Here is a 72089-nt window from a genome sequence, read left to right as displayed (position 1 = left end):
AACCTAGCACTGCCAACTCCACAACTAAAACAAGTCCCTATAAAAATATCCTTTTCCACGTGGCAGCCTTCCAGTCACACAGCCTGTCGCACTGCATGGGCTTGTTGGGGCCGAAGTACAGAACCTTTTTAGATCCTATACAACTGGCCTCAGCCCACTGATCCAACCTCTCCAGGTCCTTCTGTAGATCCTTCCTTCCATCACAGACTGTGACCAACTAGATTTAATTCCATTCACAACAACTTTTTGGGCCCAGATATCCAGCCAGTTTTTTTACCCAGCAAAGAGTGTGCCCATCCAAGCCATGAGCAAACAGTTTCTCTGCTGAACACTCACATCGCATCTCCAAGAATTGAAAACTCTATCATTTCATGACCACTATGCCCAAGGTGGCCTCCAACCATCCATTTAGTATTACACGTTATTAGTTTTAAGAATTTTATGGAACCCAGTGGGACAAAGTCCTTCTCCAGGCTCAACCTGAACTGTAGAGTGTAAGGGCAGATGTGCCAGAATAAGGTCAAAGAAATGCAGGGTTTGGATCAATACAAACCGAAGAAATGTGGAAGCCTTTATGGATGCAATATCATAATGTTCACTAGCAAACTGCTCTTTGGGTCCCACATCAATCGTAAGGACTTTGTGGGAAAGCACAAATCCAAAAGCCAAACTGGTATGAACCCAGAGATTGAACTGATAATCCTGCTTTACAGCCGAAATGTCAGGTGTATCAAAATTAACAAACACATATTGTCAATGAAAAGTTACCTGGTTTTGTTTTATGTTGGTTTTTTTCTTTTTGAAGGTGCATTTTCAGAAATGTGTCAATGGTGCATTAGAATTGTACATACACATTGCCTGGCAGATACTGATTGCCTGCTGCAGGCAATCATCAATTAGCTCTGTTTAATTCACTTGTTTATTCCTGTATTTGACCCTTTAGAGTTAGCAAATGAGCAGTATCTGTTTTACCAAGCCTATGCATGTGATCTTCTGCCTAAAGAGTGTAGGCAGTACAGCCCTGCTATCAAGTGTAGTCTTTGCTTCTCTGAGCATCCATAAGATTGTAGCAAATGGGTTGAAACCATAGACAGCTAGGATGAAATCTAAATTGCACTAATAAAGCACAGTTTTCTACAATTAGAGTTTGTGATGTGAGAATTGGTAGATGTCCTCTCACTGTATTTGGAAGGGGGAGTTTACATTGCTGAGTAGAGCTGGCTATCAAATTTAAAGAAATAGTAACTATAGGTTACAGTTTTTCCTCCCCTCTACTGAACCAATGTGTTCCCCTCATCTTTTTTTCCTTCCCAAGCTTGTTCTTCCCACAGATGATGTAGTTAGATGAAAGCTGTCAAGCTATCTTTTTTAAAGAAAAATTGTTTCTTTCTACCAAATAATTTAATCTTCAAAAATGCATCTTTACTTTCACTTCTTAGCAGATTTTTCTTAGAACCATTTTACAGCCATTGAAAAAAAATATGTACTTTATCTTTTTCTTTATTCCCTTAAATCCTGAAATCATGATGTGCTTGTAATTAACCACAGTTTGTAAGGGACTTGTGAAACTATTATGCTGTACTATAAGGACATACACTTTATCAAGGCTTAAGCATTGTCTAATTAATAGAGATCACATGCAGTCCATTAATTAACTCAATGTGGTAATCAAATATCCAGAAACACTGCTAATTAACCCCTGATGTACCCAAGGGCGATGCATTTACTGAAGATAGTCATATTGCTGCATGAAAGTTATCTTTGCTGGTGGGGTACTCAGGGGTTAATGTGACAGAAACCATACAATAGCAAAGAATTTATTTTTACATGAATTTAAGTGCCCATGAAAAACACTGAATTACCTTTAGTGGAAAGTTAAGAATCACCACTTTCATTAAAACACAGATACAGGTCTTAGTCCCTGCCCTATGGCTCCCATGCTGATCTGGACAGATTACATAAAGTACTGAGAAGTTATCCAGCTGCAAACCCCCTTATTTATTCAGTCCAGGGTGACCACCTAACTATGATTATCTCCCTGCTTTAGCTGCTCAAGGATACAACTACACAAAGATTTCCTGGGCAGCAATCCCCATCTAATTATTCCCCACCACCTCCCCACTACCCTCTCTGTTATACCCTTGCAGGGGAGTAGGACAGTTCCCCAGCAATCCATGTTGCAGCTCCACAGACAGCTGGAACTACTAACCAGGCAGCATGGAACGACAGACAGGGCTGATAGGTAGAGAGACAAGGCTGTTCAAGCCAGCACTGAACAGTTTTACTGTAGTTTTAACAGTTTTACTGGAGTTTAAAAGACAGGCACCTGTTTAGAATATCTCCAGCGATATGTAGTAAGACAGATATTTCTAGAAGTTCACCTGTCTCAGGAACTTATGATAGGATGATGATCTTTTGGGAGGCTTCTTTCCATTGGAGTGGAGAGAGAACCTATATTCCTAAATTAGACCAGATTTACCTTACACATGGGAAAACTAAAAGTTATAAATTCCTACTTGAGTACATAATCGTGACTAGTGGCCACCTAGTAATCGATAGCAGCTATTATCATCTTCAGGGAAATTATAAAATAATCCATGCCATGCTCATATTTAGCTCATCAGTTTGTTGCCAAGTCCCTCGAATCTCCTTTGTCCCTTTGGAGGACTGCAGTTTTACTAGTGCTATATTTGGGTGAAACATAACTTAAAGAAAACCATCTCATTCTCCCTTACACTCAGGTGAAGGTCATTAGAAAAAAAGAACAAAAAAAAAACTGAGCTAACACAAAAAAAATTCTAAGGCAGTTTCCTCTGCTCTGATTCAATGTAGTTATATTACTAAGTAAATCAAACAGTAATAAAGTATTGTCCTCTGACATGAAATCACCATGCTATAATTCTGCTTCTAATCATTTGTGGTGCTAGGAGACAGCAAACGCTATCATTGCAGGCTGTGTTCTCATTCAGCCTCATGGAATTTTTTTATGCCAGAAGGGAATACTCCATTTATCTATCTGATTTCCAATGTAACCAGGATCAAAATATGTCACTTGGTAACTCCTGCATCCCAGTCATATTTTGTGGTAAGAGTTAGAACAGACTTTTAGAAAGATTATAAAATGAAGTAATGAAAATTCTTCTTTGCAAATCATCCCAATGTTTGGTTACTTTCTCTGTGAATTTTTAGCACTTTAAGTCTGATCTGAATTTCTCCTGGCTCCAGTTGTCTGCCACCAGGTCTCATTCTGCTTTCAGTTGCTAAGTTACTCTATTTTGGCTCAAAGTCAACACAGTTCAGTTATTTTTTCCACTGACCTATAGGGCCAGACCTTCGATTTGAGTAAGTCACTATAGCTTAAGCAAACTTCACTGGATCTTAGCCTAACTTTGCTTGTTCAGTTAAGGAAAAGCCTGCTGTGTCTCATACAGCTGTTCTTTCACATAGACTTTAATCAAAGTACCATAAAACCTTCATTTTGGTCAGATTAATCTGTCAATTACCTTGTGTTTTCCACATCAGATTCTCATATGTATATTCCAAACCTTTGCAGAAAGGAAGCAGTTGACCTTGGGCTGCACCCAGACACCCACCTGTTCTCTCATGCCCCAAACTCAACAAAGCCAGGGGAGAAAATCAGATGAATAAGCTCACAGGTCAGGATAGAGACAGTGAGCTCACTTACCAATTACCATCACTGGCAAAACAGACTTGAGGAAAATTAATTCATTACCAAGTAAAATAGATTCGGATAATGAGAAAAAGACAAAATTAAAAAAAAAGCACTGTCCCCCTCACTCCCCACACTCATCCCCAAGGCTCAGCTTCACTCCGTCATTGCCAGCTACCCTACCTCCTCTCCCTGATGGACGAGGAACACGGGGTTACAATCACTACCCAAGGGCTCCTCTCTGCAGCTCCTTCCTCCTCACACTTCTCCCCTGCTCCAGCCTGAGTCACCTCCATAGCCTGCAGCTTCCTTCAGGACACACACCTACCTCTGTGCAAAGTTATCCAGCAGCTACAGGAAATCTCTCCTCAGGCTCCTGGAACCCTTCTCTTGTTCCACCCCTGGGGTTCACACTGCTCTCTCACACTTTTTCCCCTCACCCTTCCATTCTAAGGCAGCCTTTTGCCCCTCTCTTAAACACATCTTCACAGAGGCTCCATCAGCATCTGTGCTGGGCTCAGCTGTGCCCTGCCATCAGCCCACCTGTAAATGGGTGGAACCACCTCAAAACAGCTGTGCCTGCCTGCATCTCTTCAGAGACCCTGCAGCCCCCGCTGCCAGCACCCACACACAGACACCTTGCACAGAAGCTTTAGAAAAAAAAGGTGCAATTTCCAAAAGCTGACATGACTCTTCTGCCAGACCATTAGTTCTGCCACTGGTAAAACAGCACCACTGACCTCATTGTACTTGTCCTTACAGCCACGCATCAGCCTCCTCGGTTACCGCATCACTCAGAGCGCTGACAAGCAGCTGGGTACATGTAATGTCACACCCTTTTCAGATTAATTCACTTCTATTATGCAGCAGTTACTGAAGAAATGTAGTCTAAATTATAAGCCTGCATCTTGTAACGTTGAAAGCAAACATTGGACAACTTTCACCCACCACACCACCCCGACTTCCTGCTGAAATCATCCCTTTGCCTCATTTACGTCAGCAGAACTTCACTGTTTTTTTCTGTGCTGAGCCTGCAGCAGTTTCCAGACCCTAGAGGAACTGGAAACTTCCACTGAGTACCAATTCCTGATTTAGCTTCCTTCCACAAGCTATCGTCAAGACAGTTTGGGAGCCGTTTAATATGTACAACACCGATTTTGTATAGCGATAATTGTTTTTAATCAGAATGTTGTGCAGTACTAAGTCAAACACATTACAGAACTCTAAATATATTATGTCAACACAGCTACTTTAAATTAAGCAGAGCTAGGCCCAGCTCAAGAGCTCCACGGAAAACCATGACTCATTATGAAGTGATGTTGATTTAGCAGTAACTGTCTTGCCCCAGAAGAACCATTATCCTAATACTGTTTCCTGGATCTACTGGGAGAGAAAGAGAAGAGGTTAAGGGACCCCTTATTTACTATTTACCATGTGATACGGTGTACAGTCTTTCTGATATGGTAGTGGATATAGCAGCATTTTTTATGTATCATAGCTACATTCTGTCCTGAGGATGCTATCACCGTTATCTTTTTAATAGCATAGATAACAGACATCATCCCACTTCTCTGCAGTAACTAAACATCAAGGCATCTTTTCTAAGTGTAACCCTATTATTGGGCAAGAGGGGCAGTATTAAAAGTTGTCCAGGAGTTAACTTTGTAGATATATTGCTTTTTAAAAAATGGTTCATAGAAACATTTCGTATAGACAACAATGGACTCATTTGTCAAAGGGGCTGATCAATGGAGGTAGCATCAGAGCAGTGAGATTGTACAAGCTTAAAAGAAAGGGTCATCAAGCTACTGTCTCTGCTGTTCCCCTGCCTTGAAACAGTGTTCACTGCTTATGTATTTTTCTGCTGTTTGTGATCAATTTAAATTGGATATTAAAAGTTGTAGACACCGTTCAGCATGCAGAAAACAGGCACAGGATCATGAAAAGGGGATATGGCGTAAGTAAATAGGCACCTGTCTCAGCCATTCCCTCTTCACAATGCCTTTTGTACTGTCGTCAGGTAAAAAAAGGGAGGAAAAGAAAAGAAAACCATTTGCTTCAGCTGGCAGGGGGGAATCAGGAAGAAATTGTCCTTAAACACAACTCTAAGTGAATTAAAGTAACTAACTAACTAACTAACCTTAATGATCGCTTTGGAAGAGACAGAGTCCTTTGGGTTTTTAACAATCTTTTAATTCTAAATGGAAGAACAAGCAATACCCACTTTTCCTCAGCTTCATCCTATTCATTCTTTAGACCACAACTCTAACAATGCTCTATTTTAGCCCCTATCTCCATGTCTGCACGAGTCTGAAATATGCATAGTCCCTTGCTATCTGTTCATATTAAAGATACTATTTTGATTCCTAAGCATTTTAAGAGCTGTATATTCTCCTCTTTACAAAACCAATCCAAATGCACCCCCAGCAAAATGTATAACATCTTTTTCAATAAAATAGAGCAAATATGGAAATTTTCAGACCACATAAATAATGGAAATGAACAAACAAGAGAAACAGGAAAAAATAGCAGCTTAAAAGCATTTTCCGTATGTTATTGTGTTATACATTCATAAAATAAAACTTCTCTTAGGACGTGAGGCCTAAGCCTAATAATACAGGCGTCTGAAAGAAACAGACCTAGTAGAATGGAAAATTGGTTAGCTTGGATCTAGAACAGGATTTTCACCTGTCATCATCACTACTCTACCAAAGTGAGCATCTCAAGGGGCAAGAACTCTCCCTAGTCTTTCTCAACATTCCTACAGAGAACCTGATGATCTAAAAAGCAATAAATTCCACAGTGTCCTTCACATAATGCTCTCTTTTTAATAGGGCACGTACCCATGTTGTCATTACCCCTAGCATGGCAGCACTGGGCAGTGAACAACAAGAATATACCTTAGTAAAACTTGCTTGCACTAAGAAACAATCAGTGATTGCTACATACAGCTAATCACATTACAGAAATTAGCTCCTTTAAGCCCAAGAGCATGTTTCCTAGCATAGCAATTTGCAACAAAAACATTCAATAACATTATGCTTATAGTACATTTTCATTGAACTAACTATATTTTTTCAGGGGAAAAAACAGTGACTCTAAGCAGTGTGGAAGGAGCTGACTCTAAATCACCTTTACCATTTGCAGAGAGAATGGGAGATCAGAGGGTGGGTGTATCCAGCAGAGTTGTTCTCCCAAACCATTCCTGGGTAGCTACAGGTTCAGATTTAACAAGCCGGCAGGCCCCTTCCTGCTGTACCACATTTACCCTTTCAGAGCTGTGGTTCGTCACACTGAGAGTGCCGTGAGCCCAGCATCCTTCTGCGGTCTCCTGCACGGAGTTGTGAAGTCCTGCACATGAAGCACGTTTTTCTCTGCGTCAGGCCTTCCAGATCAGTAAGCAAAAGAAGAGACTAGATTTTCCTGTTGTGTGACAACTGTTCAACATGCAAAATGCAGGCTCTAGCTGGAACCATTAAAGGGAATTCACCACCACGTTTCTCCCCTTCCTCTGTCCTCTTTTGCAGCTTCTTTCTCTCATAGACTCATGTGTCTGGACGCAACCCAGGGTGTGTTATTTCTGTTGAGGCTTGTGCTATTTTGAACAGCAAAGTAGAACTACCCACCACCCTGGTTAAAACTGAGTTTAATTAGGACCTCTCCAGTTTCTGCTTCAGATGATTAAAGGCTAGAGATAGCCTGCAGAGATGACACCTGTCAGCATGAGTTATCAAAATACATTAAACACATATAAAGTGGAGATTGGGTTGGTTTTTAAGTAAAGAAATCATCCTGTTTAATTCAAGCAGTTTCAAGTACCACCAGCATACCTCTTCGGCATCAGAAGTTATTATAAAGCTATAACCCATTTTTAAAAGGAAAGACAGCAAGGCCAAATTAAACTGGTGGATTTTGAAATTTAAATTCAGTGGCAGTTCAAGTTATACACTACACTTAGGTAAAAAACCCTAACTCTATTTTAAAGGCTCATTTTCCACAAATGGCTGAGCTGTTTAAGTTAAAGTGAATAAATACCTAATGAGCCATTAAAGTCTGTAAGACTGTATGGCCTCCAGGCACTGGTACCTGGATTGAGCCAATTATAGTTTCATAAGATAAGATGAAGACATCAGGTTGTTATTGGAATATATAAAGGTTGAAGACACTGTTAATAAGTCACTACAGGATGTGATAAAATTGTTTAAACTGTTTAAAAACTCTCAATGTGTTTTGCTAGACACATTTTTACTGCTAGGTTTTTTCCCCTGTAAAGTCTAATCCTTTCTTTGCACAGCCTTGAGAACTACACTCTGCAATACTGCATTAATACCAAAATGTGATTTGTTTCTACATCTCTATGTTTTTAGCACGTATTCTGGAGGTTATGAAATATTAATGGTGGCAATTTGTCAACCATGGCACAGAGAGAATAGGAATGAAAAAAAAGAAATTAAGGAAATACCAAACCTTTTTTCTAAAAGCAACCATCCAAAAGAAGAGTCATACATAGCGAAAGCTGTATTTACCTTTAAGCAATACCAGTCTTACGGAAATTATTCACACATAGCTCCTATGTATCTATTCTTACATTTTTCCAAGCTGAAGAACTCAGTCTATCCATAATTAGAATTTTCTTGTGCTGAATCTGTTTATTAATCTTTCATTATTTTCCTTCACAGAGCCAAGCATATAAGATTTAATTATACAATCCAAATACATAACAAGAAACATGAAGAAGCACTCTGAACACACAGGGATCAGTCTGGAAAGATTTGTGGATATGCATAGTTTTCATCCTACTGGTTTAAGTTTTCCAGGAGAACTTAGATTTGTCCCCTCACTGACTCACCCCTAAGGCATTTACTCTGAAAGAACTTTTTTGGCTTCTTTTAGACTCTTCAGTAACATCAAGCCAGCCAAAAGTCAGGCCTGGCTAGACTTTGGACTTACAGACTGACCATAAGATTGTGGCATTTTCTATAGCCTCTCTGAGCCTGCTTCTCAGTATCCATGTATTCTCTTGCCTTCACCTGGAAGACTGTTGGGGCAGACATTGCCTTTTTTTTTATTGTGTATCTGTACAGCGTCTAGTGCAATTGCATCCTGATCTCTCTCCAGGGTTCCTTGCTGTTACCCAGCTTAACTAACTGATATTAAAACAGGGCATCAGGGGGGCTGTTAATGGGACAATTCACAGAGACCAAGGTTAAGCATATGAATAAATATGTACAGAATGAGAGGCTGCCTGATGGAGGTTGAGACATTTCATTTGTTAAAAGCACAAAGCCTTTTAACATGAGAAAAATATCTCAGTACAATTTTATTACTTGCTGTCCTATGACTTAAGTATCAGTTATTTAAAAAATTGTGATTCTATCCTAAGAACTACCATATAAAAGCCATCGACCATAGTATATCTTTACAATCATATTATAAACCTCCCTGACTGATCAAGGTTTCTGACAGGCACATTTACACATTTTCATTGCCTCTGCTTTCTCACATAAATGAACTGAAGGCTAAAAGCACACAACATTGCCAGCCCGGCTTTATTTCCCAGCAGCATAACTTGCATAAAGACTTATGATCATGCCCTGAACTAAGGAATATCCCATCTTGTGCCCTGAGCAGAGCTTCAAGCTGGTGCTCCTGAATTATCACCAATGACTAATTCAGTTTCCCACTGTCACAGTTCTATTCTATTTTGGCTCAAATTCACAAAAGGGGAATAATCTTTCCACTGCCTTATAGGATCAGATCCTCAGCTTGAGTAAACCATTGTAATTCAAGTGACATCAACAGAAATAAGGTGTATTATGTCATTTTAGGGGCCAGCCTGCAGATCCTCAGTACAAACTGGCACTGTTTTTGCACCAAATCATACAACTCCACCCCAGTGTTGATGCATAAAATCTTATTCTTTATTTCCCATGCATTCCTTGCCTACCCCGCAGAAGGTGCATAACTCCAAATTTATTCAAGCTTGTTTAACCTGGGGTATCATAGCACAAAAGAAATTCCAAGTTCCCATGAGAATGTTTTACTGTTCAGAGCTGTATTTTGCCGATAAATATATGTATATTGATGCCACAGGCAGGAATTTAGTGAAGCACTTCAGTAAAGCATGCAGCTCTTCATGGCTGTGCAAATGGAGGGCTTGATAACACACCCTTGGAAACTAGAGTACCAATACTCATCTTATAAGATGGTTTCATTGATTTGAATCTCCAGATTTTATACCTACCCCTCTCATTAATATGTTGTGACTGAGTCCCTGACTTCACGGTGATTCTCTGTGACACTGCAGTCTTACCCTTAATGGTAACTCACCAGCCATGAATTTGTTATAGACACCCCCAAAAAAGGAGAAGAAAAGAACGCATAGTTACTGTTACACAACAAAGCAAATAAGGAATCTGACAGTGTGAAAAATATGTTCTAAAGTACAGTGATCATATCTCAGAGAAGAAGGAGAGGCTGAAAGTTGGGATGCTTGACTACTTCCAAATTACTTTTCAGTAAGCCCTGCCCTTTTGTGTATTAAAGATTGCTCATAGATGCAAATTAAATATTTCTGGTATCATAGATAATGGAGACTCAACATCCTAATGGCTCTCGGCGTCGTGACTATGTAATGCAATCTCCTTTTTATTAAGGGAGATTATTTTCTTCTTTCTTGATTATATTCCCTGGTTATTTCTTTGCCTTTTATTTACTGTTACTATTGTATATTATAAGCACACTGTTAGCTACAGGCCAAGAACATAATTTAAAACCTGCTTTGAACAGCTGTGTGGTTGTTGGCCTAAGACATATTGTTTTAGAACTCCCAAACTATATTAAATATGTATAGGTGACAAGTGTAGGTTGGGTAAATACTGGTGGAATGTATAACATCTTTAAAGATTATTACAAATTTTTTTTGTACTTTAAAGGATAATTTACCAATAAGCTGGATGCAAGGTTAAGTAAGCTTTTATTATATTATTTTTAAAAAGATCCATTCTTTGCTTACAAGTAGTGGAATAACATAAGCAGCATTTAGTAACAATAAGTAAAATACATATTTAATTTCACAAAAAAAAAGAAAGTAATTTCTCGGCTTGCAGCTATGAGAATAAATTTAGAAATTAAAAGATTGCAGATATAACAGTAATCTCATATAATGTAAGCTAAAATTACACTAGAATTTACCACCACCAAAAGAACATAATGCGAGAACTACCTTGAAAGCCAAACTGAACTGGCTAGGCAAAACTTTCTCATCTGGTGATTCTTCCCTTCTACTCTGCTCTGGTGAGACTACATCTGGAGTGCTGCATCCACCTGTGGAGACCTCAGCACAAGAAAGACGTGGAACTGTTGGAGAGGGTCCAGAGGAGGCTACAAAAATCACGAAAGGTCTGGAACATCTGCCCTGTGAAGAGATGCTGAGAGAGTTGAGGTTGTTCAGCCTGGAGAAGACTCTGAGGAGACCTTATTGTGGCCTTTCCCTATTTAAAGGGGGCTTATAAGAAAGATGGGGGAAAAACTTTTTAGCAAGGCCTGTAGCTAGAGAACAAGGCATAATGCTTTTAAACTAAAAGAGAAGTTTATTCTAGATTTTAAGAAGAAATTTTGTATGCTGAGAGTGGTGAAATGCTGGAACAGATTGCCCAGAGCAGTGGTGGTAGATGACCCATCTCTGGAAACATTCAAGGGCAGGTTGGACCTGACTGAGTTGAAGATGTCCCTGATCAGTGCAGAGGGGTTGGGCTAGATGAACTTCATAGTCCCTTCCAACCAAAATCCATCCATGCTTCTATGAAATGGAAGCTCCTATATGCTGGGTGAAATGCCCAAGCAGTGATTCTGCATCTATAGTGATATAGAGGAAGAAAGGTCTTCAGTTATTTGCAGCGTAATCAAGGTCTGTCCTCAAATCCATTATTTCTGTTGAGCAAGCAGCTGTATATTTTCAAATACTCAAAGGAGCAGAAAAGAAAACGACAACAAATATATACTTGGCAGATCTAAAGAGGCACTGAAGACTTTTTAAACCAACATTTTAATGTTATTTATATTCTTTTCCTTGAGAGAGTTCTCAGAGAGGTTTCAAAGGATAATTTATATTTCTGCAAACCCTGTTTTCTTTAACATACATAAAAAAAATCTCTGTGTTTTGATGTTTATCAGACTAGGCAACATGTAAGCCTAGATCTCAACAGCATGATGGAGTGGTTTGGGTGTCTAGCAGGAGGCAAAGGCCACTGGGGTGGTTCCTGTGCTTTTGAAACAGAGGACAGAGGATCAGTCTAGTGCCTGAGTGCCACTTTAACCATGCATGAGGGTGAATTGTGTTCTGTAACTGCAGTACTCAGCTGGAGGCACTCCCAGAGGGCCTAGAAGGATGGGGTAGTCTGCATTTTCACCCTGTCCTTCCAGCCTTCTGCCCATGTGGACACAGACTGTCTGCACAGACCAGGTCTCAGTAAGTGTGACCCAGATGGTGCAGACTTAAGATTCTCTAATCACCATTTTCCCACCCTTAATTAATGAGACTTCTTACTTGTCAAAAGAGGTTGAACCTACAGACCAAAAAGTGAATTTCTGGTTATTATTCACAGCATATACACTTTAAAATGTCTCGTCTTCTAACTAACAAACTAATGAAGAAAGCAGGGTCACAAAGATGTAACTGAGAAATTTTTTTTTGTCCTTGGACTTATTAAATTTACTCAGATATGACAACAGAATCTGCCCATCCAGCCATTTTTTTCCAAATCTGTTTTAAGCAGAACTATCTCACAATGACAAAAAATAATACCACCGTTTAACTTAAGACCCATCAAATGCAATCCCCTTAGAGCTGTGTGATGTTTCACAAACTTTAAATAGACTGAACATTCCTACTTTGTGAATTAGATATTACAACCATTTTACAAAAAGGTAAATTGAGACATACAGAGATTAAGACTGACAAGACACCTTCTGTGGCCCAACTGACTCTAAGGACTCCAAGAAAGCATCTCTCTCCTTATGTCATTTTAAGTTGTAGACTCTGTCTTGATTTTGCTTTCCAACTTGTTTATTTAGCTGTACATCTACAACTGATAATTGCTCAAAATAAAAGAAGAAAAAAAGGGAACTGCTGAAGTTAATCCAGTAAGGAAGTGGGAGACTTGAGACCTAAATCTTAGTTTCCACATCTAAAAGCAAAACTGATCTGGCTCCTAAAATAATATTACAAAAAGGTTTGGAAGGCCCTCTGAATTTAAAATAAAATAGATAAGCCAAGGAAAAAAATTAATGCACTTAAATTGACTATGGCAACAACAAATAAAAAACCAGACAATTTGTTACAGACTATGCGTTCTGAAGGAAATCATTACACCCGTTATTTCTTATTATTGCTCCAGGAAGAAATTCACAGTGAAGGCAAAAAAATGAAGTTAGCAATGATTTTTCACTCTTGAACCTTTCTCCACTTATGAGTTATAAAGGAAAAAAAATGTTCCCTGGAAGAAAGTGAGGATTATCTACGTTAATATATTTAGCAAGACATCTACACCTGCACTTACATCACTATACAAAATCCATTCAACAGCACTTTTAGACATTTTTAAATTTTATCCTTACATTTGAAAGAACTATTTAGTGAAGAAGTAGTAAATTATCTAACTATTAAGGCTAAAACTACAGAGGGCAACATGAGAGTAACCAGTATGAGGTAAATTCTTTCCAGAGTTAACCTAAATTTTTGTCTTGTGGGAACCAGGCATTCACATCTGGGTTAATTACTGGAGTAATTGAATATGCTCTATGTGTGACTATCTCTTCTCAGGAGCTTATTGTTCCCATGCACAGTTCAAGTAAAATATCTATATAACATTTTTCTGTGTTGCTTATATCTTACCTGTGTAAAGCTGAACACCAAGGCTCTGTAAATATCTGCTGGTGCACAGAGGACCAATAGCACTAACACAGATTATCTGTATAAAAGTGTGCATGGAGTAGGCTGAGGTCTCAAAGAAAAGTGAGCAGATGGGAAGACAGGCAGCAATGAAAGGTTGTGCCATAATAAGAATATGAGAAATTTTCAAACATAGAGTGGTTGGGGAGGGAACACAATTAGAGGAGGTTACAAAGTGTTGATTTGAAAAGTAGTTCAGAAATATCATAGAGTGAGAAGTCAAGAATGATCACAGGATTGGGGGCAATAGCGGTCATTAGATCAAAGGCAGTATTACACAGAGCAAAGCATCAAACATCATACAACATAGTAAGCACTAAAATGCAAATAATAAGTAAATAGAGAAAAGGCTTGTGGAAATGCAAAAAGGAAAGAAGAATATGTGGATTGAGCATACTACTCAGAGAGCAGAATAACAAAAAACCCAACAGAAGCCAGTGCAAAATGAGGTTGCCATTTAATAAGTTTGCACCAGCTGCTCAGTGGAGGATGCAAGGATTTTGTTTGTTATTTTGTAAGTTCAACTGCCAAATCAAACCTTAGAATCTTTGAGTATGTTTGCCTATTGCAAACAAGAATAATAGCAGAGGCATTGAAATGAAGCAAAAATGTATTTCCTGCCTCTGAAGGTGGTTTAAAAAGGTATAGATCAGAAGTCTTACTACATACCAGTCTAGAACCCTCCCAGTTTGCCTGAAGTTATACTAGGGTGACTGTCAGCATACATTCAGGTTCTGCAGAGGATCTGACACATGATCTTGAGCTCTTGGCCCAGTGGCGCTGGCTGAGAAGGAGCCCTAGGCGAGCCCTGGGTAAGGCACTCGTCCATACACATTGACTTTGGCTTCATCACTTGTCCCATCCGATCATCTCTTTGCAGATTTTCGCACATCTCCAGCCTGGAACATAGTGGAGGCTTGATTTGTCTGATATAAATTGATACAATGCAGTCTGATACAACTGATACAGTGCAAACTGTAGTCCTAATTCATCTAGGTACATCAGGAATTAAGTCAAAGAAACTTGTAGGATTAAAACTTGCCAGATGTGTAGTTTTTGCTCTGGAGTTGGCAAAATGAAAACTCTGAAAGATTCTTTGGCAGTGTGTTTAGTTTCACCTAGAATTCTTTCAGGTGTTTGTTTGGAAAATGTCTCAAGTTGAATTATTGATCTTATAAATAAACAGAGGTGGAGAGAATTTATATACTTTGGAAGTGAAAATAAAGGGTGGAAACGAAGAAAATGGTAAAGTACAGAAAAAGTGGTGTATGAAGCACAGACATTACCTATATTAAAGGATATTCATGTAATTCTATGGCAAAATAACAACATTATGCCTTCTGGCTAATGTTAATACTTTTGGTTAAATCCCTTAAGGAGATTAGAAAGAATTATAGGCACTACTGGAGGAAAAAAAATATAAACAAGTAGCACGCATGTTTTAGTGTACATGGCTACAAAGTACTGTCATGGTACAGAAATACATGGAGAAGTAGACTTACTTGGATTCATGAGGGGGAACTTAATAAGAAAAATGAAGGTTTGGAATTTTAAGCTTTTTCTGATGATTTCCATGCTCATCTGCTTTGGACAAATTTTAAGATAAGCTCTTTCTCTTATGAAACAGTAATCTCAAGCCACTTAAGGAAGGACTGCAAAAACAATCTTCATGTTGCTTTATTTCATGTCCTCATGTGGCTTAACGTGTTTTTTACACTTATTGAGTTATATACTAGCCAGGGTAAGCTGGCAAAGTCCCACTGAATCAAAAAGGCAGTGCTAATTCCTCTAAAGGTTCCTCTGATTTTCACTCTGTAGCTGATATTTTTACAAGCCAAACACATTACATTCTTCCACAAATCTCTATTCATAAGAAAGGATTCAAAATATCACCCAAGTCACTCCTATAATAATCTGCAATACAGGTACAAAATCTGAACATGTACTCGTGTCCTCTCTAGAATGTGGGAGACGTGAATGAGCTTACCATAAAGCATTAAGTGGTGGGGGTTTTTGTTAGCATTCAAAAGACGTGTTTTGTTGGTGCCTTGAGACATTTTTCATTTTCCACTTCAAGCAGTTTTTATCAGACCTCATCCTTCTCTAATTGGATTGTTTGCCCATTCATAATGCACAGCAACATTCTACTCAGAGAACAGAACATCCAGACTAAACAACATCTTGTTTAAAAATACATAAGTACATTTCTTGTTTGAGCACAGAAAAAAAAAAACAACCAACATTTCAAATTCCTCGAGGAAAACTGCAACAGCATCAGAACATGCAGGGCAGACTGATACTGACCCAGCAGAAGTGAGACCTGTGATAACTTTCGCTTTAATACAGTTTTCTCCTACAATCACCTTTTGCTTACTTTCCTTCATTGATAACTTTTTTCTTATTTTGAAAAGTTCCTAGGACCTCGTTGCTATATCCTGAAGCTTCTGTACTCTCCAAGAAGCACCTAAAGTCCAAGGCACCAAACACAACCGAAAACAAACAAACTACAGTCTCGTTATTGAGAGGGGTATATACATCCCATAAAACTGGTTACATATAGTCAATAATAAGATGACAACTGCATTTCTATTACACAGAAAATACTTACTGTCTGAAGTATTGTATAGAGCAGTTACTAAAGTTAGGTGTAAGAGTAGCAGCACAGTATTTTACAGTGCATGGCAAAAAAAACCCTGCACGTGTGAGAGGACTGCAAACTCTTAACAATCCATAGACAGCTCTTGAGGATTTCAACTGAGACAGCCTCTTTGAGATTTGGGGAGAACCATAGAGAGCTGCAATGAAAAGGTGAATCCTGGTGTGAATGGAGGACAAACAGGAGTAACTGGATGTGGAGGTGCCAGAAGGAGCGTCCAGCAGGTCTCAGAACAGCCTGTGTTCATGGGAATCAGATTAACAGCTCATCAGGGCCCCAAAAGGGTTAAAAAAAGATATGCTTAAAAGGTGTACAAGTTCACAAGCCTAAGAAGACTCCAGGAGACATGAAGGAAACTTGACAGCTCATTCCTCCACATACTTTTAAGATAATAATAAGTTTTACAAATTTAAAAATTAATAAATTTTGTTGGTTTTGTTGTTGTTATTTTAATTATCCATCTATTCCTGCATTCTTTCATGGGTATTTGCTACCCTGTTGATACAATGTTGCAACAGTATTTCCTACAGAAATTATGAAAATAAATATCTGGATGGGGACTCTAATCCTATTACTGATTATCACTATTTTCTCATTTACTTGGATTAGTTATTCTGCAGATTTTCCCTTCAAAATGTCTTGATGCCTCTTATTGCTAGAACATGTGTTACCACTGTAGGATAGTCTGTCACTCACAGAACAAGCTTATGAAATTTGCTTGCTGTGTACAGACATACCCTAGTGAGAGAAGATAAATATCATTTTTTCCTTTTCTTTTCTCCTTAAAAAGGGCAATTCCCTGGAAGTTTGCAGTAATATGCCATAGTTTCACGTGAAGAGCTCAGCGGAGACTGTAATATAAGTGTCAGTCACTTGACTGACAGCATGTGAGGAAGCAAGATTTTTTTATTCCTTACCTCAACAAAATTCTGATGACAAATTTGTGCCAACGATGCTAGGCATTGGTAGCTAGTCTTCAAAAACCAGAACATTTTGAGGACAAACATTGACTCCTCCTCTAATAAAACTAACAAAATTTAAACTGGAGATATATTCCTGTAAACCCAGTAATTTTACAAGAACTTTTTGTGCAACATTTGGCATAGAGATGACATTATCTGCATTTCTTCACCAGGCTGAACATCAGCTGGAGGAGAGCAGCATGGACTTGGGGACAAACAGCAAAACAAGTACAGGAGAAGGAATCAGTCAGGCAAAGCAAACTTGAATTTGACTCCAGTTAGGTAATGCTCAGCTTAATTTCAAAAACGACCTTGGAGACACAGACTACGTCCTTTGCTCTATGCGAAGTCAAGATTTGATCCACAGACTCAGGGTTTTCAGAGGATAATAATACACAACCTTTTCCTGTTCCAGCTGTGCTGGCTAAAGAAGTTATTTTCTGAACCCCCTAATTGCACACTGGTATCCTCTTGCTGGAGGTTGGTATCCTTTCTGAGATGCCAAATGTGTTTCTCACAATGAACTGGTTTGGCTCAAATAGTTTAAAAGCCAGCAAGGTTTGCAGAGCCTTGAAATATGGTTGTGAATATTGCTGGCAACCACTGAGCTGGAACGTCTTAGGGGAAAGTAACTGCCTAAAGTGATGAGGAGCGGTGTGGGTGGATAGCACCTTGAGAAAAGAGAGGAGGCAGGCAAATTGGTGGGGAATCCAGCTCCCATAGAACTTCATTACGGTTTAAGGTAATATTTTTAGGCCCAGTTGAAAATGTCATTCTGGCATGACATTCCAAGTGTTTCCCTTTTCAATTTTACTGCTCATTTTTATGAACCTGAGAGCGTGTGAGAAGCAACGTACAATTAGGAGTAACAGCAATTAATCATTCTGTTAAAATAAGTGCATAAAATCCAGGCCCTGTTGAAATTAATATCAAAGCAGTTTCATCAAGGGCAGGACTTCACTTACGGGATGTACTCTGGCATAAAGCCAGTGCCAGTAGATCAGTGTCAGGGTAGCTACAAATGACTGCTCTGGCAGTGATGGAGCACAGGCACTTTCTGTTTCTCAGTTTCCTTATTCCTTATTGTGTGAATTAACACATTCAAATACTGTGCCTTTCTGTGCCTTTTTTGCTTTAGCAATCTCAGTTAATTCCCTGTTAACACAGTTTTTTGCAGTCATCCTCAGTAGACATTTATTTTGAGGCGGGGGAAGAGAGAGAATAAAGCAGTGATAGAGAGAGATTAAAACTGGCAAAACTGTGACAAAACACAGGAGTGAAGACTGAAGCCACATTATTCATATATTAAAAACCTGATCAGAAGTAATGGACTAAAATGAACGGCGCAGAAACATTCAAATAGCAGAAGAGTTTGTAAACTCTTGAATATGCTTGTCAGGTAATTCTCTACTGTGTTGAATGTGTAGATGTCTCCTAACCACTGCACAACAATGGCCTTTGCATATGCCACGACTATGTTTTGAACATATTTTTCAGACATATGCCATTCAGTGGTAGTTGTTAAATGCTCCATCTATAAACCATTATGCTCTTCTATATTGAGGTTTCACTGCAACAGGCAGCTGCTTGACAGAGAATAAACTCCTGGGGACAGCAGCAAATCAAATTAAATATATCTCCACAGAGCTATCAAAGGGGGTTGCATGGCTTGATAGGCTGCATCACAAGCAATAAGCACACAAAGGAAGAGCAAACCTGAGATAAATCAAGATAGACCAAATGAGCAAGCAGACAGACAAATCACTATTGGCTCCATGAATGTCATTAGGAGCTTCTATGTTGATTTCAGTAGAACCAGTATTTCAGCTGTCTATCTGTGGGCAGGAAGTTTTTAATCCTGTAAAAGTCAGAGGGATTATCTAATTATTGTTCTTTTCTCACTCACTTTTATAAACTTGGTCATAGGAACTGATGCTCACTAAATATGTCAATAAATAAGATCCCTGAGGAGAAAGAAAAAAAAAAAAAAGTGGAACATGCTAAGGCTTGGTTCACTCTCTTTTCTAATATTTCTAATATTGATTTTCTTCATATAAACCTGTAACCACCCTAAAGTTTAGGGCTAAAGAAAGAAATTGGCTTGAGTACTTCTCAGATACGTGTTCAACTCAAATATTGGGTTATTCTGCTTAAGAGCTTTTCTACAAATAAGACAATATCAGTGTTCTCTTTCCTCCTCCTTTTCTATTATGTATGCATCAAAGCCTATCAAATACATACTGGTAGTATATATACACACTCTACTTTAGAGAGGGAGAAGCAGCAAGAGATATGCCACGGTAACATGGTAAACAAGTTCCTTTTAATAAATCCCATAACATTAACAATGATCTAAGCATAGACGTGTGCAATTCCGGGAAGCACAAAACGTTCACATAATATCTTACTTCAATATATTTTATGTAAAAAACCATATTCTTTCAATATTCCCTTTTTCAGCCACTTGTTTCAGCCTGAATATACTCAAATACTCAAAATAATCTTCTTCTGGAAAAGAACTTATAAGTCTACGTAGAAGTGAGAACAACCTTGTTCTGTTGACTCCCACAACATTCATTCTGTTAATGCTCTTTCTCAGCTCACATTTCACAGGCTCCTGATCAAACTGTTTTACTGTGGTCTGCAATAGCTTTTTTTTCCTGCGCTTTTTCTGTGAGTGATCTTACCTTAATCAGCTGGATAATGAAAAACACAGAAATACACCTATGCTGCTCTGTCTCATAGAATAATTTCTAACAACGAAACAGAACCTTTGCTTTTGCACATGGAGCATCCCTCCACAGTATGACTGGGAAAAATGGCATGGAAACAATGAACAAACGTCTCTAAGTTCGACCAGCATTATTTTACAATATTATACATTCATTTGCCTGTGTTCAAGTCAAATTAGCCCATTCAGCTTGAAAGTTTCTGTGTAAGTCTAACACCACCATAACTGCTTGATGGTAAAAGTTTTCAGCAAGGAGACAAGCCCTAGATATTTCTTCCAGAGCAGAGTTCTGAAGAATAGGTATCATTTTGCTCAAGTGTATATCACCACTATTTCACAGAGATGCTTTATAACCTTCCGCAATTGCACTCCCCAGTGCCCTGGTGATGAAACTGGAGGATCACCTTGTTCCTGTGAAAAACAAACAAATCTGTTCTGATTATAAGCCTCTGAAAGTCTTTGCTTGCACAAGCTCAAGGTATAAATAACCAGGCAGCTAAATTTTCTGAAGCATTTAGCTGTTCCCAGCATGCTCCATGTGAGGATTGCAGAGTCCGAGCAAGAATTTCCCTGACAGTTTCGTTCCTGCAACCCAGAGCAGGATGGAGCACTGGACACTGCAATCTGATGCAAGCAAACTTTTGCCTCTAGCGACAGTTTTGCTGCTGATCATCAGAAGAAAAAAGCAGGGGGAGCCTAACAAAAGTTAAGTAGGAAGATGAAAATTGCTGCAAGAGGATCAACAGGTAGCTGAGAAGCAGAGATCTAATGTCCACCCAGAGGGCTGAATTTTACTGGGGCTTCTTCTCACATCTTCTCTAAGATTCTGAACGACTAGCCTCAATCCAGGCTTTCCAGGCATAGAGTGGGGGTTTGAGTTGTTTTTGTGCCTCAAGCAAGAGACAGCTTAGTCCCAATTCATAGAGTTGTCAAGAATTGTTGACTACAGTCAACAAACAGGAACTCCACTTTTCACAAATAATGTGCTACTCACTAGAATCAAGTTGCAGTCACCTCATGTTGGGCTCTGAGAATTAGTGGGATACTTCTGTCAGGCATGACTCTGTAGCAGTTGCCCTGCTTCTACTGCAGCAGTGCTAACAACCTTGCCAAGCACTGCAGCGACATGCATCTCATGGCAAAATCTGCACCTGTTGTGTTAAAGAAAAACTTGAGTAGTGTGCCACAAATACAGCACAGAGCTTCCCATTTGGAGTACCAGGTCAAGGATCTATGGTGTAATACATACATTTCAAACACAGAACTATCTGAAATTTGATTAGAATTTAAAAGATGATTATTCAAAATTCCAACTTAAACTTTATCCTGTCCCTAAAGCCATCCTCTTAACCTAACTAGGTATGAGTGCTTTACTCGCAGGAAGTATATGAAACTTCAAGGCCATCTTGAGAGTGTTATTTGAAAAAAAATATAACAACATTTATATAAAAAAATTAGAGCAAACATATCTTAAATATTTAAATTGCATTTTAAATACCGTTCTGGAACATGAAGTCTATCTAAGTATATTCTTAGATACAGACTGTAGTAACTTAATGATTTTTTTTCACTATTTACAGTTCTTGCATCATTTCCTTTTTTTTTAATTAAGCAGAAACAACCTAGGTCATTTTAATTCTCATTCTTTCCCTTTCTCTATCACTCTCCACAACACTCCCAAATTCCAGTGCTGGTTAAAATTCAGTAAGTGATTCTAGCCTAATCCCCAGTAACTGGGTTCATTAGTTGTCTGGTGTAAAAATCGCATTTTGGGGGAGAACTTCATATGTCTGTTTCAGCAAAGGAGTTACCTTAATTTTTTGTCATACTTCCCATTCTTTCAAAAAAAGGGTCTATTAGCTTAAGTTGTAGTAAAAATTGCTTTTTGGATTGCCATATCTTCAAAATGAAACCAGAATATCTTTTATTTCCTCACAATTTCACTAACCCAATGCCTGCCTTATTTACCTCTTTTTAGCCACTAGCTGCAGGTGCTGCCTTTCAGAGATTACAATTTTTTAATTCTACTATCAATTAAGGGATGATTAAGAGGAAGAGATGGAAGTTGGTAAGCATCGTACATAATATAAAAATGATATATATAAATATAGGTGAGCTATTGCAGTGAGTTAATGCATCCTGCAGGGAGTTACTGCATCCTCAGAAAAAGCCAAAACAAAAAAGATTGCCCCTCATATAAAAAAAAAAATATCTGTATTTGTATCTGTTCATTATAGTCTTAGCAGCATATAGATCTTGAGTTTGTAGACTTCACTGTGACAAAACAATCAGTACAACCCAAATCCCAGACTTTTTAAGAAAACAAGTCTCCTCTTGACACTTAAATAAGATCAGCAGATTCCAGCATTTAGCAAATCAAATTAAAAGGGAACTTCTGAGCCTCAGCTCAAGCAGTCCAAATAGACAGCAAGCAACTGCAGTTGACACCAGATTTTAACACTCATTGATAACAAGAGAAAAGTTGGCTAAAATGCCAGAAGCTGTTCTTCCAGTCCTGCAACACCAGGGAATGAAGAGAACCTTAAGAAACTAGCTCAAGCTCTTTCCCGTTGTAGCTAATGAGTAGGCTGGTGTTGAATCCAAGGAAGCCAATGAACCATGACAACTTCAGCAGGGTTTGACACGTACCATGTGAACCCCCCCTCTACAGCAAGGCTTATCAGGTGGGGAATGGCTTCCAGGCATTGCTGTAACAAACCACTGTTGAAAACAGCGGCTGGAAGAGAGAATCCCATGTTAAGCTGCCCCTGAGCTTTCAGCTACTATCTGAGTATAAGGTTTAATAACTTATCCAGGCTGTCAGAATACATATTGCTGTATCTCAGCATTCTCCAAGTACTTATCAGTCCTGGTACAGATCTATTTTAGGAGGAATGAGTATGTATTCATTTATTAGATATAATGTGGCAACAAGGGTTATTTTAACAGTTTTGGATATCCAACTAAAGTTTGGCTACAAAGCACCTTGAATCTAAGCCACTTACAATATACTTGGTGCCCTGACTATAAGCAACTACCTTGCCTCGGCACCCTGTCAACAACTTGATTCAAGATTTATGGCAGGGGCACGTGGAAAAACGTCAACCAACAGTCGCTTGAATAAGCTCAGGAACACATCTGAATGTGCTTATGACGCAGGACTTCCCTTTAGGTCCATTCATGAGTCCTCTTTTGAAGACTGGTCCTAAATGGTGACAAAATCTATACAACATACCAGTGGTTAGCACTCACACTTGAGAAACACTTGGGTCTTTCACTTCTGAGTGATGTTAACATAGTCTTTTTCTTCCACCTGATCTTTGTTGGGTTTGGAACTCAGTGTCTTCAAGGTATCTGCAACTCTACTAAATTTGTTGAAAACTTCAGTGCTTTTGGACTAAAAAAATGCAATAAGTGTGAATGCTTATTCCTTATTTTCTAAAGATACCAATGCTAAAATTGTGTAAACTGCTCCTGGCATGCTAAGCATAACCCTGATCTCTCCCTTTCTAGTGGAGTTTCCTTATTAATATATTGAAGAATCAGACTACCATTACCTTACTGTAGCAAATTTCACAAACTTGTGTACTTATTTCCACAAGGAGACCACAGGAGGCATGCCTCAATAACTAAACTATAGTGAAATACATGGGAAGTCTGGCTAATTCAAGAAGCACTTACTCCTTTCAACAGGATTTTGTGATAACTCAGCATCTGCAAGTATCTCCCATTCAAGCAACACTCTGGCCTCCTACTACCCATCTATGGCACGTTAGAACATGGGTCCTACTCAACTCCATACAACTTGTACAGAGAAAAGCATATGCCTGTGAAAAGAAAAACAGTGTAAGTTAATAGTAAACAAGCATAAGTGACAAAGTAACATCATTTCTATTGATTTGCTTTCAAAAGCAGAATTCAGCTGTGAAAGTGTGATGCTTTTACGTGCTGCATCTAAGAGCACAGCAGCTACCATTGCTTGCCGAGGAAGGGAGCCTCCGCAAGCAGCCGCCGCATTTTCTTACTAGACACATGATAACAGAAGGTGACAGAAGATCCAGGTGGATTACAAACCAGCATGAGATTCTGTTAAGATGGTCCTTCTGCTGTGGTGACACTGTTATCAAGGAGGGCTGCTAAGTGTAGGAAGGTACATGCTGAAATCCATAAGACATGACTTATTGAGAAAGTTTATTTTATTCATTTAAAGGTCACACATACCTCTTAAATAAAAACATTCTTTATTAAATTAAAAAATTACCAGTGCTGAAGTATAATATAAATATTTGGAAACTTCTCAACTGATCCCCCAAGTCATCACTGAACTGTAACTGACTGAGAGAATTTTACTCACCCTTTAATGAATACCTCCAACCCATTTGCACGGAACCCATGTCCAGAACTTACTGTGATTCAATGAGGTAAATCAGGTTTTGATTATTTGGCAATGTAAGCAAGACAATTGATAATCTAGATAACTCAGCATCCTGCTGTGCTTGAGAACATTTGTTTTATAATGGACATTCTCATTTAAATATAGACATTGCAGAATATTGTAGCTCTTTATAAGTGAGGAAAGCTCATTCTTAGTTTTCGTAACATTTAATTAAAGTTTGCTACTTTGCTGGAACTGAGACACCAAGGAAAGAACCTGCTCTGAGGCTTTAATCTGTTTAGTGCTCAGGTATGCTGCACTATTACTTGCTGTATCCTCTAAGAAATATCGATAGTTTACCATCATCCCACAAGAAGCAGAAATGCCTCGAGGGCTTGTGTCTGCCATCCAGTTTATCCGCCACATGACAGAGCCATTCTGAAGATGAAAATTTGCTACTGGATTAAGAGCATAGCCACGATGCTTCTCTCCATACAAATACCAGGCACAGAGTCTCATAAATGGTGAATGGAGTACTTTAACCAATTTTTCTGATCTCACCCACTCATTGTTATTTAAGAGTTTCTTTAGTGTTTCAGTAGTAGAGTCTCCTGTGATTTCAGAGATTTCTTGCCTTTCTGATTCTGTAAAAAGTTCATTTCTTTCCAGCTCTTTTGTTTGTGAGGAGAGCAGACCAACAAGCCATTTTGTGAATCCTGGTATAGGCGAAAGTGTGGAAAAAGCTTTTATCTGAGGAAGTTCTTTCTGTAGACAAAAGGAGAGAAAAAAAAAATCATTAGTTTAGTCGTGGTTGACAATGATAAGTTTGAGTGAAAGGACAGCTCATATGCCTTCCTCAACATCAAGCAAAGACTAAGGATTCTGAGAAAGTAACTGATACACACAGACACACACATAAAAAAAGTCACTCTGACAGTAATAGGTTAATGTCTAGAAAGCACTTGGAGCACTAAGAAAATTTTAATAGTGTCTAAATTACAATCCACACACAATCTATGAAAAAGTACTTAGTATTTACAAACACTACATTCTGGCGTAGTGCTTTTGTAGGCAGAAATAAACATACATGATCACATGCCATAAATAAGTTATTCAGAAAAATAATTTTTAATTTTTTTTTTTTAAATTAAACATGTAAGTTTCAAAAAACTTTAAATACCATTTATTTTTCATACATAACTATTATTTTTAATCAAGTGCAGTATATTATTCCAGTCTATGGCAAAATCAGGAGAGGTACAACTTCTAGATTTTTAGGGAAAGAAGTATTTCCTAAAGTTCTGAAAAAGGTTCTTTATACAGGTTGGCTACTTTTCACACTATTCGCAAACTATAAATTACGCTGATATCAAGGTATGAAACAGATGTTTACAGTAAAAAGCTTAATCACAGTTTACTAATTATTTCAAGCTAACAAAGCTTCTACTTTACACCTACTAATTTATGAGTAAAAACTGTTAACCACATAATCATGTAAAGCAAAATACCCATAAGGAAAGCTGTGTGTTAGTTTGGGGGTATATCAACATGAAGGATAAAGATCGTTAAACTCACCGTCACTTGGAATTAAAAAAATTACATCAAAAGTCAATCTTATTGAAGAGTAGTGGGACAAGGAACAGAGGGAAGTTGAAGCTAAACTGAAACAACCACAGTCTTGTTTTAATTACTGTTCATACGGGAAGCAGTGTTAAGAACGGAGATATTCATCAACATTACAGAAGCATTTTAATGTCAACAGAAGATTGTCTTTAAATGACTACATAATGCATTTTTTCTACTTTGAGTATTACCCAGATAAGCATTAAAAAGTCATCATCGCTCAGATAGTACCTTACACTAGCAAATGTTAATGGCACACATGCTGCTAGGTTGTTTGAATTGCACCTGCACTGTTGCATCCTCAGGTACCACTGCGCTCCACACAATGCTGCCATCTGCGTTCTGTTTCATGAGGATGCAGGAGCCAGGGAAGGCGGGCTGCCAGACCTCCATTACAGACTGGAGCCAAGTACCACTTTTAACAACGTTGATAAATGGAATAGTATTCAGCTCGTTATTTACAACATCTCTTTCCTTCCCACACAGAGCTTCCCAAACAGCTTGCTGCTGCTCTGTTGGCTTCTGGCACCATGACAGACCAGCCAGCTCAGATATACCACCTCTTCAGTTTTGTGACTTATAATTGCATGAACTGGATAACCTCACTTGCTCCCCTTATCTGAGGCTCTCTGGCTATTACACGGATATGTAAGCCAAAGAATTCTTTTTGGGGATCAAACAGGAACAAGAAAGGAAGACCAAGTTACAAAGAAGCCCCATTTCATCTCCTTAGAAAACTGGATAAAGAAAAAAGCAATTTTATAAAATCATTCATTTGTGTATCTTATTGAATGAAACAAGCATTTTTGTAATTGAAGATCATGACTGTGTCATATTCTCGACTGCTACAGCTACCACAGTCAAGCAGTGCAATACAAGTGATGTGTTGATCTCCTGTAACTTTTTCAAGTCTCCACTAAAGGATGGAATAATATTTTATTTGTAAGAGTAATTCTGAAGCATAACTATGTCACGATCAGATTTCATCATATATCCATTTCATAATAGAAAAAATACTCTCTGTAAACTACAGAAGGAAGATGTCTGTGGGCAGCAATTTCTGCTGATATCTTAGCATTCTTTGTACAGTTTTAGAGAATACATCATTTATAAGCCAGAAGAGTTTAGTAGGGTTGTGCCCTTACTACAGATCATGGCTACAAGAGGCAAGGATGTAGAAAACACATTTTAATTAAAAAGGATGTTGATTGGAGTAGACAGATCAGTCTTTTTAGAACAAGTCTCCTCTTGGCTTTTGCAAAAGAGAGCAATGACTACAATAAATTAAAATATATATATATGGGGACAGAAAAATGAGAACAGAACAAAGCAAATATCTTTGCCGTCCCAACTCCATGCTGAACAGTTTCCCATGGATATAAAGACTATCCACAAATCAATTCAAAGTAACTTTATAACATTTGAATACAGAATCAAATGCACTCACTAAATCTTCCTTTGATCACCTTTCATCTGCCCTTTCACAATGTTTCTCAATCAAGGATTATGCCTAACCACCACATCTGGAATCCACTTTTCTTTAAGGCAGCAGGATCTTAATTAGCGTGGTAGAGGAGGGGCATGCTCAGATGTCCCCTTGTCAGCTACACTCCCCTTGATTCAACACTAGCTCCCACCAAAGACACAACAAAACAAGCACAAAACCAGAGGTCTCCTGGAGGAGGGAGAAAAATGGCATAAAAATGAATTTTTCAAGGCTGGAAAAATACTTGAGAGACTTCTTCCTGGAGAAAAAGCTGATAGCTTTGCCAAGACATTAACAAGCAGCATCACTTGCTACCTTCGTGTTTCTATCACTGTACTGAACACTAACCAGTAGAGACTACTGTGACTGGTCATAGCTTAGCTGCCAAGACCGTCTTGCCGTCAAGCAGTTTGACCTTTTGCATGCCAACTCTTACTGCACCTAGATGGATTTCTGTCCAGAAGGGCAGGCCACAACTCCCTTCAGTGACCCAGAAACCTTCTGCCTGTTTACACAATAATGATGGAGGACAGCTCAGCAACTCTCTAGGATGTGACAGACCTATAAATGAACTTTAAAGTACAGAAACACAAACCAGTAATCTATAATGAGAAGTAACCTTTTCACATCAGCATCCTTAAGCAGCAGCAAGCTCCCACCAAACACACTGGATTTCAAAATGGGGTTTCATTCTTCTATGTCTTCATTCCCTCTTGTGTCTCGAGGTTCATCTCTAGTCCATAACACAGAGAACACAACAGATAGGGACAAAATGGTAAAAGTTTTCATATTAATGACCTATTCATGAAAAATCCTAGACGTGCTGCTGGAAAAAGTACAGATGTTACTATTGGGCAGTGGGGATGAAAAAGGGAAAAAAAAAGAAAAGAGAGAAAAAGAAAAAGATTGTTAGAGGCTATTTTCCTCTAGGTAGGGATTCAAGGAATACAGGATGTATTTCTTTTTGACCCAAAGATGGGATTACATTCCTTAAAAGTTTTCCTCTTTTTCCAACTATATTGCTCATCCTATAAAAATTGGTGCCTCTGAAAAGACATTGCTTAGGCCTCTTTCATGAGTTCTTCACAGATGTTTGGGGTTAAAACCTGAGAGGGGAAGAACGTCATTTGAGAAGCAGAACCACTTTTTTCAGGTAGAAAGAAAAACTGATTGGAACAAGAGAAAAGGCCGCTTAACACAAAGTCAAGTTTGGAAGTCTTCTGCACTGTCTCTGCTAAGAAAGCAGTTTTTGAAAATACTATTTTGCTACTGAACAGAACTAACAAACAGGGCTTTTCACACAGGAACTGAGGCAGGCACATTGTTTCCACAGTGTAACAATTCCAGTCTCATCTCCCAGCTTGCAAAGCCAAGAGTGTACCAATGCATCAGCCACAATGACAAAAGCGAGACTGAACAATTGCTTCCCATATTTGCGTACTAATCATAACCACTGCAAAGATCCTAATTAAGGAATTGACATTTTGGTTCCTTGTGATGTTGACGGTTCTTTATCATTCACTTTCAGGAGTGACCTATTCACCAAGCCCGACTCAAAATATTTATCAGGAAGTTAGTAGTTCCTACTCTATTAATAAATACTGAAGAAGAAATTGTGCATAATTTTTACTTCTTAGGACAGATAAGACATGGGAAACTGACCTCATTTTGAAGCTACAGTACAAACTACTAAATATCTGATAAATGCTTGAGTTTAGGAGCTTATCTGAGACGGCTACTTTTTGCAGAAAAATAAATAGATGCAGCAAAGAGTGCACATTTATGTTGTTGCTAAATTGATGTGCTAGTTTCTAAGGCTGTTGGTGGAGATCCATTAATGTTTATTTTCTTGTCAGAAACCCACACACCATTAGGAAACAGCTGCTCATTTTGGTTTGGGGTAGATTTCTGGGTTTGGTTGTCTTTTTTTTTTTTTTTTTCCATTGCAGAAAAGCACAGATAAATGGCAAGTGCAGATTTCTCCTATTATTCCTATCTCACCAGAAAGTGCTTTGCACTCTGAAAGCTGTAGTCCAAGGTCACATTTTTCATCAATGAAAGCAAAGCTGATTTTAGAAATTATGATCTCCCCAGGTCACCTAGATCAAATTAAGCGAGCAATTATCAGCAGCCCAACCAGAAAACTAAAATCTGCCGCCAATTGTTAAGCATTCTATGGAGTCACATAGTAGCTATCAGTTTTCTCCCCCAAATGACACAGGCAATAAAATTCCAAGCAGTTTTCTCAAAGACTTCAACACAGTTATCTGTGTCTGTCATCTAGAGACCGAATTGCTATGATGTACCTTCTGTGTAGCTACAGACCATTTAGAGTGGCTGCAAAGACATTCTGAATTAAATGTCTAATGAGAAATCTGTCTGTCTAGCATTAACCAGCACCTATCACCTTACCAGAAATGCATTTGCCTGCTTGTTTTCTGGTACCCAATTTGGGGTTTGTTTGTTTTCTTGCTGGTTGTCTGAAACTGTTTCAAAATCCAATTCATTTCTAGGAACAATGTAAGCTTAAATTTAAGAAATACAAGAGATTATTTCCGTTGTCTGCTCCCTGCTTTATATACATTAATACAACCAAGAGATTACACAGAATACATAGGTAGCCTATTCCCAGACTGGTACAGGGAGAACTGGGACCAAAGTGGTATCAGTGGACTAATAAATTCATCTCACTGCTTACCCAAAATAATCCAAACAGGAGATGCTCAGATAACAACAGACGCCTGTTTACAAAGCCCTTCTATATTATTTGTGTAGAAACTTTTGTCAAGCAACTACCAAAAAAAAGAAAAATCTCCTATTTAGAGCAGCACACTTGCTCCCAGGATGCCCTTTATATGCGACACAAGCTACGTCCCTGAGGTTCTATTCTGATCTCCATTATATCCCTCCTCTTTACTCAATTATATTACAATACCTGTGGCAAATGCCAAATCATAATGTCTAGGTAGAGATTAAGGACTCAAACTGCTAACTGTGCACATTTAAAGAGATGAAACTAAGGATCCATTTCTGTGCTTCAACATCATACGTCCTCCATCTGCTTAAATTAGTGAAAGACTCAAAAGCAGGGGCCATTAACTTCTACGCGTGCCTCAAACTAACAGTGCTTAACATTGAGGGTTGTAATCTTCGCCAGAGCCTCTTCTGCTGCAGTTTTCCTAACGGTTCTAATAAAAACCCATTTGTAAGAAATACCTTCATGAGGCAATCTGCACTTGACATTCTTTGAAGGTGAGAAGTGCTACCACCCTACTCGTTTGTGTTTAGCACCGCATGTGACCAGTTCAGGCAAATTAGCAAGATTTCTAAAAAAATAAGCTCTATCTTAATTGTCTATTAATGAGATTTTAAGGAATCTGGTACCAACTGAATTTATATATGCCACTTCTCAGTGCAAATACCTGCTAGACTGATGTGTCAATATAGTTTTTTAAAATCTTCCCAAATAAAGACTCCAATGGTAAAGAAAAAAAAAGGCTATTAGCATATCCCTAGCTTAGCTAGTGTCTTTTTCTGATCTAATGATATACATTCATGAGAGATCCAATTTGGAGTTTTCCTTATGAAGACTGACAGCTAAGAATTCGGGTTTGAGGTTACAATGGCATTTACAAGTAGAAGTGTCAGAGCAGGTTAAGTTAAGGCAAGTAAGATAACAGACTTTTTCCTAGAGGATAAAAAAAAGTTTTAAGAGTTTGCAGCACCTTGGGAAAATGTGAATTGAATAACATTCTGCAGATCAAACAGATGTCCACAAAAGTTAACTCAAACAAGTTATACAAGTGCAACAATTCAAATATAAAGAAAAACAAAATTCTCAGCCCCTTCAAAAGGTTTCCTCCTCCCAAAGCATTTTATTATCGGTCAAATTAAGGAGAATCTCAGCTTACATAAGCTGGAACACTTGGTGATTCAGCAGCACTTTAAATAAGGATTTGTTTATTGCAAAGCCAAGCAAAGGTTATCTAAAGAATCCTCTTCCTATCAGAGACCTCAACTATCTATTTTAACAAAGGCTGCTTGAAGCTTTCTTAATGAGACGTAATTTTTGACCCACGATTTTTTTGCTGAGGCTACATTGTTTCAGCTGCTGTCACCGAGTCAACTCAGCACTACTGCTATATCATTTGTCCCTTTTAACGTAAGTGACAATAATGCTGCTCCAAAGAATTATGTCCAACCTGAACAGGGACAACCTTGTAAAGTCCTTTGCTTATACCTGAACAAAGAGAAAGAGAACACATGTGTAATTAATACACTAAGGTAGGACTTTCAGAATTTTGGGAGATGGTTAAAACAGGCTGCCAAGAGTATTAATTATCATATGCCCTGCTTTTGCACCGAATAATCCAACTTTGTAGAAATTTACTGTGTAAGTATTTTGGAGCTGAAACACACAGGGCTGCTCTCCACTGAAAAGTCAACTGAGACGGAAGACAACATTGACAACAAAAACTGAATGACTAGGCAATACAGAAGTGCATCAAATAATTCTGATAACAACCACATAATGATTTAGGGTCACTTCACAGATGTAAAATATGTAATGGGAGATGGTTTTTGCAGAATTGAAGAACAATACTCTAGAATGAAGAGGAAGAAAGCAGGAAGAAAAGAAAAAAAAAATTAACATCAAAGAATGGAAAAAAAACTTACGGAACCATACCCACAAGGATAAACACTCCTTGATTATCCTTCATATCTTTCAGCCTGAGACAATAATTTTATGATTAGAATGTATTCAAAGGCATCTCAGTCAAAGTGTTTCCTATTCATCATGTATTTGATGAACACCAAAGAAGGGATGGATTTTACAACACGGAAATATAGAAACTTTGCCCTAATTATAAATAAGAAACATTTTTCTGTTGGGACACATCAAATTTTGGAACTTGTCCATAGATTATCTAAGTATGATGTATTAATTTTCCTTTATAACTCACATATTTTCTAGTGTTGTAAGCAAATCAGTGATGGACAAATATGTTGTCAATAGGTTTATTTTATGACAGCAACTCAATTGTCCAGAAATTATTTTTCAGATGTGAAAGCAGATAACTGCATGAACTTATACCAATTCCCCCTCAGTCAAGATCAGACAGATGGCACAGCCTAATTATACCTGGACTAGTGCACTTTAGACAATTAATCTAAAAGCCATTTGAAAGAAAGAAGCGATAAAATTCAGCCAAAATATCTGTTAAAAATAAAACAAAATAAAAAACTACAGGGCAGTTGGTTATGATTCCGTAGTTAACCAATCAATCATTTTGTAGCAGCAGAAATTTCGTGCAACCAATTTCAAGTTATTTTTAAGTAGAACTGAAGTTCTAAATCGCAATTTTCCAGACATCATTACTAAACCAGATGTTGGAACAATGAATATAAAAACAAGTAGTTGTCATTACTTTTAAGTGGTAGCTTTGTTAATAATTTAAGTAGTAAAAACTGTGACTGTCTCTTTCACACCACTCATATCTAAGTAATGGATTTTAATTCCTTTCTCCAATTGCTTGGAAGAAGGTTCTACAATAATTTCTCAAACTATCGACCATAATCCCACAGCACGCAATGATATTTATACATAAATTCACAGAACTGATTCGCATAAAATAGCTCTTTCCTGCGACTTTCAAATGTTAAAGACATCTTCTTAGCTATATTGTAAAAAATGCCTGGGCAAAGAAATAGCGCTCTCTCTTTTTTCGTAATAGACGCATTCAAGGCAAGTACGCAAAACTGCACACACAACCAGTGGCAATTCAATATAACAAACAGGCAAATTAATTAATGTACAAGAAGTATCTTTGTTACTGCAGCAGGTGTAAGATTTTGAAAAAAGGAGCAGTCAGGTATACTAAGGAAAGAAAATGTTCATCAGAGGCCTGGAAGGAAGCACGTTAGCACCCACTCTACTGAAAGACAGTGGTGAATCATATAATGCACCACATTGCAAATACAGCTCTAAGAAAACCATCTTTAATAAAAATGTCCTAATTTGACTTTTGAACAACCTAAGCACATGATGAGGCAAACACAAGTAACTCATGCCATGCTTACCAACTATGTAACAATATTTCCATCATGCAGATATTAACCAACACAGAAATTATTCCAACTCTTTACACATCTTCAAAGGCTGATCTGGTAAGAAGCTACAAGTGTACGAGAAGACCTAGCAGCTCCTTGATTTGAGCAATGACACAAAATAGAAACTAAAACAGCAACGTATGGGGAGTATACTGGCCAAAGAGTGTCTTAAGTACACCCTGTCACACCTACCTGCAGCTCTTTCACAACCCGCTTGATGAGGTAAGTCCCAAGTTCCACACCTTGCAGTCCCTGCTGAGTCAAACTGATTGAGTAGAAAATTGCTGTAGTAATTTTGTCTGTATCTTCCATTTCTAATGGCGGCACTTCTTTCACTATGGCCTGGGAAAAGAAGAATTTTTCAAAAAAAGTTTGTAGCAGTTACCATCACCATTATGAGGGAGGGGGCCTTTCTTTTTAACTTTCAAATGGGTTAACACTTTCCCTCACTGCCTTATTTAACACCCTCTGTGAGAAACAACAAAAATCTCATCAAAAATTAGAAAGAAGAGCTGCTTATCCATTAGCAAGCGCAGGAAATAACTGTAATGTGGTTTAAAATTTTCAGAAGTAATCACAACCACTTTGAAGTTTTAATCTCATTTGTTATTTTTTCTTAAATATTTCTTGTTCTTCTTCCACTTGAGCAAAACCCCAAAACTACAACTTATCTTATAACACAGGAGACACACTCAATATCCCTGTAATTTTTAAGTGCCAACTCTCTCATATCTTAAAAAAGTGGAAAAAAAACCCAACCCCAAATTATAAGAAGTTACAGATTTTAAAAGAACATTGCAATTTGAACACTTTGCTGGGGCTTAAATGCATCAGTGACCGTACCTGGATGCTGCTGGAGATATCACTGGTTAGTGCAACATGCAAGACTATCAATGGTTCTCCTGGGATTGCACAATGAGAAAAAAAATAGCATCTTCGATATGATCCAACTCGACGCTTCATATCAACCCAGTTTCTAACAGGATGCACAGCTTCAGAACTCAAAGAGAAAATGAAAAAAAAAGTAAAATATATTTTTTTCATTTAAAATCAGAGGTCACCTGCCAGCCCTATAAGGTCAGTACTTTTCCCATTGATCACAGAATCACAGAACTGTAGAATAGTTTGGGTTGGAAGGGACCTTAAAGATCATCTAGTTCCAGCGCCCTGCAGCTATTCCTTAATTATACTTTGCCTACAATTCAGAACTGAAAAGTAGTACCTCAAAAATAGTGGACTTGTGCAATCGCACGCACTTCACCACCTTTTCATCAATGAGTAATAGCAACTTTTAGCACTTACTCACTAATTTTCTGGAGTACTTCACAAGGCGACTGCCAAGTGACCCGTTCCAAGTTTAGGAATCCCGTTGAAAACCACTCCGAAAGCATGTTCTTTAGAACTCCATTCATTTCCTGCAAACAGAAGAAAGATGAACTTACCTGTTAAATAAACTAGGGAGAACATATGAATATTACTAAAGATAACCTTAATTATTTCAAACTACAACAGTGGGAAGTTCAAAGAAACTAATGCATCTGTTTGAGACGATCAACCAAGTAATAGTCCAACTTTCCTCACACAGGACTAAAACAATGAAAATGTTTAAAGACACTATCCTGCACCATGGTACACATTACGCTTGTACTTTTGACAGATCTCCAAGGCACATAGAATATCTACTGGAGGTGACTGGAACACAAAGCACATTTAGGCATCAGAACTACAAAAATGCTTCAGTTAGGACTTCAGCATGGATTGTACAACTCAGCACGGGAGCTGTATATGCCCACTCAGCACGATAAATTAGCAAATGAGTGTCTTTGAACAGGATGTAGATAAAACCGCATGCTTTACAAAATTTTTCTTCCCTATAAGTAGGAAAATTCTTGAGCAAGAAAAGCAAAAACAGCAGCATAAATCTACAGAACTCAAAAATTATAACAGATTTGGAACAGTATGATACAGAACAGAAGCCAACTGTAATATCAAATACTTTCAGAAACATTCATTGTAATACTGAATTTTATATTCACTATTAATACCCTGCTGCCTATACCATTACAAGATTTTCCTGTCTACAATTCATTGAGTTTAGAAAGTATTCTTTAATGCAGCACAGCATGAATATCCCTTAAAGAGATTCTAGAGCTTATTTTTCGTTCTCACACTTGATTTGTACACAGGACACAGTGTGATACAGCATCAATTTACAAACAGGCTGATCAGAAACATAAGCTTACCCAAAACTAACTAAATAACCATTTACTTAAACACAAAAAACTCTTCACCTTCTATTCAGACTGTTGCTAAATAACCACCACTGTACATAAAATTGACAAAAATTATGCTCCAATGTACTTAAGGTTGCTACATGTAACCAAAACAGCAGAACAAAAAAGACCTATCCAGGAAAAATTTACTACTTAAAACATCTTTCCAAAACTCCTTCTAGTCTTACTAAATTGTGCTAGTGAAATACATACATTTTTGTTTGGCACCTATCTTTATGAAGAAATTGCTACTACAGGAAGCATCTGAAAGAAAACAGCCATTCACTTGCACAGAACACTTCTGCCATGCATGAAAACTTTATGCTATCTTTCTGTATTTTTTACAGTAGCAGCCTCAAATAGGTAAGAAAAGAAGAGGTTACTTTTTGAGGCACAAATTGACAAAAACTTCAAATAGTGAAAATGTCAATTGCATTGTTCCAAATACACGGAGTATCCATGAACACGAGGTCAACTCTCCCAGACTTTTTAAATTAAATTTTTGTCAGACTTTCTCAGTAGAGCCCTCTTTCAGTTATACAATAAATTGTACTCAAACTCGTCTGCCAAATTGTACACCCACCTGCACTTGTACTACCAAGGCCGAACCAAGCCTGCATTTGCTACTAAAAAAGAGTTAGTTAAATGAATATGAAACTGAAATAATGCAAACAAAATTCACCTTAAGTACATTTATAACGTAAGCAATCCCCACTGGTAAAGAATGGGAGGCACGTGGCACCAGCATAAAAAAAGAAACCTCTGAAAAACACACACATATGTGACTATCTGCTACAAGCACCACTGAAGAGTGAGAGAAATGAAGGATCACGTTAACCCAAATTCACTCTAAGAAGAGACAGTCTTCACAATTTTTCATTGGTGTTTTGATTAAAATGTTCCTGCCTTCTCTGTCTCAAGGTAATATCATCCTACACAACAGTAGCTGTGGGGAAGTAACATAATAAATGACATCGAAAAGGACCAGATTAACTATGTCAAAATTTTGCACCTAGGACAGTTAAGAGGGGGATTTGCAGTACACCTTCCCCTAACAGATGGATCTATTGCACGTTTATAGCAAGTCTGATGCTTTGGGGGACTTACTGGACACATATGTTAAACCCCTGCTGCCTTACTACCTCAGAAGAGCAAGCTATTTCTACCATATGACACTATGTGAAAAATGTGTAATTACTGTTGGCTCAGGGCACTTCATCACTTGACGCACTCTGACAATACATCATTCAAACGCATTTAGAGTAGCTGTAATCTATACCAGCAAACTGTTTTTGCTGATGCTTCTGGGCTAGCGGATTAAAGCAAAAGCAGCAGGTAAAACAAGGCATGCTGAAAAGAGCCTAGAACTGGCTGCATAGCAGCACCTACAAAAAAGGTTCTTTCTGGCACAGCCAAGTTTTGCTGGAATTGCAACTCCTGGGCAGTACAACTGAGCAGGCACTGCCCTGCAACCTCAAGACTTGCATCAGCAACAGTTTTACTTGGAAAAGCTGAATTTCAGTTCAAGTACTCCCTCATATCTCATACACAGATTTGCCTTTCTCCTCTCTCCCCTCCCTACAGATCTTCTCTTGAATCTTAGAGGTATAAGGGTCCTAAGAATGTATATTTTGATTGGTTTGTTTATCCTAGCCTTAAGATACTCCCCTTGCGAATCCTTACTTCTGCACAGCTCTGAATTTTTTAGAAAATAACCATAAATAATTTTGGTCCAATATCCCTTGGTGTAGCGAAGGTCTCCAGGTACTTCAGGATTACCTTGTTCTGTTTTCTTTTGCAAGGGCACAACGTAAGCCAGAAAAATAAACTGGAGTTGTCAGATCTGGGGTCACACTAACAGATTCCTACAGCTCTCTTGTCATCCATCTGCATTTTGGAACATCATTTCAAGCTGCAGTCTAGCAGCTAGGGGGAAAACTGCTGATGGCTGCACTCCTGCTAGTCATTATTTTGAACACACTGCTCTGCATCTATTGGCAATAACACAGCTCAGATGGCAACGAGTGCCTTGGGAGAAAGCCAGGCTTGCCACATAGATACTGGTAAATCTGGAAAACATAGGAATCGGATGAATTTTGCTTCTTTAAATCACCTACAGGTTTAACAAGCATGTTCCATACAATGGGACGTAATGATGCCCAGCTGAACAGAACGCTACTTTTAAAGATGCAGAATGTATTACAGAGCTAATTTGGATCCAGGATACAGCTGTACAAATGCAATGCAACTGCAACCAAAGAAGACGTGCATCAGATGTGCCTTCAGCAATAATTTTGGAAGACAGGAATATTGTTTATGGGGAACTACAACTCAATTCAAAACAACCTGTCCACTGTAAATAATCATACTTTATAAAGCAACAGGACAGCATCCAAACCAAGGAATTAGGACACTTCCAGTTGGAAGGGACCTACTATGATCAACTGGTCCGACTGCAACCATGTATGCTGAAAAAATGTCTTAGCACAGAAGAACATCAAATATTTTATATTATCCAAAACTGTGTTTAATTCAAGACATCTGAGCAAAATTCTGAGTTGTGTTTACACCCAAGTTTCTGAAAGGCTTGACACCAACAATGACAGGGTCAAGTTACATTCTTATTTTGTAAATTCAGTGGTAAGTAAATTTTTATTTGCATTTCAGAGGCCTTTCATAAAATTACACCTCCAACACTTCATTAAAAAGGAAAAAAAGCACATATTTATTATTCAGCATCTCCATTTTACATATGAGCAACAAGACATACTCAAATCAGTACTTATAATTACCGGCTACACTTCAGTTTCTATTAGCCAAGCATAATAAACAGTGATTTCTTTTGTCATTCCGTGTTCTTGCTACAAAACAGCAAATTATAGGCTCACAGGGACCTTCACATCAGGTCCCTACTTATTGGGCAACAAATGGGAAAACTCTTATGAAAAACTTAATTTTTTTTTTTTTTTAAGAGAAGCCGCCTCTCTTACGAGGGAACTACTTCAATTTCCCTCTCAAACTATTAAAAAACAAAATACCCCTTACAATGAAAATTCATATGCAGATACACATAAACGTAATACGAAACAGCAGTAACTAGCACCCCATGCACATCAAACACACAGCTCAAGTTATTGTTAGTTGCTGGTTAGATATCCGACAGGGCTACAACACGAATATTCTGCCAGACTCACAAGAGTTGAGACTTCCATGGCTTCAGAATGTTTGAAGTTTTTAACTCGATATGCTTCACTTGGGCACACTGACCTACAGACCTACTCTGATAAGTGCCCATCAGCAAAATGGGATTCAAGTGTGACACAAACAAAAGGGGATTGCTCTGCTTTTTCTGTTTTTTTTATCGCTAATGGTAATTACTGCAGTGGTAACAGTAATGCCGAAAACTTCCCTGACCCTTGTGTTTAATATTGTTTGTCTTATTCTTAAAAAAATCAAAAATTTTTATTTCCATGCCTCCCCATTTTTGCTCATTTAGAAAATGAGTAAAGTGTACACAAGCATTTTCAAGCAACTTAATCATCTGTATATATTATTTTATTGTGATTTATTGAAGAGACACAAAATAGAAATGCTTCATCAACAAATATCTAACAGTCTAAGCTACTTATGTTGATATATATATTTTGAGGAAATAGAAAAATATTTTATATTTACAACACAGCAGAGGGTAATCCTTGTTTTAACAGATCTCTCAGAATGCAAAATAAAAACTAAGGACTGTCTAAAAAATATTTTAGACATTTTTGGGTAAATACAAAATCCCAGTAGGCCATAAAATGTATTCTGTAATTCTCCTCCAGCATCAGACTCATTTAATTTTATGCCCACATTTCCTTTTTTCAGTGTAGATACAAATACACAGAAGTTACAAAATTCTTGTTTCATATTTGCCTTTATATATATTATAATTTAAATTAAATCTACAATAACAAAACAGCTCTACATGACTTCTGATAGGTGAATACTAAATATTTTTTTAAAGAAAAACTTTTAACTTTCAGTTGTTTCCCTAGTTAAGGGCTTCTTCAATCTTTAAAGCAAATTGTTTCAATATTTTGATTCTCTTTACAGCCACTGTTTCACCTGAGCAAAAAGATACCTTAATTCACTCATGAATCCTCACCAATGAAACCACAGTTCTTTCAAGACAGTACAACTTGGTAAAATAGATACTTATTTATAGATAAATTTGACAAAAATACTATCTTTTTCATTATCTTTCGCCAGCAAGTTGAACCTTCCACTTTTTCTAAACCATATAGAAAGACAAAGAGTATTTTAAAAGCAATAGTTGAAGGATTTGCTACCTGAAATAACAACACTGTGAATTTTTCACCAGTCTGTATTTCAAATGCTGAAACTGAGTAAGCAAACAATATATAAAAAAACCTCACGAGGAAAACACTGGCACAGGAAAAGAAGTACTGCAGGTGAGAGGGTTCTGTGCAAGAGGAAGAACCACATTCAGAAAACTAATTTTCAACAAATTTCACTCAGTGCATTGCAAGGGCTCATCAGTAAGTCAACTCACTGATAAATACGTTGGAAAATGTGCCTGTCATTTGGCAGAAGGAAGGAACAGAACAATGAAAGGAATTAAATTTTTGCTCTTTGATTATCAAGAAACTTGTGTCAAGAGCTTTCGTCATGTTTTACGCAAACACAGAGACTTGTACTATATCATAATAAATTGTCACTGAAGATACCTGTGATTTTCGTGTCTCACTCTAGGTGACTACTCTGTCTTCTAATAATTAACTTTCATATAAACTAAACCTTACTGGCAACATATTTCTTCCCATTGCACAACACATCATTTTATGTATTTCCAATGGATTGTTCAAGGTTTATGTTCAAGGTCTATGGAATTCTTCCAGTAAGGTACTTACCATTCTTCTCAATTTCTTTTAAGTCAGCTTTTTCAACTCAATTTGCCTTACACTGGATCCTTACAGCTAGGGCACTACGGCTTCTACTTAATGGACACTGATAAAATAGTCCAGTGACTTCAGTGCTCAGACTCTTTACAAGCCTAATAATGAGACACATTTAGGAGTGCAGCACAGCCAGGCACGTCACACAGTACATAAAATCAGATTAAGTTAGGCATTTGCATTTCTTAATCTACTTTAAACAGCAATTCAACTTAAGAAGAGATTTATGAAAGAAAACTGAAGATATGTATAGATGGAATAACTGAAGACAATACTGCATCACTTTGCAGTTCATCATCTATTTTGTTAATGATTCAGGAACGGTTAAACTAATGAAGAAACAATCATCAGCTACTCTGAAATTGTCCACTACGAGATCTCAAAAGGTCTCAAAATCTTGGACGCCTTATAGCAGCTTTCCAGTACTGAAACGGGGCCTATAAGAAAGCTGGGGAGGGGCTCCGTATCATAGCGTATGGATAAAATGAGGGGGTAACAGTTTAAAGCTGTAAGAGATGAGACTTAGATTAGATACTAGGAAAAAATTTTTTACTGTGAGGGTGGTGAGGCACTGGGTAACCATGGTTAACCAAGAGCACTGACATCAACACCATCTTTTTCTTGTCAAGCCATTTGGACCTGAGTGTCAACAAACAAGTTACAGACAGTGCATTTGACCAACCCACTGTCTTTTCTCATTACCTTCTGGGAAGTCCTGTCACCTCCTGCCACTGTCATCAGCTACATAGTTCCTTCCTCCACACCCATGTCACCGCCACCTTGCTGTACCATGCGACCACTCATGTTCCAGCTCACCTATTTTCTACACACTACTGAGTTAAGTCACGACAACTCTATCCTGCTGATATTCTTCATCATTAGCAGGACACAGCTGCTATGTCATTTTTGGCTCCATATCAGACTTGAGAGTCACGCCACTAGAAGTCACTCCTGCAGCAAGCTTATGACATATCTTGGCAGCCCAACATCAGCTGCCGTGTGTTACACTATGTCAATATCCACTTCACTCACTGCCCTAACACCAGCCCTTGACAGACCAAAGCCCAGCCTCCTGCTATTGCTTCCCTTGGGAAAACCCCTTACTTCACACCATGGGCCCCTCCCTTCCTCATCTGTCAGCAATGCCAGCTCCTACCGGTGCCATGGCCTGTGGGATGGGGCTTGGTTCAAGGCATGCCATGGACCTCAACAGCGAATCCCATTCATGGGCTGCTTTTCAGCCCAACGTTGAGCATCTCCAAGCAGCACCATGAGCAAGAGTCCGGAAACGACCTCAGTTGGAATGGACCCACGAGGACATTGCAAAGCCCCCTGGCTGCTGTGAGGGCCAAGGACCCTCCTGTGAAGTCCCTGGCCCACTGCAAGGGCCCTGCTGTGAGGGCCCTGGGCTCTTGTGAAGCCCCAAGGCTGCTGTGAGGGCCCTGGGCTGCTGCAAAGCTCCTTGACTGCTGTGCAGCCCCTTGGGCTGCCATAAGGGTCCTTTGGCTGTCTTGAGGGCCCTTTGGGCTGTTGTGGAGCCCCTTGGCTGCTGTGAGGGTCTTTGACTGCTGCAAGGACCTTCCTGTGAGGGCAATGGGCTATTGCAAAGCCCCCTGATTGCTGTGAGGGTCCTTGGCTGCTGCAAGGATTCTGCCGTGAGGGCTCCTTGACTGCTCTAAGGGTCCTTGACTGCTGCAAGAACCTTCCTTTGAGGGTAATGGGCTATTGCGAAGCCCCTTGACTGCTGTGAGGCCCCTGGGCTGCTGCAAAGAACCCTGCTTGTTCCCGCTGCACTGGAACAGGCTGCCCAAGGAGATGGTTGAGTTACCATCCCTAGAGGTATTTAAAAGATAGGTAGAGGAGGTGCTTAAGGTTATGGTTTAGTGGCAGATAGGTATGGTTGGACTCGGTGATCTCAGAGGTCTTTTCCAACCTGGTGATTCCATGATTCCATGATCAAGTCCAACTCCTGTCCCAGCATAGGACAACCCCAAAATTTACACCATGTGTCTGAGGGCATTGTCCAAACGCTTCTTGGATGCTGTTAAGCTTGGCACCATGACTGCTTCCCTAGGGAGCTGTTCCAGTGCTACACCACCCTCTAAGTGAAGAAACTTTTCCTTATATCCAACCTACACCTGCCCTGGCACATCTTCCTGCAATTCCCTCGAGTCCCGCCATTGGTCACCAGAGAGATGTATCACAGAATAACTCATAGAACCACTAGGTTGGAAGAGACCTCTTGGATCACCGAGTCCAACCATAAGTGATGAGCTCCTCCTCCTTCCCTTGGGAAGAAGCTGTGAGGTCCTCCCTCAGTCTCCTCCAGGCTGAACAGACCAAGTGACTTCAGCCACTTTTCACATGACTTTCCACCTAGACCCTTCACCAACTTAGTGGCCTCCTCTGGACGCTGTCCCGTAGCTTGATAAGAAGCCCAAACCACATCCCCTGCGCCTGCCCCAACTCCCTTTCAGAGCCGGTCACCCCCAGCCGGGCCCTCACCTTAACATGAGGCCCGTCCAGCGCTTTGCTCGCCAGCCCCTCCACCAGGTCGCCCCTCAGCTCCACCAGGAAGCGCAGCCCGTCCTCCAAGCGGCCCAAGTGCTGGAAGAGACCCCGGTACCGGGGGTTCAGGTAGTACCGGAGCCTGTCCTCGGCCTGCAGCAGCGCCCCCGGCTCCCTCTGCTGCTCCTGGGCCTGCAGCACCTTGGCGCTGAACTCCGCCACCCGCGCGTGATCCACGCCGAAGTCGCGGGCCAAGCGGGCGAGGAGCTGCGCCCTGGGCGGCCCTGCCTGCAGGCCGCGGTAGTAGCGCACGAACTCGGCGCTGCGCAGCTCGGCCGGAGGCGGCGCCTTCTCCTTGGTCTCGTAGGGCGGCAGCGGCGGCACCGAGCGGCTCAGCAGCTCTTCCATGCCCGTCACCGAGCCGCCGCCCGCCAGGCCCCGCCGCAGCCACGGCCCCAGGCGGCTCATCCCGCGCGGCCCCCACAGCGCGGCCAGGCCGCGGCACCGCCCCCGCGGCCGCAGAGCACGCCGATTGGCTGGCGCCGCAGATTGACAGGCGCCTCCGCCAATCGCAAGCGAGAGGGGCGCGGCAGAGCCGGGCGGTGCGGGCCGCCATCTTGAGTGTGGCCAACAGGGTTGTTGTGCCCCAAGTGCAGGACCGGGACTTTGGCCTTGTTAAACCTCCTGCCATTGGTCTCAGCGCAGCGGTCCAGCCTGTTCAGATCCCTTTGGAGCCTCCCTACCCTCCAGCAGATCAACACTTCCACCCAGCTTAGTGTTGTATGTGAACTTGCTACGGATACATTCAATGCCCTCATCCAGGTCATTGATGAAGACGTTGAACAGGGCTGGACTGGAGAGGAGTGTGGTGGGGCTGGGGCAGTGTCAACGCGCTGGGCTGCTCCTGCTTGGCCACCCAGGGCTACTTCATTGCTCAGGGCGTTTCTGTCCCTGAATGCACTTTCCCCTAGCCTTCACCATGCAACCCAGTAGCCCCTGCATCTTTCTCAACTGTCGCTCCCATTTTCCCCTTACCCACCTGTGCCTACATCAGGCGTCAAGGTGAGCGCAGAGTTCAAATGGCATCAAGGGCAGCGCTGCTCTAAGACCGCTGGTATCCAAGAAGGTTTGTCCCCACAGTCTCTAATGAGGTCAGCAGTTTTGGGATGCTGGAAGCCTGCCAGCTGCCAGCTTGGGCAACTACTGTCTGCTCAGAAATAAATGCAGGAAATTGCACAAATTTGATTGTGTAATTCGAGGACACAGTCCTGACAGTAGCAGGCGCTTTGGGACCTGCAGGAAAAAAACAATAAAAAAAACCAGTCATAAGCCCAAAGTCTTCTAAAATGCATCAGGACAATTCATGAGTGAAGTTAAACACATCCATGCTGCTCCAATCTTGTAAAGATGTATTTGACATAGAATCATTTAATAGTTTGAGTTGGAAAGGCTCTTAAAGATCAACCAGTCCTTGCCCGCTGCCATGGGCAGGGACACCTCCCACCAGGCTGCCCAAGGCCCATCCCACCTGGCCTTGAACACCTCCAGGGATGGGGCAGCCACAGCTTCCCTGGGCAACCTGGGCCAGTGCCTCACCAATCTCATAGTGAAGAAATTCTTCCTTATATCCAGTCTAAATCTGCCCCTCTCTAGTTTATACTTATTGCCCCTCGTCCTATCACTACAAGCCTTTGTGAAGAGTCCCTCCCCAGCTTCCTTGTAGCCCCCTTCAGGTATTTGAAGGTTGCTATCAGGTCTCCTTAGAGCCTTCTTTTCTCCAGGCTGAACAACCTCAATTCTCTCAGCCTGTCCTTGTATGGGAGGTCCTCCAGCCCTCTGATCATCCTTCTGGCCTTCCTCTGGAACCACCTCTCCCATGTGCTCTGTTGTTACTGTTGCTACCTGGTCTTTAAACCAAGAAAAAACACATTGGTCAGATTGGTGTCAGTGAGATTATAATTGAGTGTTGATTGTCCTGACCTCCAGAAGCACAGGGTATTTGAAGTAAGAATTGAGGTACCACCTAATTAGAAAGTTCTAGAACAATATGTTAGAGCTTTCAAAGGAAGGAAAAAATATAAAAAGCTATGTGAGCAGTTCCTGGGAGAACTGAGGGTCATAAGATAAGCTAAGATATTCTTATTAGAGGAAAAGCATGACTCAGAGGCATTACAGTATATGAAAATCACTTGGTTTTAAAACACTTGAAGTGCACAGGCAATGAATTAAGTTTCAGAAATTCCCTTAACAACTTTATAACTTCATTTTCAGCAAAAATGAAAGCTCTCAAAAGTTGGCTGGTAGTCCTCCACTTGCACAGTAAACAGGCTGTCACAGAAAGCTGCTTTCTATGTCAGTTTCCTAAGCTAATATTTTCTGACACAGAGGAATGGATAAATAAGAACTTTCACCAAATAACATGATTATATTTCTAAGTTCATAGTTTATACACACCAATGCTGCAGTTTTAAATGGGAATCCATTAGCCAAGTTCAAGTTTTTTTCCATTTGAAAACAAATATAAAACATTTTTTAGCAATGCTTCATGACAAGAGGTGGACAGAATTGTTTTTTTCAATAAAGTGTAGATAGTAGTTGAACTTTTTCTTCTGTATGTTTTGTAATGTTCCTTAATCTTCTATATGTGTTTGTCATGTATATGATTATATAATAAACTTCCTTACAACTCATGATGCTGTTTGACTGTTTTGACCAGAAAACCTGGATACATACACATCCAAAGGAAGACACATCAGTGTCTCCTTAGACACTCCTGTACTTCTGGGTAAATTAATTAAATCAAAGCATTAAGGCATTTACAAAAATACAAATAGAAAGCCATATGCACCAGTTCATTTTCTGTGCAGTTTAGAGATTGCTGGAAACTTAAAGGAGCCCAAGTCTGAGGTGTTAGCATGTGGGGAGTAGTGATGGAAGTCAAAGTTTTCCAGCCGTCCAGGATATGGTCAGCATTTCTCAGGATCAATTCCAACATCCCTAGCTTTTAAAAATCCTGCAGAGAAATCACTTCTATTCTTTTCCCTTTGACAGCGCATTCAGATTGGCCTTGGTTACAGTTCTTACAATAACACAGTTCTTTAGCATAACCCACATAAAAACTAGCCATAAAAACTAGCTATGTATATTGTTCATTGACAAAAAAAACCCTCACTGTGATCTAAGTTATAAGGGTTTGTAAAGTAAGACATTTCTTTTGAAATCTTCTACTGCTGCTCTTTTTCCCCTGGGGAAAAGCCATTATCTGCTTCAGCTGCTGCTTGAAAAATGAGAACACATGTCTTTCTGTCAGCGCCTGCAGGCAATTAATGGACTTGAAGAATCCTGACTAGCCTCACCTGGGGGTCTCTCTCACACCCTTCTGTGGGCCTAGGAGCCCTGTTTTAGCTCTTCCTGGTGGGGTTTAGTCTTTTCCTGAGCTGTGCTGCGGGAGTGTGGGTCTCCAGTGCAGCCACTGCTGTGGCTCCCTGTGGATGTCTCTGGTCCTAAGCTGCAGACTTGCTTCCTACCATTATTTTTTATCCACCTTGGCACCAGGGGCATGCCTGGCAATTCCTGGACTGTGTCTGATGCTGGTTTCTACCACTGGACCTGATCCTGGCTCACATTACTGACTTGAACTTACACCACAGTGTTGCTCTTGGTCAGTCGTGGCTGATAGGTGGTCCTACTGTGCTCACCTTGCTCAGGTATGGCAGGGCTATGTTTTCATTCTCGGTTCCCTGTATGGGAGGTAGCAGCCAGCTCTTGCTGCTCCCTAACATGTCCTATGCGAATGAAACCACTGATCCAACAGGAGATGAGCAAGTGGTTCAGGTCCAAGAACTTAATTTCCTTGAAGAAAGGACTTTCTAAACTTTGCAAATTATTTTCTTATGCTCTGGTAAAATGAATTTTTTTTGTTATGTTGAAAATGGAATGTTGTTATTAGAAAAATGGAGGTTGAAGGAGACTGATTAGGCTTTAGTAATTTCCACTTGTGTCTGTAAGCAAAAAGAGAAGCATGTAAAAGATGGAAAGTCAATCTAATCTTTTTTTTGGTTTTTTTTTCCTTTCTCTCTTTTTAGTCTTTTCAAATGTTAAGTAAGAATAAAATATGTGTCCTGGATTCTCTACTGAATTATTCCACTGCAGTAAAATAGACTGATTTATGCTATACATTAATATAGTCCAGTGGCTTGGTAGGGTTTTCTTTTTGTTTTATTTTTTTTAAGTATTTGCATTTATGTGTCGAGTGCCATAGAAGGGTATGTAGGGCAAGAGTCTTAAATGGGGAACGAGCTGTGCTACTATTAAAAAGAATAGCAGTACTTCAATTAAATTTGAAGGAAACAAGATGGGGCCATGCATTTCCAATAAAGTCTGTGCTTGTGCCTGCATGATGTTCATCCTAGGGAGATTTATAAGGAAGCTTTACTCCCTACCTGTCATAAAGGTAACACAACTAAGATTTTATTCGTTTGTAATAATGGAGTGTGTACATACATTTTCTAAGCGTAGTTCTCAAAACAAAGAATTTTTTTAATACATCTACTCGAAAGTATTAAAAAGATCTACTTCCTTAATTGGAAAAACAGCCCTTTTCAGCTTGGTATTAGGAAGAAGGCTGAGAGATGATAAAAGGCCTCTACCCCTGTTTTTCTTTCAAGGTTGGTGAATTAACAATGCTCACAGTCTCATAGCACAGTGGTAAGCTGTATTGCACGCTCTGAATGTGTTTTGTAATAGCTTGGAAAAGAGTTTGTAGAATGACTTTAAATGAGAGAGTATCCCATTTTGAAGAATTCATAAATCTCATAAGGTATTGGAAGAAGAAAATCTGCTGTGGTTACTTAGTAAAGAGCAAATCTTTTCAGCAGCTCTTCAATTACTTAGACCCTCCAGATAGGCACTTCAATATGGCAATTCTGAGACTTGGTTTGTTACAACTCCTAAAGCTGTCTGTTTAAAATTAGTTAGCGATGTTTGATAGTCAGAGCTGTAGCCAGTGTTCAGCTTTAATCTTAATTTTCGATAATATGATATTGTTTTATAGAATTATCTGGCCTTGAGCACATGAGGCTTGTACAGAGAGGCTGTAGAATAAATTCTATGCTCTCAACAGAACGATTTTGTTAAGAGTTCTGTTAAAGACTTGTTGGGTTCAATGTTTCATTCCTGATTCTTCAGGTCTTCAAGTGCTTGCTTAATTTGTCTGCAGTGAATTGCTCACTAGGTAATAAAATGAAGTACTGAACAGGGTAGGTGTGCGCCTCGTTGATGTCAGAAGATGGTAATATTTGTTTCAAGTGATTAATCTTTCTATATTGAGAGTTCTCTGAAATAATGGTTATGAAGATAGGTTTTTATTTAGGTATCTTTAGAACCAGAACTTTTATGATAAAACTCTGGTTTAATGTTTTTCTCTACCAACTTCAAGAATATTTGTAACTGTCAGTGGAGTGAGTCTGTTTTTGTGACTCAAATGATTTATTTCTCCTAAAAAAAAATGAAGATAAATGCTCTTGGAGATTAAGAAATATTTTTAAGATTTCAGTCCATAGTTAAGAAGAATGTGATACTTTTTTATTTTCAGTCATGGGTCCCAAGTACAACGTTGGAAGCTCCTAATGTTGTTGTAAACATTGCCTTGACTTGTTATGTTGTTAATTTTGCTCTTAAAGGGTTTTATAGTAAATAAAAGTGGAATATAGTACATGGGTTTATATGTAAACATACCACACCATTATTATCACAGAATCTTACAGAATCTTTGTAATTAGCATGGAGATTGGCAGCATACAGCCTTCAAGCTGCTCTTCCCCACCCCACCCCGCTTGTTTATTTTGGACTCTAGAGAAACAGCAACAAAACCTCCAATTCTGTTTTAGTATGAAAAATAAAAAGGTGGATGTTAGCTAAAGCTGTTTCCCTCCTGCTCCTTTACAAATAGCCTTTTCTTTTTTTCCTTACTTTGTCTTTTCCTAATTTTTAGAAGTCTTAGTTGATGGTTCAGTTTGCAGATAATACTTCTATTAGTATTTTAGTCCTTTACTGGGTTCATTCAGTTCCTTGGTATTAATTCTTCTTGAGGCTAGATGGCACATGAGAGGAAAATGAGGCCTAAGATTTAAGCAGACACTTTTAATTATGGCTAGCTCTAATGTAAGGTGGACAGAATCCTCTAGGACAGGATATGAAGCTAATCTTTTCTGCACAAAACTTTTATGTTCATAGCACAAATCATACAGTAAGTTCTTCCTTATGATAGTAATTTCCAAACCGGTTTGTAATTTTTCTCCATCATTGCTGAGCCAGACTTTTACACTTGCATGAATTTGGATGTCAAAGCAATAAATTCTAAATTAAATTATCTCCTAGCCTGCAGAAATCAGGCTGGATGTAAGAGTGAGAAGCTATTTCCCTGTTTTCCTGTTTGCAGTAAGTGATTATTAGATTTTTAAACATAGTGAAATAAAGCAAGGAGGAAGAGGAACATAGGTCATCAGGAGGGGGAAGTTCTGTGATTCAAATCTTGAGGGAATGTGAAAAGTAATTTGTATTTTATTTATGTGTTTAGTCACAGAAGTTGAAACAAATTTAATGAAATATTTGTGATTCTTCAGGAGAGGACGTATAACTTTTCAACTATTAGGACAGTGTTATAGATGTCGGGCTGAACTCACCTGCGAGTTAGATTTGTGAGTAAGTTTTCACTTAGATTGAAAACACTATGGAATTCCGTGTTAACTTCCTCGTTTTCGTTGCTTTGTTTTTTTCTTCTGCATCATAAAAGGTTAGATGAATAGCTCACTACAGCCCAACTGAGTCTGAGCTCTGCAGTGCTTAGGGGAATAAATGACCTGAAGCACCAACGCTCCAAGTTTTTATTGAAGTAGAATCCTAAGTTGTTATAACTGGATAATTGCTTTACACAGCATGGAACTTAATATTCAGGAAACAGTATTTTAAAGTCTTTTGCTTTTATAGTAATGGCAATGAAAACAATGTTTTTATATCATTGTCTTCAACTTTCCTGATGTTGCTGGAGTTTCCTTGAGGAAATTATTTTTGAAAATAATTGTTGGAATAGTTGTGGTGCTTGGGATGAGGTCCTTTGTTGCACGCTGACTTGCTTTGTTACATAGAAGTACACGCATGGGCTTATTTCATAAAGTTACTAGCACACTAGTCCCATGTGTAATGCTACAGCTGATGCACTGAAGTATTTACAGTATTGAGTTTGTTTATTTATAAAACCAAGAATACCAAAAATGCAAGGATATCAAAATTTATGATACCAACCTATTAATATGTCATGAACTCTAAAGGCCTCTAAAAGCTCCATTACCACTGAGATGTCTCCATGTTATTCCCATGGCTACGTATGTATGAATTGCCAGTGAGGGAAAGATGATGGTTATTTTGCTCGTTTCTATTGTTTCTGTGCATTTACTACATAGTATAGTTTCTTAGTATTTCTGTGACTGCAGAATTAAAAAAAATCAACAATGAACCAGTGCTTTGTCAGCCAGTTAATCTAGCTTTTTAAATTATGTTTGGAAAGGAGCTGTTACTTTAGAGAGATCCTCATTTCTGTAGTTGATGTAACCCGAGCAGACTAGCTAGCATTTATTTCTCATGCCTTCAAATCACAGGGCAGAGACTTCATAGAACGTTCATAATTAGGATATTATGGATAGGCCAGAGTTAGGCCTTGTGGACAGCAGGAAGAATTTCCATAAGCTCCAGAAGAAGTTGTGTCAGGAAGCCAGTGAAATTTGCTGAACCTGAGCAGCACTGGAGTTATGGACCCATCAGCCAGGGTGCAGCAGTCACTGCAGTAATTTTTACTAAACCTTTAAATCTTTCTAATTTAGTAGATTTGTTTTCCTTGCCAAAAATGGATCTCCTTCTAGTTTATGTACCAATTAAATGAATCTTGGAGATGAAAAGTGCTTTGGTGTGCTTACTTCCAAGAGTCGCAAATAATTTTGTCAGATTAAGCCAGTTTTTCCCCAGCCCAGAAGCTCCCTACGGAAGTTAGAACGTCAGATGCCAGGGATTTGTCTCTAGGACCCTTTTTACTGCATTGTTGCCCAACAATTTTTACCTTGAGGCTTGCATTCTCCACTTTACAGCGAACAATATTTAGGAGCAGTTGTGCTGTTAGTAATACTGTGATCTAGGGCAAGGAGCTGTATTTGAAACGTAAGAGGAAGATTTCATATAAATTATCAATGCATTAAATAATGAAGTAATAGCGTATCTGTAAGCCTGAGCAAGTGTCTTACACCAGCAAACACTTGAATTGCAAATGAAACTGCTCATTGTGTTGTCATTAAAATAATGGTGGAAACCAGACCCTTTTCTGTCAATCAGTCCAAGGGCGGAGGCTTAGATGTGATACATACTTAATGCAAGGAGCTCCTTTAGAATTAGATTTGGCTGTGATGTGGTCCTTATTCCTAGGCCTGAATTTTTAAGCATGCAGCTGATGTGGTTAATGTATACTCATGGGGCTTGTAAGCAGAAATGGAAGTGGAAATGTCTGTATCCAGCTTTAGAAGGGGAGGGTCAAAGAGATATTTTCTGAATTTTTTGCTAATATGTATGAAAGTGCTGTTATCAATGACTTAGACATCAAGATGCAGCTGGAGTATAGTTCATAGTTTTAATTTAAACTTGTATTGATTACTGACATCAAAGAAATTAGCCACAAACTAGAACATGAAAACCTCTGTGCAGAGGTGTATTTCATTTAACGTGGTAGTGAATATAGTTATACAAGATTCTTAGAGAGATTTATCTGATGCTGCAGATGACTTTTTCAAGTCTTGTACTGGTGGCTGGTGAAACCTCCAAAGGAGAGAAAAAAATACGGCAAGGCCACAACCTCAATTTACAGCATAACAAAATTAGAAATCGAAAGGATTTGAAGTGAATGTATCTCCTAGGAAGAAACTTTGATTTGTTTTGTCTCTTGTTTTTCTGCTGTGTCTCTGCCCTTGTGATTGTGTACAGTACTGGGGATGTACGGTGCTTCTGGTCTTCCTTTTTATAATGGTTAGAGGCTGGAGCTAATAACTGCTGAATTTTACAGCAGATATGGTGCACGATTTGAAGTGAAGTGCACGGTCAGATGCTTATAACTGATCGTAAGGTAATGCTGAATGTATGCTTAATGAATTCATGGTAATACAGTATGTTCAAAGGGTCTGGGTGTGTCATAGGCATTTCTATTGATAAATGAATGATCTTTGTTCCTGCCTGTGCTGGAGTCACCAAGCTTTGATGTGCACAGATCGGCATGCTTACATGATCTGGTTATGAGTGATGAATAATATAGAAACTAGAGGCTGAATCAATGAAATAATCTCATTTTACATACTAATTGCTGTACTATTTGATGTTTTCTTCAAAGCAGAAGCTTTTATCACCAGTTTGAGTTGAATTTGTGTGGATTAAAAAAGATTAGTGTAGGAGTGTTAAAAATATGGACTGTAATACTTTGTATAATATTAATTCAGGACAAGAAAACACTTAAAGATTAAGTTGCAGAATAATAAATAATTGTATGATATTTTTATAATTAATAGAATTGTACTTCTTGTCTTGAAAATACTTAGTAAGAAAATGCCTACCCTATAGATAGGTTGTAGGAAGGACAGCTGAACCTGTTACCTACATGATGTTCTGGCTGGCATCAGCACATGGAAATTTAAGATTCTTTTTAGGGAGCAGCATATCTCTGTAATTGCTAAAGATATTTGGAAGTAGCATTCAAAGTGTGTATTTCTTTGTGTGAAATGAAGAAGGCTCAGTGTTGTGATTATTTTATGAATGTTTTGTTACTGTTTATTGGGAGTGTTATAGTCTTCTTTTGCTTTCCTTCCTTTGACTATGAATTCATCACTTTCAACTTGAAGTGCAATTAATTCCATGTTTACTGTATTTTTCTTATGGATGCTAAGGAAGAAATGTGTAGGAGCAGACAAATTCACTGAGTGTTGGATGGTTGGATCATCTGTGTCACTCAACAAAGAATGTAGGTTGTGATGTCTTTTTTTATAATTCTAGGACTTGCTCTGGATACAAACTTCTACTTTAAATACAGTTGTGATTACCTTCATGAAGTCTTTATTTGATTTCTTCCCGTTTGATTCCTTTACTTGCATCTTTATGAGATGTGACAGAGGATAGCAGACTGTTAAAGCATGAAGATGTGTAAATAAAGGAGCTGTTCCATCATATTAAATTTATGGAAAAAAGATAACTGTTTCATATGCTATTTCCTTCAGTTGCAGGTATTTTGATGAGTGTTTCATATTTAGTGTGGGTTTTAATGTACCAAACATAATTCTCTTCCTTATAGCTTTGTCAGTCCCCCTTTTTAAACGAAGTAAAGGTTTCTCCTTTGCTTTTTAATTATTCTGCTTCCTTCTATGCCTCAAATTAAGCTAGTTCTGTTTCAGCTTTTTCTCAATTACTTCTCTGATTAAGACCCATAAACACATAGCATAAGAAAGTGTAAAAAAAAAAAATAATAAAAGTAAAAAGGAGGAGGGACCATCTATGCATCTTCCTTAATAAATTGTTTAAAACTCCTTCTGAAACAGCCACTACAAAGGAAATTATTAAAGAACTTGACAGCCTGTATGTAGTTTTGAAAAGAAGATAAAATTTTCAGAGAGTAGTCTCATCAGGGATCCCAGTTGTAAACAGTGTGGCATGTACTCACTTAAGTATATGAAAACCTGCCACAATCACAGAATCACAGAATAACCAGGTTGGAAGAGACCCACCGGATCACCGAGTCCAACCGTTCCTACCAAAATGCTCTAGGAAGAATTAGGAAATGCTAACCCTGCATCCCACACTGAAGTGGAATATTTTATCAAGTCAAAAAAAGCTTCATTGCACCCTATAGCAAGACAAGTTAAATCTAGGCTGCTAAATATTTTATTAGTGTTGATATTGTTCTAGACATATATCAGATCATGGTAACAACAACAGAAGTATTTCTTTCACTTAGAGAGCTTAGGACTATGATATGTCATTTTCCTTGACACTTATGATGGTTACTATGGTAAGTGGCCTCAAGGAGAGCTGTGCCTGAGATATGATGTGGCCCGGGCTGAAATGTGTTAAGATGCTCCAGATGCCATACAGGAAAGAACAATTCATAAATGTGTACCATTCTTTATTCTTTTCACATTGCTAGGCACCATTAAGTACATTAATATAAAAATAGAGGGTACTGTAGTAACTCACTGACACACAGACTATTTTTACTCAAGCCCAAGGACACATAGAAAGAAGAAAAAAATAAAAGAAAATGTTTCCTTCAAAGCAAGCTCATATAAATGAAAAATATAGGTTTCCTTGTTTGATACTTGTGAAGCCACTCAAATTCAAATTATTTATTTTTTAACCACTTTGAGTACTTCTTCAGTGTTTGGCAAGGAAACTTGGGCAAAAAGAAAGTTTGTGCTGCAGTTCGGGTGAACATGTACCTTTATAAGCTATAAATTATTTGTTAGGTATTCAGTGGTTTATGATGCTGGCACTGGGGAGCTGCCGTAAAAGCAGTTGTACACAGTGTGTCAGAAATACATTTTTCACACTTTAGAGATCTTCTAGGATGTTGCTTAGGGATTAATGCATGTCTGTGGGCCATGAATTAAATGATAGTTGTCTTCTTCCTAAAAAGTTTATTTTAAAGTGCACTAGATTTAAATATTTTTAGAGACTAATAATCATTACAAACACGATATTGTCTTCGTCAACTTACTGACAGGTATGCTTTAAGTGGAAAATTAATCTCTTTTGTAAAAATAATGCTTAGTTTAAGCAGCTAGCAAGAGGCCACACGTAGTAATGGTGTACATAGGTTTCGTGTTTGTTAATACCATGACTTTAAAATTCCATTGCACTTCTAACCTTCTTTACATTGCCTTTGACATTTAATTGATTTCTTTAATTTTGGGTTTTTTTCTTGTATCCGTTTTAAATGACTGCATGAAAGAATAATATTGTGGAAAATAAATGCAGTGACAGCCCCAAGATTTGCATTAGCATAGGGGGCCTTTATCAGGTATTGCATGAGTTATTGTAATTGTTTTTAAATTTTATGCTTTTTATATTAATTTACTCCTTCATAGTCTGAAAATTTATTTCTCTTTCTGTATAGGTTATGTTGTTCAAAAGGGAGTACAGTGTTTAAACCGACTAAGTACTTGTGTATGCTTCTGAATGGTGTTGCGTAATACACGTTTATAAGTAAAAGTGATGTATTTCTGGACGCTTAAGTTAGATGAACAACTAAAACTTGCTTTTTGCATACTGTGCATTTTGTCTCCTATTGTGTTTCTCTGGAAAGCAAGCACTTTTTCACCTAAATCCTTTTATTTGACCACAGTCTTAATTCTGAGCATATGACTAGCTGAAGAATATGTTTAAAATTATGAGAAGCAACGTTTTTCAGATTATACAGTCAAGTATCTAGGGCCTTGTAGCCAGGTTACGACAAGCACAGTTAAGTTGTTTTTTAACAATGGCACGTTGTGATAGGTCAGAAATAAAATTAGCAGTTCTGAATGTAGGTTTGTTTCTGAGTTCGAGTATATACTTAACCTCATGTAGGTATACTGTGAGTCTGTGGCCTGTGTCCTTACATTTGTTTATTTTCATTCTCTTGTTTGTAATTCAATGTGCATTTTTCCCATGTTTTTTGGTTCATGTAAGTGTTAGATAACTTGTCAGGTTGACGGGATGTACTCTGACATCATTCAGTGTTGTTCCCCTTACTGACTGACTAAAGTGCAGTACTGTTTGGCTTTACTAGGGAATAAATGCATATTTATTCCTATAAGCCTGAGGTTTTTCTACCCTCCAAAGGAAACCAGCACTGGGCTAAATGCAAGGTAGTGTCTCTGCCAATGGATAGTTATGCAACGAAAGTTTTAATTTAAAAGAAACATTCTTCTCGAATGGATGTTCCAATGGGGAAGACCACTGAATTATTGAGCAGAAACTGGTGGAAATGTTATATTCCTGTTTCTACTGTTTGAAGGTAGCAAAAGCTTGTACAACATGTGCAGGATGAATAACTTGGATAATGTAATTCTAGTGCTTTATGTGTGTATGTGGAGACAGGGCCTGTCTTGAAATATCTTGCAACTGAAATACTAAGACCAATAGCATTTAGCTGGAGAGAGAAGAAAGGCTGCATTAAACACATCACCCAAAGACTTTCCCCTTAGCTTGAGAGTTGTATTTTTGACAGAATAGAGAATGTCAGCCATACACCAAGTCTGTAAAAGGTTTGTGTGTGATGGTCAATAATGAGGAGTTATTTTTGTCCAACTCCTGTAGCCAAACTCATGGATCTCTTGTGCAAGAGCTTTGCTTTTCTCATACCTATCTTGCATTCAATCTGCCATGCTTTGTTTATCTGTTGGTTTCGTTCCAAATGAATGTTCGCATCCTAAAAGTTAAATGTTTAGCAGAAGACCTAGTGGATCCTTAATTTAATCCTTTTTTTTTTTTTTTTGAAATTATTCTACTTCCTTTTTGTTGGGCACGTGGATATTTAATGAGGAACCACAGAATGCTTTAGGATATCGTGGCTTTCAAAAAGTCTTTCTATTTCAGCTGTTGTCCACTTTGAATAAAAGCAGGAGGCAGAGAAAAAGCAGGATCACTTGACATGACTAGGATAGAAAGCAATTACATCAGCGCTTCTATCAGCAGATGTGAGAGGGTACTAACACTTGGCAGGAAGGGAATGAGTAAGTGCTGCCTAGGTCAGTAAATTTCTAACTCAGCTCAGCTGCAGCCAGAAGAGCAATTCTGATGATGGCTTCACGTTGTTCCCATGAGACACTGTTGCTTGAGATCTTAGAATGCTTTCAAGAGGTGTATGAAGCTCATGAGATTTCATTGATGTTTTCAATTAGTCCTAAGGACGTGTATGGGAAGATCAATTAAAGAACTTTTAAGCAAGCAGTATATTAATTTAGCAACCGATGAGATCTTGCTAATTTGTCTGGGAACCTCACTGTGTTAGTCTAAAGGCTTTTAGATGCAGTTCTTATGATGTCCAATTATTGAGGTTGTTTGCTTTACAAATGTTTTCTTTCATCTCCTTCATTAGCCTATCACAGCTGTAGCCTCTGACCTGCCGTGTGTGCTACCACTGTGTTAAGAGAATAGTTATTTACATGTGGACAAACAATGACAATGAAGTCCTTCTAGGAGAGGATTTTTAATGAAACGACAGTTTCTTCAGTGTTGGATTTGGAATCTCTGGCACGTGAGCAGCTCTGCATGATGATATGTGAGAAGATAAACTGTTTCAAACTATCTAATCCATGAATGTAGGAAATTTGTGTTTGGTTTTCTGGTATACATTGCAACGGCTTTCTTAATTAGAAAGAAATTAATAGCTAAGCCAGAAGATGATTACCTTAAAGTTGTGAAAAGCTGTATTCCTGCAAACATCTGTCTGGGCATGGATATTATTCTCCTGGATAAGTATTTGAAGGATAAGGCCCTATAATCCTTCGGAACAGTTTTTCTCTGCAAACGACTAACACTTAATAATTTCACTGCTGTAGGTCATTGTGATTCTTGTGTGTTCATTTCTGCAGAGGAAATAAGCTCCTGATAAGCAGGTTTGTATCTTTTATGAGCAAACATGGTGTTGGCTGAATTGGGAGTTTCCTACAAAGGTGTCATTTTGATCTATGAATCTTCACTATAATGAGAGCAAAGAATAAAGCCACCACAAGAAAGAAACTAATGAAAACAAAATCCAGCTGTAATAAGAGACCAGTAAGAAGAAATGTCTTTAGATAACCATGGCTTCAAAAAGCTGACAGTTTAATTAAAATCCTTTTTGGGAACACTAGGTAATACAGGTTTGCATTTAATGGGAATATTTTGCAAAACAAGTGTGTGACTATATTTCAAAATATAAATTAATTGGTTACTGGCTAGAAAAACGACTGCAATTAGAAGGCATTTGTGCCATCGTCCTGCCCTGTTTGGTGGCTTGCCATCTCAGAAGGGCAATGAGATGGTGATCTGATTTTGCGTGATCAGTCTTGCAAAATTGAGCTGTTTCAATGTTTTATTAAGGTTTGTGAGTGCTACTGAAACAAGGCTGAAATAATGGATACTTCTAGTTAAGTCTAGAGACTTATGTCATTAAAGGAAGAAAAAAATATTGAGGAATATAGGTAACTAGGTTTTTTACTCCTCTTGACACAAATCAGGTGTGCATATTGTCTTGAATTCTTTTAATAAAAATGGCCTAATAAGAATATTGATAGTTTCCCTTCAAACCTCATGGACAGTTGTTCCTAAGCTTATCTTTGCAAGGTTCATGCAAAGCCTAGTGTGTGTCTTGCTTATCTCTTGCATGTTGTAGTGCTTCTGAATACTGCATGACAATCATTTATTTTACACCAGTGTAAGTGGGTAAGAATTAATCCAGCTTAAACAGCTAGGCTGAAAGAACAGAGGCGAAGCGATTTGCTCAAGGTCATCCAGAAGATTATTGACGGAGCCAGGATTAAAACTTACTTTTTAAATCCTAGAAGATGAGAATTTGTAACAGGGCCTGAAGGCGGAGGGATTCTCTTATGAATTTTAGCAGATTGAAATGCTTTCTTGTAAGCTTGATTTGGTCCACAGTAAACCATGTAGGCATGCAAAAAGAAAAAAAAAATCATAAATTTTCTTCTCTTTTGGCCTTCCTCTTTAATTTATGGTATTTAAGATTAACTATTAGGGCCAAATTCTTCAAAGTTTCCTTTCTTATGCCCCTGGTAGATAAGTAGGTTGGTCCCCTTGGAATTCATGTTTGCATAAATGGGAAATGCAATCACTTGAGTCTGACTCAAAAGGCGTATTTATGTATGCTTTATTTTTAACCTTCATATATATTGCTACTGTAAGATTAGACTCAATATGGAAATTTGAGGTTTCTAAGAAATGTCTGTCTGCACCTCTGTTTTGATAATTTTAGTTTGCTCTCTGTCAAGTATCATTTCATTCTGCTAATGAATTGCTCCTAAACAAAATCTAAGTAGCCTGAAAAAAAAATCCAAAACCCTGAAAGGGATACATGTCACCAGTAAGGTGACTGTTGTTGTTCCGCAGGGGTTCAATGCCAATGATTCTTTGGGTGGTTACTGCAGTTGTTGGTTTCTGTTTATACTGTAAAGCATGTTAAAAGATCAGGAAGCTAAATGAAGGGAGGGTCTTAATTGCTAGTTACTCGTGATTTACCCCTGTTGTTCTGTGCAGGCACAAAACATTCTATTGGCTCATTCAGAGTTCAAGCCAAACTCCTGTTGGCTTGAAAAAAGAATCAGAAAAGCTAAAGGAGTGTTGAGATGATTGTTATGCAGTTGAGCATGCGAAATATCAAGCAGTCTATAGAATGAATGCTTTTATCTATAGAAGCTTTGAGAAAACTTGGGCTTCTACTTGGGCTATTTTCTTTTAAAATTTTATTGCACTTATTTCATGCTAAAAACACATTTATCATTTCAACTTTAAAACATTTGTAATAAATACTTCTTGAGCAAGCCTTTAGAAGAGATTTCTTAATATGTCTATTTAAAAGCTTTTAAAATTAACTGAAATTAACTCTTTCAACCACCAGTGTTTATTCTAGTGAATTGCTTCGTAATGCATTTTTGCCTTTTCTTGCAAAAAGAGCCCTGGAGCACAGATCTTTTGTCATGATTCTGAGAGTAAAGTTCTGGTTTTTCTATGCTGTGTTATTAGGGGAATTCCTTGGTTGTTTGCCTCTGTGCCATGCCACAGAATTTCCCCTCTTAGGTAAACCAGAGGCAACATAAATAATTCTAAATATCACCCAGAAATCAAATGACCAGTTGAGAACTCCTGTTGTTCAGAAACCCAAGTGCTGTGAACTTTTTGACAATATGTAGCTGTTTCTAGTAGTAGCCCTTTTATGAAGTCGCTTGAGATTATTATTGCATATTGGAGCCAGAGTTCAACCTAGGCATCAAAACATCTATTTTTTCATGGAACTTGTAAGTCACAGTTGCCTTAAGGTTATGCAGTAATTCAGGAGCCAATCCTGAAAGAATAAATATTTCTGTGCAAGTAAAGAGCAAGCTGTGTGGACTGTCTATTTGTCAGTTGCTTTAATTTACTGTGATCAAATACTTAGACTTTCGATAGTGAAACCCAGGTGAAACTATTCATCTTCAGAATGATCTTTTGGTTATAATTGTGTGTATATAGGAACTCTAATAGTTCACGAATATAATAGGATCATCAAAACTTGATGATGCCAATAACTTCCCAGGGATTCTACAACAATCTAATTAGAGGGGAGGTGATTTGAGGATTTGGCATGAAAATACTGGAATGCAGAGTGAGCTCAATCTGTAAATTTTATAACAATGTGTTACTGCAAGTGGCTAGGCTTGAGTGAACTGCTCATTACAGCACATCTGGCATTACATTCCTGTTTTGATGAGAACTTGTCTTCTTCCTAATAACTTACTAAAACAACAACTTGAGGAATAGCCATGTTGTCTAATTGGGCAGGGATGCTGACAGAATGGTGTTTCTATAATTTTGGGTAGGACATCCTGGCAGTGTTCTCAGAGTACTTCATGCACCCAAATGAATTGGGAAGCGTTGTACAAATCGAGTCTCTCAAAAAATATTTATGGCGTTTGTGACATTTAACCATCGATGGTAATGAGTACATGTTTGTTGAACTTTGAAAGTTCAAGCCTCAGTAAAAATTAATCTGGATCACACCCATTGTGCTGAAGCTAATGCATCCTCCTGAAATTTGTTTGCACTTAACATGGCAGAACTTTGCATCTATAGAGATTGAATGAACCATGCTGTAACTTTTCATCTGCTCATGATCTGTCAAAATGGTTTTAATTGAGGGATTATTTCCTGAGGTATGGAAACAAAATCAAATTGAAGAGCCAACACCAAAGCTTAAATCTCAACAGACCTTCTAATGTATCAGAAGTTCTCAGTTTCCTACTTGGAACAGAGACACTTGTTAAGTGTAGGAAAATTTTGGACAAAAAGTCAAGAAACAAGTCTACCAAAACATTTATCTTGAGAGCTGTGCTTATTGGCCAGTACACCTCTTTTTCCCTGCCCTTTTAAGAGAAGCATAGCCTCTCTGTCCTTGTAAGTCTGTGACACATATTTACAGCTTTTACTGATTACTTCGAAAATGTGTCAGAACTCTTGACAATAAAGGAAAGAAGGTGGAAAAAACAACTGAAAAGAGAAAAAGGTTCTTAAATCAGGGACCTGTCAGCAGCATCATGCAAACTAAATTTAACAGCTAATTTACTGGTGACAGAAATATAATCCGTATAATTTATGCATCTAATATAATCTGTCATTTGTGTTTGAGGAGGAGAGCAAGGCAGCATCTAATAAAATGTGGAAGAAAAATGAATTTGTAAGGTGAGTGACAGAAATGTTCATTACCTCAATTCTTTCCTGTGATGTTCCTCCTTTTTTCAGTCGAGAATCTTAAGAGTTTGATCCTTATGAAGTACAGAATTATTACTTTAAAGGACATTTTTTTTTTCTTTCTTGTTGAAACTTTAAATTATTCTAATTCAAAACCAATCAAAGATGAAACAGAAGATCCTAACTTCATCCCTGCCCAAAGAGAGCAAAGAGAAGAAAAGGCAAGGGCTGTTTCAGGTGAAAGCCATATGTAAATTAATTTGAAATCACTATCAGTCTTTCCAAATCATGTCCAGACTATGTATTAGATACACAGAGGTGAATAAAAGAAGTTAATCCATTCTGCAGTCTGTGCCAGATGAGAGGTAATCCAAAGGCTCTGAAGGACAACTGTAAATGTGTGATACTGTAAAATAAATTAATTTTAGGATCATATTAGAGTTGCAGCTGGAAATACAGAACAGGAGTGAACAAACTGCAACATTGAAAAATACTGGAATCAAAACCAAAGAGAGATTCTGGCCTTCAGATACTACTGTATTTTTCTGTTGCTTTTGTAAATGGCATATGGCGATTAGTGATGCCAGAGTCCTAAAGAAGCCCTGGTACAGAGCAACATTCCATCTGTTGTAGTAGCATGAGCTGCCCTAGACTTATCACACTAATCCCAGTGAAGGTCAGAGGTCTTGACAGTCAAGGCATTGACTTTAGGGCATTGACCGTAGCCAAGAAGACAGCTGCAAAAGTATCTGCTGTAACCCATTTTGACTAACACATGTCCTGTTGGACCATGATTTGGGAATTTTGCTCTCTTCAGCTGGTTTCTGTAGTTAGAGAAGAATTTTGAGGTTGTTAATATCATGACTGAATGAAGATGGGACTGCTCCAGTTAAGTGCATCTTAATAACAATATAAAACAAGCTTCTCTACAAAACTGCATGAAAGGAACTTTCTGAAAAACATAAATCTGGTGTAAAATCCTTCTTGCTGTGACAGACATTAGTTCCTGTAAAAATGTTATCTATTTATTACATGTTGGCATTTGGGAGTTTAGAGATACTATAGTACATTGCAGACAATGTGATATTTATATGATGTGGTAAATGCATTTATCCACAGGAGTTTGTGCATTAGATTAAGAGATACTGTTGATCTAAAAATAGAATGTTGTATTTTCAGAAGAGACAATGGAGCAACCAGCCTATTATCTCTGGCTTTTTGTTTATTTATAATATAATCCTATAACATTATTCCTTTAAAAGTGAAAGGCCCTTACTAATTTTATCTATGATATTAATCAAATACATATAATGAAGGTAGCATATTGTCTATAAGCTGTTCTTATAGAGACAGAAACTCAGAACTTGCTTAGCTGAGTAGGAAGTTTTTGGTGGCTTTGACCAGAGCTAAGAATCAGAATATCTTACACTCTCATAGAGGCTCCTCAGGTGTTTGTGCTATTTCTGGATGAAATTCACATCCTGGATGTATGCAAGGGCAAAGGTATATGTAAAAAAAAAAAAAAAAACAAAACAAGTCAAGCAGGAAAAGATCAAGTGACATTGCTGTACAAAATAAGGGTGGAAGGATAAAGCAAGTCATGTAGGACAACTAGAATAAGGCTAGAGTGAAAAGATACAAAAGGTGACTGGAAGAACCAGTGATGGGAGATAGAGCACTTTTAGCAAATCCTTCTGACATCAGTGTCAGAAAGCTATTGCTTTTTCTGTCTTTAATCTCCATTTCAGAGGCATTTTCACTTCTTAAACGTCAAGTCTGAACATTTTTTCATGGTGTTTAATACCATATACTCGAGTGCTTAATATTTTAAAATCACTGAACCCCAAACTAATACTAAATGATGTTTCGATTTTTAAAGTCTCTGCAAAATGTCTTGTTCTTGACCTAATGATAAGGATGAGCTCATATCTTGCTGTGTCATCAGGTTAAGCCTTTAAACATAGATTGCCAAGTTTGTCACAATCATTCCTAGTGAACATTTAGTATGTCTGGAGTGAATTAAGTGCATGCAATGATAAGATATCAAGCATCATAAAGGAAAGCCAAGCTAGGTGAAGTTAGAAATCCCCTGTGCCCTTTTCATGTATGACTGCTAAGGCTTCTCTATCTGTATGTGATGTAATCCTTGCCATTAATGCAGTTCTAATCACACTAGCGAGGGAATAGTTCTTAGATGGCCAAGTATGTTACGGACCACAATGGCTCTAATGCTTTCAGGTTTACTTTAAATCTGAGTTTGGCTCTAGATCATAGAGGAGAATGTGCATTGATACTGTTTCATCAAGATGACTTCATCATATTAGGCTTCCTCAGATTTGATAAGGCATACAAAATGCTAGTAAAACATCCTTTTTTAATTCACATCTTTTTTTATGAAGCTCTTTGTTTTGCAAGTTTTTTTTCATGCAAGAAAAAAATGACAAGGAAGATTAGGTGAAAATGCCACTGATCGGCATTGGGAAGTTAGTAATTACTGTATGCATCAATTAAATTCCCAATTATTTAAGTTTCTAATGGCTAATTTGGTCAAAAAAAAAAATATGTATTCTCCTAGTGGTTTAGCTGAAATGAGATCACACTGAAGTAGAATCACTTCTGACCGGAAAGGTGCACACTGCTAATGGAAGTGATGGAGAAATATGAATACAATTTTATCCTTTACTGTTGATTCAGCTTAAATATGGCTGCACAAAAAGACCAACCTCTGTTTCAAGACTTTCAGGAGAAAAGCACAGTTGAGTGGACATCTTTATAAAAACACATCACCAAGCAAAATGCAAGGATTTTTTCCCATTCTTTTTGTTTTCATATACCCAATATCAGAGTTAACTGATGATTTATTTTTGAGTCAAGGATGGTTGTATATCCAGAATTCTCATTTGATTCTGTTCAAGCTATCATGAGCTGTTTCTTTTTCAGTTTTTAGGTATTGTTCCTCATACTTCTCTAAAGAAATTACATCATCAGGAAATGATGAAGTAGCAGTAAATGATGGTTGGTCTGCTAGGATTCAGGTCAGAAATTGTTTCTGACTGGGGCAGGGTGGAAGAATAACATGGAAAGACCGTGTGAATAAATCACCATATTTTCCAGGTGAAGCTTAGGGGAACTGTCCTGGGAAAAGTGACATTTTCTTAAGACATCGGATTCAGTCATAAAATCATGTTTCTGCTGCCAGCTTAAGTCCCATTAGGCTTTAAAATTCAAAAGAAGCAGGTGTTAGAAATGCAGGTGCAGTTAGGTTTCTTATGGAGGTTTGGAATTGTAGACAATGAGCTATTTTTTGATTTAGTATAATTCACAATGATCGCAAGACCTTTCTCCAAGAGGGCTGGTTACTAAGGGTTTTGGAGAGCAGTTCCCTCAATGATCGCAATGTTCAGGAGACTAAAAAAAAACAAATAAAAATAATAATATACCTGAGAGTGCTAGGGAAGTGAAGCCAAGTGAGTTATAAAAGGTTTGCCTCATGATTGCTCTAATTTTGTAGAAAGTGCTACACCTAATACAAAAGCTATCTTGTATTCAATTTACATAAAGTGTTTTAGTATGAGACCAAGTGAGTTATAATTTCTCCCCCTAGAGGATAGTAATCTTGCAGCGAAAGAAGATATAATGGGTAGAAATAGTGGCACTAAGCTAGCAAAAAAAAACCCTAAATAATCCACTTCTGTCACCTAAGCATAAAAAGAAGAGAAACAACGGTTACAGGAATTGTATTAATATGAAAAATGTAGCTATCAGTCTTGCAGATTTATCTTTCTAACCTGTGGGAGGTCCAAAAGCCCATATTGCATTGGCTACAGTTTGTTTCCTCTGAACAAGTATTCAGAGCTCTTCAAAAAGATAGTTATTTCTTTTACTTAAAAGTTGAAAGAGATGTTCTCTGTAATCAATACATAATGGCCCACTCTTACTCTCTGCAGTCAGTCTCCGTGAATCTTATTAAAGAGATTCTATCCTTGCTTTCTTACGATCATCTCTAAGAAACAACAGTAAATTGTGATTGTGCGCTTGTGGTTTTTGCAAGCATATCTGAGCAGTCTGAGTTACTAGGATGGGTCTTCTAAGTTAAGAATACATTTGCTGTCTGTAAAATCTAAACTGTATATTAGTGCTGGACAATGTTTCTAAATGCCCTGGGAGCAACTTGGAAATTCAACACTTTCCTAAAAAGGCATATTGGAAAATAAGAAAGTGTGCTGTCACAAAAGCTGATCAGAAATCTTAAAAGTGAACGTGAGTATCCACTGCACTGGTGTGGTATCCACAATCATTTGGAAGAATTTTATGAAGAAATAAGCATTATTTTCTTGCTAATGATTATGCTTCTTAGAACTAATGGCATCTGCATTTAATCACCAGAAATGCAGTCACTCATTATCTTGTAAAATTCTGCCAGTTTATCACTATTGTTTAATTAAGTTTCTTTTGAGTGTAGGACTGCTGAGCAAAACTACTTAATGATAAGAGAATTCTCAACAAGTAGTGTTGTTTAGTGCATTAAAATGAACGATAAGAGAGGTAAACATTAAGGCCAAATTATAAGGCAAGTTTGTTTCTGGTCTAACTTAATTAAATGGGCATAGGTTAGTATTTATTTTGTGATTTTCATTGTACTGTGTGACTGATTTGAGACTGGTCCATCAGTAGCCTAAGACATTCTCTGCTCGTTCTTTCATACTTTCAATTAATCGTGCTTTCATTTTATTTCAGTTCATAGTACAGATTTGAGAAAGGTTACTTAACTGACATCACTGTAACTTGCACTGAAGAGACAATTCCAAACAATTCTCAGAGCAGTTAGAAATACTTTTACTTGGTAGGAAAATACGTATGCATTGCAGACAGTGACTTGCCTGGAATGGAAACCCTCTGTCATATCTGAGGTGGAGGCAGGCAAACTTTTCTTCCTAATAAGATAGAAAGATGACAGAAGAAATGGGACAACACACAGTGATCAATATGATCCTAGTGAAGCCATTTAATCAAAGTTCATAACACATTTTTATACCTTACTTAGCTGAAGCAAGCCATGGTGTTACAAGCTGATTCCACAATTCTCCTTTTGCAACAAATAATCATTAGTTACATACATTATTATACTTTCCCATGAGAAACAGCTATGTGAGTATTCTGGTCTACAAATTGATAGACTACCAAATAACAAGTCAAGGACTACCCAGGAAAGCTTCCAGTGAGAAAGGAGCGGAGTACAAGGCAGAACAACAACTCTCTAATGTTGCAAAGAGAAACATTGAAGACAGCGTGTACTCTACAGCAGCTGCTTCTTCTGCAAAGTTAGCTTTAATTCTGGTGCAAAAGCTGTGAGGCCTTATGCTAATGTGCCTTTATTTCATTTAGCATAAGCTGCTCAGTGCTTGGGGTCCTCATTAAATGACCTCTGGTTCGTAACCACCCATCAGAAAGAGGAAAGAAAGAGTTTTGAACCTCTGCTCCTCTTGATGAGGACTTTGTACTTTTTCCTTAACTTCTCAAAAAGTCAGCCTGACCTGCTTCCTGAGGAGATACAGGAGCAGTTTCTAAGGGCGGACATCCTGGAGTTGTGCTGGCTCAATAGGTTGTGGCCTCCAAATTTCCTTTGTCCATGAAGCAGCCACTTCTCTTAGGTTAGTAGTAAAAGATGCTCCCAATCTGGCAATAGGCGACTTAATGATTAAGTGCAAGAACCTCAGTGCAATTGCAAATTCTGTCTCTGCAACCTGAAATCCTAGTGTCTGAATTGAAGAACTTGGATTTTCAGTATAGCACTGTGTATTGGTGTTTTAACTTCTGCAATAGCAGAGACCTATGCTCTTGTGTTTTGGAAAGATTTTTGTGTCTTGGTGCAGAAAGGTGGTCATTCTTGGTTTTGTTTTGTTGTTCTACTTTTCAGAAAGTTCAGTCCATTTGCCTGGTTTACACACCAAATATATCAGGCTTGAGATTTCAGTAATAAAGCAGTATCTTTAAACTCGTCTTAATGTATCAAGGCTGTGAAGAGAATGAGGTAGCAAAGATTCCACTTCTTTATAGCTCCTGGTTTGTCTTTGCTGTTGCATTATAAAGCAAAGCTGCATTTATTGCCTTTTAGAGCAATACATTTTATGGCTGTTATGTGATAGATGACTTCAGGCAGCACAATACGCTTTCCATTCCTGAAGTTTTCTTATGTATGTATGTCTGTACTTAAAGGGAGAGGGGAATTATCCAAGACAGTAAAAATGAAGCGAGGGGATGAGCATAGAACGGTTCTGTCTTGAAATTAAAGTGAGAGAAAGAACAACAAAAGAAATGGTAAGTACATATTAGACTTTACATTCTGGTTTAACAATAAAGCACTCAAATGAGGAAAATCAAGTATCATATCCTTCAGCACTCTAGGTAAACATATGCAAACTGCTATTTGAAAGACTGAGTTGTCTTTTGTTGACACACATAATCACTTCTTTAATTGACAGTTGCAGTTACCCTTAAAAAACCTGTTTGAATACACTTACCTCTCCAAATTTATCACAGAGATGAAAGCTATCAAACAGTAGCAGAAATAGTTATATTTAGTACTTCATGTCTAATTATTTTTACATTTTTACAATTATTTAAATTGCTTTGTCTAACTGGAAGTAGCAGCATTTTCTGGTATGTTTCTTCTTCCCCAGACAGTCCCCAGTGTCCCCATAACAGCAAATTTTTACCACTTTGCTTTGTAAGTAGAGTCAAAACATGATAATGCGGATTCCTGAAAGTTCTGTAACAATGTGAGATGTGTTGTTCTTTTGATGTTCTCCCTTTTCACTTATTTATCATTTATTGTAAGGAGAATATTTCAATGCACTTTTAGCACATTGGGCAGATAAATGTTTTTTCTGTCTAGAAAGACACAAGAAGTCTGGTCTTGGGTTTTGCTACTTCTGATCTTAGGCTTGAAGAATAACAGAATTATTAGAGATATAGTTTGTAATGCTCTATGGATTTTTAGATGTCATTTTTCAGCTCTGCTTGTAACTAGACAACTAGAGCTAAAGGCTTAAATATATAGTACAGAACACGATTTTTGTTTAAGGGAGAAAGGTTCAAAAGTAATCTTGAATCAAAATTAAAGCTGAGGTTATTTAAAAGGATAGGCAAATGGAACTATTGCACTTAAATCAGTGAATATTCCAAATGCATCATGAAATGAAAATGATCACTTATTTTAAAAAAGTATATGTACATGGCTTTCAGTTGGTTTTACATTCTTGAAAAAAACTGTCCTTCAGTGACAGGTAATGTTTGACAAAACTGAAGAACCTATAAACTGTTCACCTTAAAAAATGTTTTACTACCTTGGTACTAATTTTGCGGTTCAGATTAGTGACTGCTTTTTTTTTTTATTGTCCTGATTATTAGTTTACAGATAAATAGTCATTTCCTTTATTTAGTAAGTCAAGGCTGAAACAGTAATAAGAAAATTGCAAGGTAGCTTTAATGGTTAATGTGTAGGAACAAATTTTTGTGACTCTCATAAAATTCAAAAGATTGAACCAAATGAATTCTTTTGCTTCTGAATTTGCAGTTACAAGTTCACTGCTTACTTCATAGAGGGAGATCGTAGTCTTTTACATGTAATGGTGTTTCATTAGCTTCCCTATTTATTCAAATTATGCTTTTACTGCTATAGAACAGTTATGTTTATATTTACATTTTATAGTCTTATGTTTTCAAGTTGTTTTCTTAAGTAAACATTCCACAAATGTGGCAGCACTGAAACCTACCACAATTCAGTGAGAAAGTGCTAAGTTAGTAAATGTCATTTCATTCAAGTCATTCAGACCATTAGGAGAAAAAAAAAAAACAAAAACACTTTCGTGGTAATTGCATTGGAATCAAGGATATCCTGCTGCTGCTTGAATGATATGGAATTGGAGAGTCAATGTTCATGTTTTCAGTAGCCTTAATGGGTGGGTCATTGTCTGAAACAATATTTTAGTTAATATAACTACAAACCCTCTCCCATCAGCTGTGATAGTGGAAAACTGGCTTGGTGAAATATTCCACATAGTACCTGGAAAAGGTCTTTGTTGGTACCATCCTCAGTAAGCTTCAGGATGGAGAGAAAAAAACTAAAATCAATAATGTGCAATCCTTCTGTAGAGTAAAAGCAAATATCAATATATGAAATATAAGACAGAGGCAAACCTGGTCTCCTAATATACCTAATATCTGCTAATACCTGTTCCTGCTGCTCAAAGCAGTCTCCTTGATCAGTTATAGAGGGTTAAATCATGCATCCTCTTTAAGGGCTTTAAGGATTTTAGCTGTGTTAGAGTAAGACAAGGAAATATCATGTTGCATAATAAAATAATTATGAATTTAGTAATTTATTTTGCAAGGCTTCCATGTTCTCATTCATAAAGAGGGAAGAAATGTGGAAGTATTAATTGATATTTCTAATTAATTGACATTTGCAGATAAGTTCCAAACTAATTTTGGCCAAACTAACTATTTCAGGTATCAGACTTTTCTGTATGATTTGTTACTGGCTTCAAAATGTCTTTGTTTTACATTTGGACTTTGAGTCTTTCTTGAAAGAAATTATAGTCAAAAAGCACAGTTCTAAAATGTATTTAAAATGAAATATTTTTACAGCTTCAGGGTTCATAAATGTTTTCATACAAACCGATATCTATTAGAAAATATTTAAACAGACATTACGAATATAAGTATAAAAAGAATGAATTTGTGATACTTTATTATAAAGACATTTGCAGATCACTTTCTGCATTGCTCCACTACTTGTAGTTATTTGATCTTTTCCCACTGGAGCAGAATAAAATTCTTCTTTCTAGCTACTTGCTGCTGTTATCTCTTGAAATGAATTGTGTTCCACGTATGGCACCCACGGTCGATGCAAATATGCTTTGATTTTTTTTCACAAAGCAATTACCCGTAAATACCAGAGTTCATTGCCAGGTTAGTACATATTGTACTACTGATGCAAAATTGGAAGACACACTTGTAAACACTTTCTTTTTGCATTACCATTTAGTGGTTGAATGATGTCATGCTCCACTATCAGTTGATTTTCAAACACAGTTAAATGCCTGTCTCAATCATCAAAGTATAAGAATCCCTTTCCCAATTTCTCATGTATACAGCACTGCTTTTATGTGTTTTGTGTTGTGATGTCTCTTGAAAAGAATGGAAAGTTTTCCCACTTTAATGAACTTGACTTAAATTCAGAAAACCCAGTAAGGATGTTCTAAAAATTATCATGGGGGGAAATTTTGGGCTGAACTCAAAAGTGACTACAGAAATTAAAAGTTGTCTGTTCCCCAAATGAAGTCTTGTCTCAGACTCCAGTTCCACTGAAACACCGTGAGCTACATTGAAAGCTGTTCTTCATCAGTGCATTTGCCACTCACGTATTCCCATCTGTTTCGTAATATTTATTTTCCTGATCTCTGCTCTCTGCAATTAATATCTGAGGTGATCCCCAAATTTATGAATTACTCTAAATTATTACTCTGTAAATGACATTCTGACTGTATGTATTTGTTAAATTAATATACAGTAGGTATTCAATCCCAGGTAATTTGCACAAGCAAGAAAAGAAGTAGAGCTTTTTCCCTTGGATATCACTTTTTTATTGTTTCAGAGTTATAAAGGAACTGCTTCTATGGCTATTTTTAATGAAATACAAGTTATACTACTAAATATCAAATCTCACACACAAGAGGCAAATGAGTTCCTGAAAACTCAGTGCAGACAGACTTTTAACTTCAGCAATTTTTAGACTTTTCTCTCCAGAATTATAATAAAAAAATACATAGTTGCTTTTATTCCTAGATTATCTTCATATTAATAACTTTTTTAAGATGTTTACTTAGAGCAAATTCCCTGACTCTTACGGCAACAGCTAAAAGGTACAGTTATTAATGCTGTATTCCGGCTTCCAGCAGACTCGACTCATGGTGCTTAACCATTTTATATTTATTTGGAAAGGCTTAGAAATGTGACATACTAGATCATTCCTACAGTGTCAGTGAGACTAGGAAGTGGCCATTTACTCACTTTTATTTACCCCTAAACTTGTCTGTTTGGTGTCGCAGGCCTGGCAGTGAACATAACTAAAAGCTATATTGCCCAGATAAGAAGCAAACTTGGTTTAATATTTACCCTTGACCACTCTGCTGCAAGTAACTCCTCCAATTTTAAGAAAAAGTTTCTCTACTTGATTGAATTCCAGTTATACTCTGGAGACCTTTTCTGAGGGATGTATGTCC

At 38.1% G+C, this 72089-nt stretch overlaps 1 protein-coding gene across 1 annotated transcript; it reads right to left on the bottom strand.

The window, feature by feature from the left end:
- Positions 1-24149: 24149 nt before the first annotated feature.
- On the bottom strand, positions 24150-43783 carry MLYCD (malonyl-CoA decarboxylase). Its single transcript, XM_069868503.1, has 5 exons — positions 43300-43783; positions 34869-34981; positions 34410-34566; positions 33759-33908; positions 24150-25111 (listed from the first exon to the last, which is right to left on the bottom strand). The coding sequence occupies exons 1-5, from the start codon at positions 43768-43770 to the stop codon at positions 24578-24580; spliced, it is 1425 nt and encodes a 474-aa protein (XP_069724604.1). The 5' UTR covers positions 43771-43783; the 3' UTR covers positions 24150-24577.
- Positions 43784-72089: the final 28306 nt, after the last annotated feature.

The sequence above is a fragment of the Phaenicophaeus curvirostris genome, chromosome 14, assembly GCF_032191515.1.
Source record: "Phaenicophaeus curvirostris isolate KB17595 chromosome 14, BPBGC_Pcur_1.0, whole genome shotgun sequence".
Taxonomy (NCBI): domain Eukaryota; kingdom Metazoa; phylum Chordata; class Aves; order Cuculiformes; family Cuculidae; genus Phaenicophaeus; species Phaenicophaeus curvirostris.
The sequence above is the reverse complement of the archived record's forward strand: the minus strand, read 5'-3'. Positions and strand labels throughout refer to the sequence as shown.

What these genes read in the sequence shown, in the direction of transcription:
- MLYCD (XM_069868503.1), bottom strand. Translation starts at nt 43,770, where the DNA reads ATGAGCCGCCTGGGGCCGTGGCTGCGGCGGGGCCTGGCGGGCGGCGGC. An exon ending in TGGACGGGCCTCATGTTAAG is followed by an intron (nt 34,982 to 43,299) that starts GTGAGGGCCCGG and finishes TTCTGTTTGCAG; the next exon opens with GAAATGAATGGAGTTCTAAA. An exon ending in GTACTCCAGAAAATTAGTGA is followed by an intron (nt 34,567 to 34,868) that starts GTAAGTGCTAAA and finishes TTTCTCTTTGAG; the next exon opens with TTCTGAAGCTGTGCATCCTG.